Below are 72,089 nucleotides of genomic sequence, written 5' to 3'. Positions count from 1 at the left end.
CCCCTCCCTCCCTGCATTGTAGCAGGGTTTCTGTTCTCCCACAGAACTGTGCACAGAGGATTGGAACCTCGGCGAATTAGGGTGACCCAAAACTCACCTCAGTACCCAACAAACCCCTAACCAGGCTAGCTACAGTGTCTCATTGGTCATAACAAACTCCCAATGTTTAGACAAACCAGAACATGAACTTACAATACCTCAGGTTACGTGGAACATATGAGCACTCTTTCGTTATACAATCATTTCAAACCAGAACGTGGAGTAAATGAGGACACGTGCACATTTGAAATATTTATTTACTAATGCCGTTTTCTCAGACGCAGTATCTTAGATAATACAAGGAAACATATTATCAGAAGCAAAGTTATCAGCATAGTTACTAGTCCATAGAAAGCAAATGGTGACAGCATGTTAACATGCTGTAAATGAATAAGGGTTAACAACACTTATTTCTCACCCTCCCTAACTCACATATTATATTAATAGCTAAGAAGGTCTCTTTGGGTTTGAGCAGGGCGGGCCCATACCTCAAGATCCTAGAATGAAGAGATCACATCAGCATACACCAGCTCTCTCTGCATGCGAACAGCATCAAGTGTGTTTGTGTGCTTTAAGCAAAGCAATATAAAACCCGCCTAAAGCCCAAAGTTGGCAGAAGCTGCACTTATGTTATGTCTATGAAGGCGCGAAGATCAGACCTCATAACAATTCTGTATTGTGTTATTCCTGAAGCTTCAGCACTCTCTGTACAGACATAGTTTATTAAGCAAAGCTGATATCAGCGTCATAACATATTATTCTCCTGTAAACCACAACGAACTACTAGGTTGAAAGCTAAATCAACAATTAAGTGTCGTGTGCAGAAGCAGCAAAAGGAAAAATGGCGTTTAAGCATTTAATGAGCCTATGCTAACTTAACACATTATAAAGATATATATATATATATATATATATATATATATACTGCTCCTAACATCCACAGATCCTCAACCTGATAAGGAACGCATCACTCAAGGGGGTGGTTTTCAATCCGATTTTAATAGAAAACTCTCAGCACATCAAGACGAGTTTCAGCATTGGCTTTCGTCAGTTGTTGTACAAAAGGCGCGGCGGCCATTAGTATTTTATACCCATAAAGCATGAAACAAATCATAGACATCAAGAAAGGACTTGCCTGCAATCGCCAGAAAATATGCCGCCATACTGGAACATGCAATTTACTATAACGATAAATATTGTGCGCCAGATAAAATATGTGTTAGAAACGGGACCTCTGGCTGGCCAAGGCTTGCGCCAAGGTCAGTCAGAGACCACCATTTCCAAGGTCAGGGCAAGGGAGTCACACACCAAGATAACCCCCGCTCACCCTCTAGGTAACGTGGCGCGAGCAGCAAGGCTAATCTCGGAGGCGATGTGTAAAGCGTTTGCGCGCGCACCCCAGCGACAACAACCAAAGGCCCACCACAAAGGAAACTCCACACAAGGTTATATAAAAATAGCCTTTGTATTATAGTAAAAACACATTAGATAGCACACAACTTTACAATGTGCCAACAGGCACGGGCAAGATTTACAAGGGATTATGTACAGGACAGGGCCACCTGGACCACTGTCAGGGGTATGCGCTTTTCAGAAATAATATTTGTAGGTATAACACTTGCACATCAACATATAATGACTGTAACACAGAAATAGAAAATGTAGCATACAACCAGTAACTACTGGTAAAGGGTAACTACCTCCTACGCCACCCTAAACACTGTAGGGAAATCACGCAGGGAACTAGGAACTTATCATCAGGACCTATGGAAGGAAAACCTATCACCTAAGCAAGTCACATTTAGCAAAGGGAAGGAAACCTAAAACAATCACCTAGGCAAGTAACATTTAGCAAAGGCAATAAGACATCAACATTCCTCTAAGCAGGTCACTTTTAGCAAAGGGAAATAAAAGCACAAGGAATTACCTAAGCAGGTCACTTTTAGCAAAGGTAATAACAAACAAGAATTGCACATGAAACATTAAAACACATTCAGAGGTGCAGGTAGAACATTTGCGCAGGAATCTAATTAGCAGTAAATCATAAATTGCGCAGGGTGCACATGGCACGACACTAGAACTGTCCCCCAGGCCAACTGGCCTCGAAAGGGCTGGAATGCCCTGAGTCTCAATGTCAGGGGAGGCTGCGCAGGCAGCCAAAACACAAAAGCCTAAACGTAGCAACTTGTCCACTAAGTGCTGGACAGTTGTAAAACAGGACTGGGCAAACGTTGGAGCCAGGTGGGCTCGAGAACAAGTGGGCAAGGAGCCTCTCAGGGGCTCGCAAAGCAAATGCGCAATCTAGAGCTTCAGCGCTCTCTAAATAATGAAAATGCCCCCAGAGCCTCTCTCAGGGCTCAATGATCAATATGCTGGCACTCGAGCCTCGCAGGCTCGTAAAACCATGTGGGCTGGGGCGGGGGCCTTCTCGCGGCTCAATAATAAGATATGCCCCCTCGAGCCTCGGGGCTCGTAAATATACTCAGGGCGGTCGTTGGAGTCCCTCACGGGGGACTCGGGAATTAACAATGCCCTAAGAGCCTCTCGGGCTCGAAGAAATGCCTCCCAGGAGCCTCGGGGCTCCACACAACAAGAATGCGGGCGTCGTGGGAGCGGCCCTCTGCCAACTGGGGCCGCTCGGGACACAAAGGTAAACGCCCCCGCACTCACCGGGTCTCTGGGGCCGGATGCGTCTCCTCTTCTGGTCGGCGCGGGGCTCCCTTTCACTCTGGGAGCCTCGAGGACAGAGCCGGCTGCTTCCTTCCTCGCTGCTCGGCTCCGGGGGGCGGGACTTCCGGATCGCCTCTCCCGGGCCGCGCAGCGATTGGCTGACGGTTCCAGCACTTCCGGGTCGTCGCGGGCAGCGCGGCGGCCCGTTTTAGGCAGGCAGGCAGGCTCCCTCGTGAAAAATAAAGTATCCAAGGATGGGGCAATGCCGGGTGGGCTCCGGCTTCGAAATTAAATATGAAGCGAGGTAGGCACTCGCGATGCGCCGCAAATCGGCAATCCCAGCGGGCAAACGCCGGATGGGCACCGGCTGGGTGGCAAAAGCGCTTCCTAGCGCAATAAGTAAAATAAAGCACTCTCTAGCGCTAGGGGCAATCCACAGCGCTCCCAAGCGCTTCAGGGCAGGGAAAAGCGCCCACCGCGCTAAAGGCAAGAGAGCAGCGCTCTCAGACAACAGCAAAGCTCCAGCAAGGTCTGGATGCAGGCAGGGGGGCAAGGCAGGGCCAGAGCCAGCTCACTGGGTCTCCAACCAGGGAGACAAGCCAAGTGGCGGTCCTCCTGGCCCCAGCAGCAGCAACAGCCCCCTCTGGCAAGGATCCTAGAAGAGAACAACTTCTGTGGGGACACAGCCCCATTTTTATACCATGAAATCCTTTGTTAGGAGGTGCAGGGTGGGGGAAAACCAGTTGCAGCTGGCTTGGGAGTACCCTTGATGGCCCAACCACCCCTTTCATTCACTGGGGAGGCTAGGGTCATTAGACAAACCACAGGGGGGCGGAGCCAGCATTGTGTGGGGAAAACCCAGCCCATCCAGGACCCAGATCTACTCCTCCCACACATCACTCATGCTGATCTCACACTCACCACCGGGCAGACCCATCCAGACTTCCTGGAGCCTGGCATGCCAGCCAGCTCCAGCCAATCACGCTCCAGTATCCTCACTGCACACATACATCAATGTCCAGAAGTAGCACTTCCCTTCTAGACACATACAAGCCGCACATACCATTGCGCAGCATTCATTCCCACGAGTTCATACATACTAAACTCGAGCCTGCACTCCCCACACATCAGGAACTACCAGGGCACACACATTCCCCATGCATTCCTATGGGAGGGCAGGCCAGCCATACTACACGCACGCACTTTCACTCTGGGACACAGGGAAAAAGTGCGCCAAGACCCAAAAATCACTACACAGGGTCACAAACAAAAGCAAAAAGATTAGGGGTGAACCTGCCCTAAGGCCCAAGTCTAACACGACCCCCTTCCAGCCAAAACGCAGGGCAGACCGATCACCACCGTGATGGGCTTCCCTGCTTGGGGCGATAAAACAAGGACGCGGGCCCACAACTGCAGGGACACCCTCCTGTTTTACGCCACGGTGAACCCCTAGGGTTCCTTCTAAAACTACTGTAGGGACTAACTGGGGTACCCCACTGATACTCTCCAGCTGCCCTCGGCCAGGACCAGGCCCTAGGCCATCCAGGTACCACTGGATCCTGCCTACTCACAAAGTGGGGGGTAGTAACCCCTGGCACATAACAGCCATTTTCCACTCTTCCTGTCTGCAAGACAGGGCTAGACTGCCACTGGTTCTCCAGCCTAGGGTCTACAACCTTAGGTGGACCAGGAGTCTCAGGGAAGGCTCTCCTCCCCTTACCTCTTCTCCTAGGGTTCCTCCTCCTCCTGCGAGGGGTCCCCTCTAAACAACATTCTCCCAACCTAGGGTTTAACCCCTCAGGTGGTAACGGGGTCAGAGGTGGGCTTTCCCACCCTCTGCACCCCCTTCCAGAGTCCTGCTCCCTCCCAACCGGGGCGGTACCTCTGGAGAAAGAACTGGTTAGGACACTGTTTACAGTATTCCCACCCTTCAGGTCAGGCGAATCCTGAACCTGGACCTCCAACCTCCGGTCTAGAACCTTTGGTGGAATCACTGCCTGGCACTCCAGGACTCCTGGGGATTCACACACCATCCCCCTGAGGCTAGCAAATGACACATATGTTGGGTGACTGTCTGCCTGGCGCAGATCTCCCGCCTCCTGTCCACCTGACAGTGCGCAAAGGTCCCCCAGCACAGAAGTGGTGTCACCATGGTCACTACACGGGATCCTAGCCCCACTAGGTAGTCCCTGACCCACTGGTTCTTCCACTGGGGAACTCCCCCAATCACTCCTCACGCTGGACTCCGGTACTCTCCCTACTGGAGCAGTACTGCCAGACTCTATAACCATGGAAGCTCCGCTTACAGATGCTCCAGGTTCTCTACCCACTAGGAGATCTCCCTCAAGTGAACTAACAGGCAAGTCTAGGTTCCCTTCCTGGTGTTCCCTAAAGGAACCATCCAGGCTCTGTGACAAGGCTTCGGGCGTCTGGGGACTCTCGGTCACACACTCACTCCCGCTCCACTGAGACAGGCAGTCAGCCCCTACACCCTCCTCACTAACCAAGGACCTAGCTGGGCTACTCTCACCCTCCTCCACCACACTGGGCTGGAAGACACCTGACCCACTATTGTTGGAATCACTCACTAGTGACTCTAAAGAACCTCTCGCATTGTCCCAGCGTTCTGCTTCCTCTGCGAGGTCCCAAGGACAAAAACACTTCAACTTCAGCAGGTGCTGGCGCAACTCTGGACAAACAACACTGAGCAACTGCTCTTTGAGGAACATATTCACCACACCGTCCACCTCATTGTCCGAGTTAGCCGTCAGCCAACCCCACATTGCATCCGAACAGTCATCCACAAAATACCCCCACTTCTGGTGAGATGGTTTCTTAAGGTTCCTAAACCTCAACCTATTCTCCTCCTCTGGGGAAACAGGAACCATACTCTGGGAACTGGGAGTGGGACTGTCTACACTGACATTTAAAAAGCTGCCACCACTGGACTCCACCCTCTCTGGGGAATCCAGACAATTACAACTGTGGGTAGGGGAGAGTCTATTCTCTAGGGCTGCGCTCTCACGGATGATGGCCCTTCTCTCCACCTCTATCCTCTCCTGCGCTAAGAGTCTTTCGATCTCTAGCTGCGCCATAGCCTGGGCATGCTCTAACATGAGCTGTTCCATTGCTAACTGATGCTCCCTCTCTTCCTTCCTATCTAACCAATCCTCTGGGGACAGGGAAAGGGATGGGGCGCTGGTACTGACACTGGGCCTAGCAAGGGACTCCCTATCTATGGGGTCCTCACTATCTGCTGGGGCCCAACCACTGTCATCATCCAACTCACATTCTTCATCAGAATCTTCAGGGCTCCCCACAGACTCACCACCCTCATGGCGTGTGGCCTGGGCCCTTTCCTCGCTGCGCTCAAGATCCCTTTGATCCTTATACCATTGGACCAGGTGGTTCCTAAGTTGGTTCTCAGTATCTGACTCATCCACCCCTATGTCTCTCTCTCTACAGAACCTTTCCAACTCCTGCATACTGTACCAAACTAGATCACTGAGATCAAAAACAGGCTCCATTTTGGCAGACGTTCTAGAGACGAGATCACACAGGGAACCTGGGGGTCTGAGCTAAACAGGAGTATACAATCAACAAAATTCAGCAAGATTCCTCACTGTCCAGCGTAACACACACTCATTCACACACAACCCTCCCCTCGGACTGGTAAGGCAGTTTCTACCACCCCTGATTATCTCAACCTGACCACTAGCGACACAGGTACCAAACTCTGGGAGCAGGGCGGGGAACAAGGTACTGGACAAAATACAAATGACACCTTTCAGGAGAAGCAAAACTGAACTTCCCTAAAAAACAATAATCCCAAAAATGTGGTTATCTAAAATTGCAGAGTTTTGAAGTGTGGCCTGTCGCCACTGTGGTACAACGCAAACGCAAGTCCAATCCGCACCGCTAGCCACCAATGTTAGAAACGGGACCTCTGGCTGGCCAAGGCTTGCGCCAAGGTCAGTCAGAGACCACCATTTCCAAGGTCAGGGCAAGGGAGTCACACACCAAGATAACCCCCGCTCACCCTCTAGGTAACGTGGCGCGAGCAGCAAGGCTAATCTCGGAGGCGATGTGTAAAGCGTTTGCGCGCGCACCCCAGCGACAACAACCAAAGGCCCACCACAAAGGAAACTCCACACAAGGTTATATAAAAATAGCCTTTGTATTATAGTAAAAACACATTAGATAACACACAACTTTACAATGTGCCAACAGGCACGGGCAAGATTTACAAGGGATTATGTACAGGACAGGGCCACCTGGACCACTGTCGGGGGTATGCGCTTTTCAGAAATAATATTTGTAGGTATAACACTTGCACATCAACATATAATGACTGTAACACAGAAATAGAAAATGTAGCATACAACCAGTAACTACTGGTAAAGGGTAACTACCTCCTACGCCACCCTAAACACTGTAGGGAAATCACGCAGGGAACTAGGAACTTATCATCAGGACCTATGGAAGGAAAACCTATCACCTAAGCAAGTCACATTTAGCAAAGGGAAGGAAACCTAAAACAATCACCTAGGCAAGTAACATTTAGCAAAGGCAATAAGACATCAACATTCCTCTAAGCAGGTCACTTTTAGCAAAGGGAAATAAAAGCACAAGGAATTACCTAAGCAGGTCACCTTTAGCAAAGGTAATAACAAACAAGAATTGCACATGAAACATTAAAACACATTCAGAGGTGCAGGTAGAACATTTGCGCAGGAATCTAATTAGCAGTAAATCATAAATTGCGCAGGGTGCACATGGCACGACACTAGAACTGTCCCCCAGGCCAACTGGCCTCGAAAGGGCTGGAATGCCCTGAGTCTCAATGTCAGGGGAGGCTGCGCAGGCAGCCAAAACACAAAAGCCTAAACGTAGCAACTTGTCCACTAAGTGCTGGACAGTTGTAAAACAGGACTGGGCAAACGTTGGAGCCAGGTGGGCTCGAGAACAAGTGGGCAAGGAGCCTCTCAGGGGCTCGCAAAGCAAATGCGCAATCTAGAGCTTCAGCGCTCTCTAAATAATGAAAATGCCCCCAGAGCCTTTCTCAGGGCTCAATGATCAATATGCTGGCACTCGAGCCTCGCAGGCTCGTAAAACCATGTGGGCTGGGGCGGGGGCCTTCTCGCGGCTCAATAATAAGATATGCCCCCTCGAGCCTCGGGGCTCGTAAATATACTCAGGGCGGTCGTTGGAGTCCCTCACGGAGGACTCGGGAATTAACAATGCCCTAAGAGCCTCTCGGGCTCGAAGAAATGCCTCCCAGGAGCCTCGGGGCTCCACACAACAAGAATGCGGGCGTCGTGGGAGCGGCCCTCTGCCAACTGGGGCCGCTCGGGACACAAAGGTAAACGCCCCCGCACTCACCGGGTCTCTGGGGCCGGATGCGTCTCCTCTTCTGGTCGGCGCGGGGCTACCTTTCACTCTGGGAGCCTCGAGGACAGAGCCGGCTGCTTCCTTCCTCGCTGCTCGGCTCCGGGGGGCGGGACTTCCGGATCGCCTCTCCCGGGCCGCGCAGCGATTGGCTGACGGTTCCAGCACTTCCGGGTCGTCGCGGGCAGCGCGGCGGCCCGTTTTAGGCAGGCAGGCGGGCTCCCTCGTGAAAAATAAAGTATCCAAGGATGGGGCAATGCCGGGTGGGCTCCGGCTTCGAAATTAAATATGAAGCGAGGTAGGCACTCGCGATGCGCCGCAAATCGGCAATCCCAGCGGGCAAACGCCGGATGGGCACCGGCTGGGTGGCAAAAGCGCTTCCTAGCGCAATAAGTAAAATAAAGCGCTCTCTAGCGCTAGGGGCAATCCACAGCGCTCCCAAGCGCTTCAGGGCAGGGAAAAGCGCCCACCGCGCTAAAGGCAAGAGAGCAGCGCTCTCAGACAACAGCAAAGCTCCAGCAAGGTCTGGATGCAGGCAGGGTGGCAAGGCAGGGCCAGAGCCAGCTCACTGGGTCTCCAACCAGGGAGACAAGCCAAGTGGCGGTCCTCCTGGCCCCAGCAGCAGCAACAGCCCCCTCTGGCAAGGATCCTAGAAGAGAACAACTTCTGTGGGGACACAGCCCCATTTGTATACCATGAAATCCTTTGTTAGGAGGTGCAGGGTGGGGGAAAACCAGTTGCAGCTGGCTTGGGAGTACCCTTGATGGCCCAACCACCCCTTTCATTCACTGGGGAGGCTAGGGTCATTAGACAAACCACAGGGGGGCGGAGCCAGCATTGTGTGGGGAAAACCCAGCCCATCCAGGACCCAGATCTACTCCTCCCACACATCACTCATGCTGATCTCACACTCACCACCGGGCAGACCCATCCAGACTTCCTGGAGCCTGGCATGCCAGCCAGCTCCAGCCAATCACGCTCCAGTATCCTCACTGCACACATACATCAATGTCCAGAAGTAGCACTTCCCTTCTAGACACATACAAGCCGCACATACCATTGCGCAGCATTCATTCCCACGAGTTCATACATACTAAACTCGAGCCTGCACTCCCCACACATCAGGAACTACCAGGGCACACACATTCCCCATGCATTCCTATGGGAGGGCAGGCCAGCCATACTACACGCACGCACTTTCACTCTGGGACACAGGGAAAAAGTGCGCCAAGACCCAAAAATCACTACACAGGGTCACAAACAAAAGCAAAAAGATTAGGGGTGAACCTGCCCTAAGGCCCAAGTCTAACAATATGCATACATTAAACATATGAATCCTTACAATAATCATAGATCCCTTATACATTTAGATATCTAAGTAATACAGCCCTGGATAGGCATGGCTCTGCATATAGGTCCCTGATGATGCCTTCTTGTTTTAATCACGCCCTGTATGGGCCAAACCAATTCTTTCGTTTTGTATGCATTTTCACATGTCTTGTGAATTTTTAACTCATTTATGTGCTGTTCTTGTTGATTTTTGGTAACACTTTTGAAGTTTGCGTTTGCACGATATTTCACTCATTCAATATGGCCGCCACGTTTTTTTGTTCACTTGTTCACTTTGTAGTCCGTTTTCACTGTTTGGCATGTAAACACAACACGGTTAAAACGCCATGACCCGAGCTCACTCTTGGGGTTCCCGACCGAGAGAAGACCATGCTTGTTTCCACTATCATCACCTAGTGAGTACTCCGTTCAGGAGAACCCGTTAACATATGAATCCACGAGCGTTATGCAGTAATGTTGACACGCGCTGTGCTGTTATTTTACAGACACCGCGCTGTAGCTCGTTGAAACAGCCCGTGAGTATCGTTCTCACGCTAGTAACCTTGTTTAATCAGGGGCTCGATTTAGTTGCACAAGTCGGTGACGGGGGCATGAGGTCTCGCACTGGATGCATGTTGAGAATTCTGTTTTAACTCGTTCGAGTAAACACACTTTTGATATGATTTCACCGGGCAACCTGGTGTACTACCTTATATTTTTCACGTATAATTGACACCTGAGTGTTTATTTGACACTTGAGCTATGATTCACAGATATTTAATCAATGGCATGAATGAAATGTTAGTTGATGACAATGCTTAGAAACTGCATGTGACACCCATATTGACATGGAGATGTATTCCTTTTTTGTAGAGTTGTCCCCTGAGGAAGGGCTAGCAAATCGGCCCGAAATGCATTGGGGAAGGATTTATACTGGATTATAATGTTGTTGGATACACAACTGAACTTTGGTTTTGTGGAAATTCTGATGAAACAATAAATATTTTTTGGAACCCCATTATGAGGAAGAGTTAAATCTCAATGATCAAGAGAAAAGACTTATTGTCATAATTGAATGCTGTGCAACAGGGTGTCTCCTGCCTAACGGGAGGAGCTTTGTATTAGTTCATTCTTACGCTGGAAGGTACAGACAGCGCCCTCACCTGTTTGCACGCCATAGAGTTTACGATTGATTAGAATCAGAACAATTGCTGTGCAAGTCCTTAACTCATTTCTAGATCGTATCATTTCTGTCCATAGGACTTGGCACGCTACAGAGCTCAAATATGAATTACGAAAGTATAACCGGCATGACGGACTTGAAAGCAGACACCTTCGCCTTCACGGCGGGGGATGCGGATAAAATTTACGATATGATCCAGGAAGAGGTCATAGCGGCTGCCAGCACCCGCAGCCCTAAGAGTAATCTGAAACAACTACTCTACTTATTAAAAAAGGAATGCAACCAGAAATTACATGCGTCTACGTTGGTGCGGTACCATCACGCCCAGCGGATCCCGAGGGGCCTACGGGTTCCTTTAAAACCTCTTTTATGCAAGAACAATGCGAAGTTTGTTGAGCGGTGGTTCGCCATCCTCAACAAGTGTTCGTTGGATTTGATCCTGTTGATAGTGGAGGAACTGTCTAAATCTCTGGAAGAATTGAGCAAAGACATTAAAACTATTAGGGCGGAACTGGACGAAGCCATGGATCCCACTGAACTAGCCACCTTATTGGAAGATGTGAAAGCACAATTAGAGAAACACACACGTGAAACCCAGGAACGCAAGTTGCGTAAGTACAAGAGGGATACTATTGATTACAAGCTCGGCGAGGTGTACACTTGGGCAGAGGTGTACGCCCGCCGACGCCCTAATCGTACCTACAATCCCTATTCAGAAAATGAGACATCGTCTTCAGAGGGTGAAACCAGAACAACGAAAACCACGAGAGTTACAACGGAGGTGGTACCAAGCGAACAACAACCGGGTACTTCTACAGCCACGGTGCATTTTTTAGAGGAGGGTCAAGATCAACCCATCGACCCAGGAGGGGCAAAACCCGCAGAGGCAACAAAAGAACCACCCAAAGCCAAGAAACCTTACCGCCGGAGGTGAATACCAAGGATAACCTAGTGATTAACATCTCCTCTACGACACTAACACAGGAAGAGTTACGAGTACTACAGAAAGGACAAACATTTGTACCTACGACTACAACCAATACACTTGAGCTGGAGGTGAGCACGTTCAAACTTGTTCGTAACATGAGACTGCGTCATTACTTCGAGAACATAGTAACCACACCAGATATTGAGGATGACATGCTAAAAGGGCTTCGACCACGCAGCACATTCATGGCTCCAATGAGTCACAAAATCATCGATACATTTGAAAGCATGGTGAAAAGAGATTTGTCAAGGATGCCGTTTCAAACCAAACCTAGACGTGAGAACTTGACAAGAACAGAAAAGAACACACTATCTAAGATTGCCAACAACTCCACCATAGTGTGTCAGACAGCTGATAAAGGTGGCGCGTTAGTCATCATGGATGCTAAGTTTTATCAGGAAGAAGTATTGGCTCACACCAGTGATATCAACACTTATGCCCCATTGGGAGCTGATCCGACTAATGAATTCTTGATGATACTATTGGATATCATTAAAAAGGCGTTTGATAACGGAACCATCAATGACCGGACAAGACGTTACCTTACACCTGAGAATCCCAAACCACCGACTCTATACATGTTGCCCAAGATGCACAAGCATCCGACGAGACCACAGTTTAGACCGATAGTATCCACCAAAGGTTCTATCCATGAAAATACCGGCAAGTTTTTGGACAGACATTTCCAACCTTTTGTGTTGAACACCAGATCACACATCAAAGATACAACAGATTTCCTCTTGAAATTAGAGGAAGTGATCAGAACATCGAAAGATGAGGACTTACTGATGTGCACTGTGGACGTTTGTTCACTCTATACATCTATACCGCATGATATGGGGATTACGGCGATTGAACATGAGTTGGCAAACTCAAACATGGATCCTGACATGAAAATACTGTTGATGGAACTGATGATCTTTACACTTTTTCATAGTTATTTTACGGTATTTGATCAGTGGTTTCACCAATTGAACGGGACCGCCATGGGAAATTGTGCCGCGCCGTCCTACGCGAACATTGTGATGAAAGCGTTTGAAGAAACGCACATTCTTAATCAGAACATATGGCTCAGACATGGAAAAATCTTCTTGAGATTTATAGACGATATTTTCATCCTTTGGAAAGGAACGGAGTTGGAACTGACAGAATTTTTAACAACTTGGAATGAGATCAATGAGCGAATTCAATTTACTTGGAACATTGATAGAACACGTATACATTTTTTGGATGTGGAAATTCAATGTGATGATAACATTTGGAACACAACGATTTTTCGGAAACCGACAGACAGGAATTCACTGTTGCACTACCAAAGTTTCCATAGACCAGGGTTAAAACGCAACTTACCTTTGTCTCAACTGATGCGAGTGAAACGCATAGTATCTTCGGAGAGCACCTGTCAACAGGAAGTTACCAACATGGTGGAAAGATTTAGAAATCGGGGGTACCCACAAGAGAATTTAGACACAGCAGTTAACCAAGTTGGAGTCATGAAACGGGAGGAACTGTTACAAACCACAGTCAAGCCAGTGAACACCAGAATGGTGGTGGTTTCGAAATATAGCATTCTGAGTAACAGTTACAAGAATATCATTCTCAAACACTGGTCACTACTGAGTTTTGAACCGGATTTTTGAGGTATTTTTGATCAACCACCGATGTTTGCATACACCAGGGGTCGCAACTTGAAAGAGATGTTGAAGAAATCCATGAAAGATAGTGAACCAACCACATTCAGAGGTCTACGCCCGTGTTACAATTGCAGTAACTGCAACAATTGCATTCTAGGAAACACCATCAGCCCAATGAAGGGTCATCCAGTGAAACTAAGAGTGAATGCCACCTGCAATTCAAGCAATTTAATCTACATGCTTAAGTGCCCTTGTGGCAAATGCTATATTGGTCACACTGAAAGGAAGATCAGGACTCGATTACTCGAACACAAGAGTAATATAAGAACTGGCAACATGAAATCCACAGTTGCTACACATTTCGTTGAACATAAACATTCCGTAGCCCAACTGAAATATGTGATACTTGAACAAATCACTCCCACTTACAACAACAAACAAACATTGCTTAAAAGAGAAAATTTTTGGATTCGCTATATGGCATCGATGCAGCCACACGGTCTCAATGATCGGATGGAGTTTTTGTGCTATCTGTAATTCTGAACAATTAGTTTTGTATGCATTTTCACATGTCTTGTGAATTTTTAACTCATTTATGTGCTGTTCTTGTTGATTTTTGGTAACACTTTTGAAGTTTGCGTTTGCACGATATTTCACTCATTCAATATGGCCGCCACGTTTTTTTGTTCACTTATTCACTTTGTAGTCCGTTTTCACTGTTTGGCATGTAAACACAACACGGTTAAAACGCCATGACCCGAGCTCACTCTTGGGGTTCCCGACCGAGAGAAGACCATGCTTGTTTCCACTATCATCACCTAGTGAGTACTCCGTTCAGGAGAACCCGTTAACATATGAATCCACGAGCGTTATGCAGTAATGTTGACACGCGCTGTGCTGTTATTTTACAGACACCGCGCTGTAGCTCGTTGAAACAGCCCGTGAGTATCGTTCTCACGCTAGTAACCTTGTTTAATCAGGGGCTCGATTTAGTTGCACAAGTCGGTGACGGGGGCATGAGGTCTCGCACTGGATGCATGTTGAGAATTCTGTTTTAACTCGTTCGAGTAAACACACTTTTGATATGATTTCACCGGGCAACCTGGTGTACTACCTTATATTTTTCACGTATAATTGACACCTGAGTGTTTATTTGACACTTGAGCTATGATTCACAGATATTTAATCAATGGCATGAATGAAATGTTAGTTGATGACAATGCTTAGAAACTGCATGTGACACCCATATTGACATGGAGATGTATTCCTTTTTTGTAGAGTTGTCCCCTGAGGAAGGGCTAGCAAATCGGCCCGAAATGCATTGGGGAAGGATTTATACTGGATTATAATGTTGTTGGATACACAACTGAACTTTGGTTTTGTGGAAATTCTGATGAAACAATAAATATTTTTTGGAACCCCATTATGAGGAAGAGTTAAATCTCAATGATCAAGAGAAAAGACTTATTGTCATAATTGAATGCTGTGCAACAGGGTGTCTCCTGCCTAACGGGAGGAGCTTTGTATTAGTTCATTCTTACGCTGGAAGGTACAGACAGCGCCCTCACCTGTTTGCACGCCATAGAGTTTACGATTGATTAGAATCAGAACAATTGCTGTGCAAGTCCTTAACTCATTTCTAGATCGTATCATTTCTGTCCATAGGACTTGGCACGCTACAGAGCTCAAATATGAATTACGAAAGTATAACCGGCATGACGGACTTGAAAGCAGACACCTTCGCCTTCACGGCGGGGGATGCGGATAAAATTTACGATATGATCCAGGAAGAGGTCATAGCGGCTGCCAGCACCCGCAGCCCTGAGAGTAATCTGAAACAACTACTCTACTTATTAAAAAAGGAATGCAACCAGAAATTACATGCGTCTACGTTGGTGCGGTACCATCGCGCCCAGCGGATCCCGAGGGGCCTACGGGTTCCTTTAAAACCTCTTTTATGCAAGAACAATGCGAAGTTTGTTGAGCGGTGGTTCGCCATCCTCAACAAGTGTTTGTTGGATTTGATCCTGTTGATAGTGGAGCAACTGTCTAAATCTCTGGAAGAATTGAGCAAAGACATTAAAACTATTAGGGCGGAACTGGACGAAGCCATGGATCCCACTGAACTAGCCACCTTATTGGAAGATGTGAAAGCACAATTAGAGAAACACACACGTGAAACCCAGGAACGCAAGTTGCGTAAGTACAAGAGGGATACTATTGATTACAAGCTCGGCGAGGTGTACACTTGGGCAGAGGTGTACGCCCGCCGACGCCCTAATCGTACCTACAATCCCTATTCAGAAAATGAGACATCGTCTTCAGAGGATGAAACCAGAACAACGAAAACCACGAGAGTTACAACGGAGGTGGTACCAAGCGAACAACAACCGGGTACTTCTACAGCCACGGTGCATTTTTTAGAGGAGGGTCAAGATCAACCCATCGACCCAGGAGGGGCAAAACCCGCAGAGGCAACAAAAGAACCACCCAAAGCCAAGAAACCTTACCGCCGGAGGTGAATACCAAGGATAACCTAGTGATTAACATCTCCTCTACGACACTAACACAGGAAGAGTTACGAGTACTACAGAAAGGACAAACATTTGTACCTACGACTACAACCAATACACTTGAGCTGGAGGTGAGCACGTTCAAACTTGTTCGTAACATGAGACTGCGTCATTACTTCGAGAACATAGTAACCACACCAGATATTGAGGATGACATGCTAAAAGGGCTTCGACCACGCAGCACATTCATGGCTCCAATGAGTCACAAAATCATCGATACATTTGAAAGCATGGTGAAAAGAGATTTGTCAAGGATGCCGTTTCAAACCAAACCTAGACGTGAGAACTTGACAAGAACAGAAAAGAACACACTATCTAAGATTGCCAACAACTCCACCATAGTGTGTCAGACAGCTGATAAAGGTGGCGCGTTAGTCATCATGGATGCTAAGTTTTATCAGGAAGAAGTATTGGCTCACACCAGTGATATCAACACTTATGCCCCATGGGGAGCTGATCCGACTAATGAATTCTTGATGATACTATTGGATATCATTAAAAAGGCGTTTGATAACGGAACCTTCAATGACCGGACAAGACGTTACCTTACACCTGAGAATCCCAAACCACCGACTCTATACATGTTGCCCAAGATGCACAAGCATCCGACGAGACCACCGTTTAGACCGATAGTATCCACCCAAGGTTCTATCCATGAACATACCGGCAAGTTTTTGGACAGACATTTCCAACCTTTTGTGTTGAACACCAGATCACACATCAAAGATACAACAGATTTCCTCTTGAAATTAGAGGAAGTGATCAGAACATCGAAAGATGAGGACTTACTGATGTGCACTGTGGACGTTTGTTCACTCTATACATCTATACCGCATGATATGGGGATTACGGCGATTGAACATGAGTTGGCAAACTCAAACATGGATCCTGACATGAAAATACTGTTGATGGAACTGATGATCTTTACACTTTTTCATAGTTATTTTACGGTATTTGATCAGTGGTTTCACCAATTGAACGGGACCGCCCTGGGAAATTGTGCCGCGCCGTCCTACGCGAACATTGTGATGAAAGCGTTTGAAGAAACGCACATTCTTAATCAGAACATATGGCTCAGACATGGAAAAATCTTCTTGAGATTTATAGACGATATTTTCATCCTTTGGAAAGGAACGGAGTTGGAACTGACAGAATTTTTAACAACTTGGAATGAGATCAATGAGCGAATTCAATTTACTTGGAACATTGATAGAACACATATACATTTTTTGGATGTGGAAATTCAATGTGATGATAACATTTGGAACACAACGATTTTTCGGAAACCGACAGACAGGAATTCACTGTTGCACTACCAAAGTTTCCATAGACCAGGGTTAAAACGCAACTTACCTTTGTCTCAACTGATGCGAGTGAAACGCATAGTATCTTCGGAGAGCACCTGTCAACAGGAAGTTACCAACATGGTGGAAAGATTTAGAAATCGGGGGTACCCACAAGAGAATTTAGACACAGCAGTTAACCAAGTTGGAGTCATGAAACGGGAGGAACTGTTACAAACCACAGTCAAGCCAGTGAACACCAGAATGGTGGTGGTTTCGAAATATAGCATTCTGAGTAACAGTTACAAGAATATCATTCTCAAACACTGGTCACTACTGAGTTTTGAACCGGATTTTCGAGGTATTTTTGATCAACCACCGATGTTTGCATACACCAGGGGTCGCAACTTGAAAGAGATGTTGAAGAAATCCATGAAAGATAGTGAACCAACCACATTCAGAGGTCTACGCCCGTGTTACAATTGCAGTAACTGCAACAATTGCATTCTAGGAAACACCATCAGCCACCCAATGAAGGGTCATCCAGTGAAACTAAGAGTGAATGCCACCTGCAATTCAAGCAATTTAATCTACATGCTTAAGTGCCCTTGTGGCAAATGCTATATTGGTCACACTGAAAGGAAGATCAGGACTCGATTACTCGAACACAAGAGTAATATAAGAACTGGCAACATGAAATCCACAGTTGCTACACATTTCGTTGAACATAAACATTCCGTAGCCCAACTGAAATATGTGATACTTGAACAAATCACTCCCACTTATAACAACAAACAAACATTGCTTAAAAGAGAAATTTTTTGGATTCGCTATATGGCATCGATGCAGCCACACGGTCTCAATGATCGGATGGAGATTTTGTGCTATCTGTAATTCTGAACAATTAGTTTTGTATGCATTTTCACATGTCTTGTGAATTTTTAACTCATTTATGTGCTGTTCTTGTTGATTTTTGGTAACACTTTTGAAGTTTGCGTTTGCACGATATTTCACTCATTCAATATGGCCGCCACGTTTTTTTGTTCACTTGTTCACTTTGTAGTCCGTTTTCACTGTTTGGCATGTAAACACAACACGGTTAAAACGCCATGACCCGAGCTCACTCTTGGGGTTCCCGACCGAGAGAAGACCATGCTTGTTTCCACTATCATCACCTAGTGAGTACTCCGTTCAGGAGAACCCGTTAACATATGAATCCACGAGCGTTATGCAGTAATGTTGACACGCGCTGTGCTGTTATTTTACAGACACCGCGCTGTAGCTCGTTGAAACAGCCCGTGAGTATCGTTCTCACGCTAGTAACCTTGTTTAATCAGGGGCTCGATTTAGTTGCACAAGTCGGTGACGGGGGCATGAGGTCTCGCACTGGATGCATGTTGAGAATTCTGTTTTAACTCGTTCGAGTAAACACACTTTTGATATGATTTCACCGGGCAACCTGGTGTACTACCTTATATTTTTCACGTATAATTGACACCTGAGTGTTTATTTGACACTTGAGCTATGATTCACAGATATTTAATCAATGGCATGAATGAAATGTTAGTTGATGACAATGCTTAGAAACTGCATGTGACACCCATATTGACATGGAGATGTATTCCTTTTTTGTAGAGTTGTCCCCTGAGGAAGGGCTAGCAAATCGGCCCGAAATGCATTGGGGAAGGATTTATACTGGATTATAATGTTGTTGGATACACAACTGAACTTTGGTTTTGTGGAAATTCTGATGAAACAATAAATATTTTTTGGAACCCCATTATGAGGAAGAGTTAAATCTCAATGATCAAGAGAAAAGACTTATTGTCATAATTGAATGCTGTGCAACAGGGTGTCTCCTGCCTAACGGGAGGAGCTTTGTATTAGCCTTTTGAAACTCCCTGTCACTAGAATTGTTCCTTCTTAGCCGTAACAGCTCCCCATACGGGATGTTGTCTACCAACTTTACTTTACAACTGCACACGGCATCAGTATCATTTTAAAATAGGAGAAAAACGCCTTGGAATAGTAAAAACCTATAAGTACTTGGGGGTATAAATAAACAAAAGTCTGAATTTTCAATCTCAGAAACAATATCTTGAAAAAAAAGGAAACGGAAACATCTATGCCTTCTGCGCTATCGCTAAGAAGCTATATGGTCCCTCATTCTCGCCATTAATCTCTGTGATGGCTGCAAAGTTACTTTGATCAATCACATATGGAAGCATCGTGTTAAATGGAAAAGATGGTAAAATCTTAGACTCATTACAAATAAAGGCCTAGAAAAAAGTCTTCAGATTACCCCAGTCAGCATCCCCGGCACAGGTCCGACTTGAATTTGGCCTCATTAAGCAGGAAATTGGGAGAAAATACGCAGCAATCAAAACGTGGTATAAATTATGGCAGAATCGATCTAATCTGCTAAATGATGCCTTGTGGCAAGCCCAGGAGGATCCAAACTCAAGCTACGGTACATTTTTGAAAAAGGCATTAGATGACACCGAGATGAGGGATCTATGGACGAAGAACCCTTCATTCCAAATCTTCCGTAGCATAATAAACAAGGCGGCAAAACTGCAATCATTATTGGCAGACAAAGGTTCCCTAGCAAAAAGATCTCACGGCTGGATGGTCCTGCAATCTTATACATCACTTCGACCGGCGAATACCTCGGAGCAACATACTCGCCACACTTGAAACTCGAGTTAATGGTAATGAGATTTGGGGTATTACCAAGCCTGGCAGAACAACCGACGTGGAAATATAGTGGCGTCAAATCTTGTGGTTTATGTGGTGAAGCCTGGCAAGACATTATCCATCTAATATGCGTCTGTCCCACCTTAAAAATGCAACGCATGGTATTACTAAAAAAGGCTTTTAATGACAGAGGTATTCGAACGTGTAGAGGTGCAATTGTAAGAGGACTCGGCACGACAGACCCTCAGCTGACTTGTAAAATAATGAAATTCTGACTGTATTATGAGATAAACTATGTGGTACTTCCTAAACAATAATGGTTAGAATTTTGTGGTCAATTTACAAGAAATGTAAAAATGAAAAACAAAAAAAGAGGGGGGAAAGTTTTATGTGTTATAAATTGAAATCAATACCAATACGATGTCGTAGAATTATGAATAAACTTTAAATTGACATCGTGAGAAGGACACCGCTTTTGCTCTATTGGAATTAGATAAATTAACATGCTTGTTCTTGTTTTTAAATATTTTTTAATACTTTTATAGGGACATATATTTGTTTTATGATATTGCTATGGTTTTAAATAACTTAAACAATAAAGATTTATACAATATGCAATACGAATTATCTCGTCGATATAGAAATTGCCATTATCAATGCTTGTTTTGATTAATAAGTGAGTCAGCGGGTGATGGGCTGTAAAATAGACTGATGGGTGTGCAGCTGGGGCTACACCAGTTTGTTTTTGAAGTTGGTCAGCAGCAGGAGGTACAGGCGTCAATTCTTTCTCTGCTGTTGATAAGCACGTACCCCCTGTGTGATACAGATTTGGCTAATTGTGAGCGAAATAAATAACATAACAGACTGCCAGCTACCTTAATTACTTGCTGTCTGAACAGCTTTTAATGTTTTATGGAATAAAGTCAATAATGTATATGCTTGTTAAACTACTCGATGTAACTGTCTTATAAATGTTTATTTAATGTGAGCTAGGATTTATCCCTCCATCTGTGTGGTTGTTAAACTGCCACTGTATCAAATTCTTTCTTAAAAGACATCCTCACACACACCACTTTGCCTTCTGAGTACTGAACACACCCCTATTCTCTTCTAAATAGCTGAATTTCGACAGGTTTTTGAAGCTTGATAAATGGGCTGACACTCTTAGTGGCAGAATTACAAAATCCTTGCACACTTTTGCGCTGCCGTTGCATCACTTATGTGACGCAGCAGCGGCGTAAAAATGCGGCCAATTTACAACGTGACTCATCTAGGGAGATGCATCACGTTGTAAAGCCCTGAGGGGCAGATTTACAAGAAGGTGAGGCATCTGTAGAGATGCGTCACTTTCCCTGCGCCAACCTGAGACACCCTTGCGCCACCATGGATGGGCTGTATTTACAATACGGCGGACCATGGCGCAAGGATTGACAGATGCGTCAGAAATTCTTTGTTTCATCTGTTGCAGCAGAAGTCACGCATTGCTGGAGTCCTGTCGCAAGCACGGCGCAACTCCAGCAATGGATTTTGAGTCCTATTCCCACTACACTGTGTTACTCCTTACGCTTGCTTGAAGCAGGCATAAGGATTTGATGCAGTGGCGTTCTAGAATTGATGCAGTGAAATCTTGTAGATTTCACTGCGTCACTTCTACGAGGCTTTCCTGTGTGGGAACGCCCACTCTGCATACATTATACCTGACACAGGCATAATGTGACGCAGGGCTTTACAACGTGAAGTATCTCCCTAGATGCGTCACATTGTAAATTGGCTGAATTTTTTATGCCGCCGCTGCACCACACAAGTGGTGCAACAGCGGCGCAACTGTGCTGCAAGGGGCTTGTAAATCTGCCCCTGAGTCACATTATGCCTCCGTCACGTATAATATATGCAGGGTGGCGTTCCCACACAGGAGCAATACCACTGACTAATTGTCTGTGAAATTGCTCTCCCACCCTCGCAGCTCCACCATTGAGTGAGGCCCCCCACGAGCCCCTGCACTCTTGAGTGTTGCTGGTGTTCGAGGCCCTCCTCCACCTGCCGGAATACCTGCGCTGCATCCCTGGTGGTCCAGTGGACCTCTGTTTTCTTGTCTCACTCCGCTCTCCTCTCCATTTTTCACTCATTTTCTTTCTCCCTATGTTCCTCTCTTTTCTGTACATTTGCACTTTTTCTACCTTTTCTCCTTATTCCACTTACTTTCTTAGCCTCCCTGGTGGTCCATTGGACCTCTGCTCTCCTTGCTCTCGCCCCGCTGTCCTCTCCGTGTTCACTCGTTTTTCTTTCTTCCTCTGTTCTGCACCTTTTGCACTCTTTCGACCTTCTTGCCTTATTCCACCTATTTTGTTAGCCTCCTTTCTCCCTCCCTTTCCGTTTCCACTCGTTTCCTTGCCCCACTGCTGCTGGCCCCATGGCCCCTCCCTCCCTGCATTGTAGCAGGGTTTCTGTTCTCCCACAGAACTGTGCACAGAGGATTGGAACCTCGGCGAATTAGGGTGACCCAAAACTCACCTCAGTACCCAACAAACCCCTAACCAGGCTAGCTACAGTGTCTCATTGGTCATAACAAACTCCCAATGTTTAGACAAACCAGAACATGAACTTACAATACCTCACGTTACGTGGAACACATGAGCACTCTTTCGTTATACAATCATTTCAAACCAGAACGTGGAGTAAATGAGGACACGTGCACATTTGAAATATTTATTTACTAATGCCGTTTTCTCAGACGCAGTATCTTAGATAATACAAGGAAACATATTATCAGAAGCAAAGTTATCAGCATAGTTACTAGTCCATAGAAAGCAAATGGTGACAGCATGTTAACATGCTGTAAATGAATAAGGGTTAACAACACTTATTTCTCACCCTCCCTAACTCACATATTATATTAATAGCTAAGAAGGTCTCTTTGGGTTTTAGCAGGGCGGGACCATACCTCAAGATCCTAGAATGAAGAGATCACATCAGCATACACCAGCTCTCTCTGCATGCGAACAGCATCAAGTGTGTTTGTGTGCTTTAAGCAAATCAATATAAAACCCGCCTAAAGCCCAAAGTTGGCAGAAGCTGCACTTATGTTATGTCTATGAAGGCGCAAAGATCAGACCTCATAACAATTCTGTATTGTGTTATTCCTGAAGCTTCAGCACTCTCTGTACAGACATAGTTTATTAAGCAAAGCTGATATCAGAGTAATAACATATTATTCTCCTGTAAACCACAACGAACTACTAGGTTGAAAGCTAAATCAACAATTAAGTGTCGTGTGCAGAAGCAGCAAAAGGAAAAATGGCGTTTAAGCATTTAATGAGCCTATGCTAACTTAACACATTATAAAGATATATAGTAGCTATATGACACCCCCCCATGATCCTAGCACGGATAAGATAAGATAAGATAAGATAAGGGCAACTTCATGAAAGCTGAGTTCAAGAACAATGAACAAAGTTACAATCATATAAAGTGATGGAAAAGACTACAAAACCAAAAATTCAAAAATGTCAATTGTAGTGGTCAATAGCACTCAAGTCAATAGGACTGGGAGGTGAAAAAAATGAAATGAAAAAGGTGGTATCATCATAAATCAATAAAGGAGGTTAAGGCAAGACTGAATACAAAAAATATGCAGCAACAGCCTCCAACATGAAATCCCCGTCTTCATCTGAAAACAGGTCAGCCATCCAATTTAAAAGCGGGAAAGAACATACATGTTCTCCTAGTACCGGAGCCTCTATCACCATCAGAGGACAACTCGGTGGGTTTTCAAGAAAGCTCAGTGCCAAGAAATCTTGCGCTGCTGCGAGTATGTTCCAAGGACCCATTAGTCCATGCATCGCTGCTAAGGCCATAATCCTCTCGCCAGTACAAACCAACTCGTGAGTAACGATGGGACTCATCAGCTGATTAAAGTCCACGTCAGGAGAAACCGGTCCACAGAGACACAAATCAATGGCCCAGTCAAAATCACAGCTTAGGCAATGAAACACAGGCTGGACACAGGTGAAGTAGGAAAATCGAAACGATAATCCATATGCCGTGCTTAAAATCGCAAGCGGCAGCGTGCCATAATATTCAAGCATCCGGTTGCGAAACAGCGCCAGAAGGGGCTGGGCGGCTCCTTCCACATGTGGGGCATCCATATTTAAGGAAGCAAAGGACCACTAGAACGCCTGCCGCTAGTGCCAGTAAAACCGGGAATCCTCCAAACAAACTCGAAAAAATGGAATGGAAGAAAGCAGGGATCACTCCAAATATTTTTTCAAATGAAGTTACAAGACCGCTGCTAACAGTTTTAAAAAAATGCGCCAGCCCAGTTGTGGAGGACGCGTTAAAGATAGAATGTATCATTTCGCCAAAATGCAACGGTAAATCAGTATTTAAAAGGGCCTGAACCTCAGTCCGGGTGTTAGCTATGTGAAGCACGAAAGTTTCCCGAGCCGAACTCAAGGCCACTTCTTTCTGGGACAATAGAGCCCTTAGTCTGCTCATGCCGTTGAACTCTGCTTTCAAGGTTGGGATGCGTGGCCAGATGGAAACATCCCTATTTCCATGTGTGGGTGGGTACAGGACATTTCTGCAGCAAACTACACGCTCAGTCACGGTTACCACATAAGCTACACCTTTAATTAACCTGCAACAATCTTCATTATTTAAAAGTAAATAACTTCCGTTCCCCAGTAAGGTAAAAGTCGGGATGATCGCCGGAACCAAAGTCCCTTTTAAAACACAGGCTAAATTTGGTCGGTCCTGGTTGCAAGAACCGTGTAATTGTATGTGCCTACACATTAACGAGTGATCCGAAGTTTCTGTACATTCCTCCCCATTCAGATAAACTTCCTGGCCGTCTTTCAAACATCTATATGTGAAAGGAAGGGACCACACTTCATGGAGAAATGCACTACCTAAAGGCTCATAGCGACCTATGGCAACATATCTCATACAATTTGTAAACTTATACAAAGCAAAAGGTAATGTTATCAAACCGTGGATAAGCCACGTTGCAGCGGAGGCCTCTGCCACAGAAAAAGGTAAGGGCTCTAATCTCTCAATATGTAACATAGAAAAAGAAGCATCTCGCATGGAAAGCAAGCGCTGCTTGTCAGTTAAATTAAAGGGGGCAAAGAGAGAAGAAACATTCATGTAGGTCCATGGCACCTTGCCAGATTTAAGTGTTTGAAGGGTCCATGCAAATTGCATGATAGAACGTAATTGATTCTGACCATGGTACAACACAGATACTTCATCATGCACAATATCCACTACAGAAGACACAATATTATCCAAAGTGTAAATGCGGGATGAAAGCATGTTAATACTATTGTCAACTAGTGCAAGCACTTTCTCTAGATTTGCTTGATCTATAGCTCTAAGTCGTGTCGCTGCCTCAATCTGTGAGGTCTTCCAGATTTCATTGTAAATAGCATATATCCATCTTTTTGATCTACCACTAGCCGGGCCTTTTATGAAATCATTTAAATCGACAACATTATTCAGTTTTGCAAGATGTAATTTAACTGCAGACAATTTAGATTGTTTCAGCCAACTTTGACATAATTTTCCCACAGAGTAAGTTGTGACAGAATGTTCAGTTTCAAAACGTGGATCAGGTCTGACCTGTGTAAAGCCATCAGACAAACCCAGAAAACGGTGCTGGCATGAATCAGCACTTCTGTGCCACACCAGCCAACCTTTAGGGTCCATACTGGATATGTTAAAGGATGAATTCAGCAATAGGGTCTGTAAGTCCCTAATCGAAAACTGAGTATAATTACTCCAGCCAGAATATTCGTCTAACTCTGGGATGGTTGGAAAGTTTAATTTTTTAGAAGTAGCCAATCCAAAGCACGTTGTCTGTGAAATAGTGGAATTCAAAAACAACATATGATTCGGGATGAGACATGCACGGTGCAAAGCCTCAGTGCCTTGTACCTGCCAGTTTTTAGAACCCCAAACAGATTTTAGGTCAATAGTTTCCTTCCACAATTCATAGCCGCCAACAGCCAGCTGATCAAGAAAGGACTTCGAGTACAATAATTTGGTATCGGTAAGTCTAACCTTGGACATAGGCTTCTGTGTCATTTTGAAATAAAAAGACTCGGGATTAGGCTGATTGAAGTCAGTAAAATAAGTGTACTTTTTCAAAAAAGTACTTGAACTGCCTTGTTTAGGAGCTGGACAATGCTCCCATTGTGTATAATTTACAGTATTCCTTCTGGATGTAGTTTTATGCAAGTAGTGATTGCCAAAATGCTGAAAGCAAAACAAATCAACATAATTAGCAGATTCTAAGTACAAATCTTCAGCATCAAAGGCAGCATAGTATTTCAAATCAGAAAACAAAGACTCTACGGCCTGAACATCCCAATCATCAGAACGTATGTTTTGTTTCACCACATCCCCCATATTAACTCTAAGTACATTAAGGACATTAACAACCTCCGTAGGGCCATGCATTTGAAATCTAACGGCATCCCACACAATCCCATCAAGGACAGGCCAAGCAGTGATGTTAACAAATGTCAAGTCTCTTTTCAGTCTGTGTGCAGAATGCGATGAGGAAAGGGGGGCCAAAGTTCCATTGAGATGTCGAACGCATGTTCTTTCCTCGACATAGTGTCCATTTACCAAGCGGAAAAAATAAAACACAAACCCTATTGACATAAAAAGGTAAAATGTCAAATGAAAAAAGCACCAGCCAGATATATGTCCAAGGGGGTATTAAAAAATGTTTTTTAAACAAGCTGGCATAAACTGCAAAACGTGAGGGTTTCTTCGAGGCATTGGAAACAGTGTCAAATGAAAATCTGGATTCTGTGGCCAAACGTGCTTGCAGGTCAGGCATGGACAAGTCAGTGGGGTAAGTATAGTCAATTTCATCAAGGTTTGTACCGGGCAAAGCACTTAATAAAGGACTGGAAATTGCAAGTAATTCGATGGCCACTTCAGTTTCATGATTAGAAGTAGTGGGCAAAACTGAATTTCTCACAATGGAAGGACAAGAGACTGCTGTTGTCATGCTAAGAAGAATCGGCCACTCTGTCAATTGAGATAAACCTGTTTTCCTTACGACCTGGAAGTGGTGGTAAAATGACTGTTCTTGTGCCCTTCACTCCAAGGACTTGAACCGGAGCTCGATAGGAAGGACCAAATTCTTTCTTGTTATCGATCTTCTCCCGAACCAGTTCTCCAACTTGGGGTAGCCAGCCGACTACCGGGATCTGCAACGCAACATCCGATGTGGAGGGCAAATGTTCCTTTGCAAGACTGTCTCTGGTCTCTTGTAGATCCTGTAAAACATTGCAATGTTCATCTACGTCAAAGGTTGTGGCGCGGGCCACGCAGTCTAGACCGTCAAGGTCAGGGACGTACATCTTGATGCCAAAGAGCATTTCGTATGGGGTCCGCCCACCCAGAGACCTTCTAGGGAGATTATTAAGAGCACGCTGCACGCCCTTGAGGTGGGCCAGCCAGTTTCTGCCAGTGCCTATAACTCGAGCTGTCAAAGATTGCTTCAAATCACGGTTCATTCGCTGCACTACACTATTACCCTCAGGTCTGTAGGGAGACGAAAACTTGACTTGGACCCCCATCGAAGTCATGGCATCCTTATACGCCTTAGAGGCGAAAGCCGGACCCTGATCCGAATGGAAGGTACCACAGGCAAAAATCCCTACAAGGACACGCAAATCTCTAATGACAGTCCGTGAATCAGCGCTGCGATGGGGCCAGACCCACACTTAGGGGCCGATTAGGATGGCGGACGGAAATGGGTACTGTCCGCCATGGTGGGGGAAATTTTACTCCCGGCAGCGCCGCGGAGAAACCGCGGTTGGGATTAGGATATTCATGTCACGAAACTCCGACCGCGGCGGACGGAACACAACCAACACCGTCCGCGGTGGACGGAACACAACCAAGTCCGTCCGCGGCGGACGGAGTCCAATGAACAACCACTGCCGCGGACGGAAATGACCGCGGAAAATAAAACATGTACCGCCATCCCTGAGAATACTCCGTGGCCGCAATTAGGATAAATCCGCCCGTACAACGGAACTCACAGCCATCCACGTCCGCGGCGGAAACAATGCAACGAGAACCACAGCATCAGGGCGGAAGGCCAACACGCACAACATCCCTAGCGCCTAACAAATGTATGAAAGTGCACCGCAAGTCCTAAGCAAACATACGAACATTGACAAGGCCCCCCCCCCCAGCACAAGCCACCATGACACGTCCCAATTATCCAATAATGAACACAAGTCAACACGCCCACCTACCACCTGACTGCCAACAACCATCGAGACACGACTATAAAAAGACACCCCCACACAACCACAATCCCTTGCACCACAGCATTGCTGCCAGCAAGAGGGCCATTCGAGACACTGCTAACTCACATAAAATCACATAGAAGACACCCACCCACCACCCTACCACACAAACACCCACCACACAAATCCTACACATCACACACCACACACCTGCACCTCCCAACTCACTCAACTCACACACTGAGCACCACACACCATGGCACCCAAAAAAACCCCAAATTCACGGAGACAGAGTTGCGGGTAATGGTAGATGAAATTATCCGTGTGGAGCCCAACATCTTCGGGGCCCAAGTCCAGCAGACGACCGTGGCGCAAAAGAACCACATGTGGGACAGGATCGTCACTCGTGTGAATGCGTCGGGGACTGTGCCGAGGACCAAGCACGACATTCAGAGGCGGTGGCATGACCTTAAGACCAGGGTCAAGGGCATCCGAGCGAAAAACCACGCCAGAGCCAATCTTACTGGCGGTGGCACACCCCCGGAGCCCATACCCTACACCGATTGGGAGGAGAAGGTGCTGGTGATACTACACCCAGAGAGCCTAGACGGCCTTGACGAAGGAGAAGAGACTGGTGAGTACAAACCAAGCACCACGATCAGCACGACATGGTCAGGCTCACACAACTGAGAAGAAACATCCCCCACGCCCCAACCCATGCACGTCGGACACCAACACACTAACATGTCCATGGCTCCCAACAGGCCCCCATGTTCACGGGGAGGGTGGCGGTGGTGGTGGAGGGTGGGGTGTGTGAGAGGCCCAAACTACAACTCCCAACAGGCCCCCATGTGCACGGGGAGGGTGGCGGTGGTGGTGGAGGGTGGGGTGTGTGAGAGGCCCAAACTACAACTCCCAACAGGCCCCCATGTGCACGGGGAGGGTGGCGGTGGTGGTGGAGGGTGGGGTGTGTGAGAGGCCCAAACTACAACTCCCAACAGGCCCCCATGTGCACGGGGAGGGTGGCGGTGGTGGAGGGTGGGGTGTGTGAGAGGCCCAAACTACAACTCCCAACAGGCCCCCATGTGCACGGGGAGGGTGGCGGTGGTGGAGGGTGGGGTGTGTGAGAGGCCCAAACTACAACTCCCAACAGGCCCCCATGTGCACGGGGAGGGTGGCGGTGGTGGAGGGTGGGGTGTGTGAGAGGCCCAAACTACAACTCCCAACAGGCCCCCATGTGCACGGGGAGGGTGGCGGTGGTGGTGGAGGGTGGGGTGTGTGAGAGGCCCAAACTACAACTCCCAACAGGCCCCCATGTGCACGGGGAGGGTGGCGGTGGTGGAGGGTGGGGTGTGTGAGAGGCCCAAACTACAACTCCCAACAGGCCCCCATGTGCACGGGGAGGGTGGCGGTGGTGGTGGAGGGTGGGGTGTGTGCGACAGGAAACAGAAATGTCTACAAATCAATGTAACCATGTACTGTCCACATTACTGACCTGCTCGATCTTGTCCCTCAGGTGATCGTCAACTGACTGGGGAAAGCAGTACCCGGCCGCCAGCCTCGCCTCCCACACCTACAGGACTCTCTGCCGACGACGACACAGGCAGCTCCGGGGCGGAGGATGGAGCGGGACCAAGCACGCAGCCAGGGCCATCTGGCTCACAGGGACTCCCGGGACCGACCAACGTCGCATGTGTGACTCCCGCGGCACCCGTCTCTGTGATCTGCACAGTCCCCACCACCACCAGTACCACCAGTACCACCAGTACCACCACTACCACCACTACCACGAGCACCACGACTCCTGCCGGTGCCACCCAGCATGACCCAGCGCGCAACGCTGGTCCAACGGCCCCACACACAAGCAGGGTGAGTGGGCCACAAACACAGGCAACGGGACAACTGCCAATCAGGCGACCCACACACCGCCGGTCAGAGGAGGGACAGCTACCCGAGCCAGTGGCACAGTCCCTACAAGCTCTTGCCAGGTGCCAGGCCTCATACGACCGGTCCCAGGCAAACGCTGATCGTGTTCACGAGGACTCAGTGGACAACACCAACAGCCTGCGCGAGATCTCTGGCATCCTTGGCCAGATGTTGGTGATCATGGGCCAGCAGGCAACGATGTGGAGGGAATGGGTTGCCCGGAACAACCCCCCCCCTCCTCCACCATGTGTGTCAGCGCCACCGCCACCGTCACCTCCGCCTCCCCCGTCGCCTCCGCCTCCGCCTCCACCGCCGCCACCACCACCTGAGCCCCTGGCGACGGATGTGGCCCATCACCAACCTGCCCTCCCAGCTGCCTCTGTACCACCTCCGAGACGGAGGGGGCGTCCGAGGCAGGAAGTTGCTGAGAGCAGTGTTGGAGCGCCAGGCACACGCTCCAAGAGGGGACGACCTTGACAATGCCACTGCCTGTGCCAGACATTCACCCTGCAAACCATCCTGTCCCACATAGACAATCATTGCCACTGGTCTGCTGGACTAGCCTGACACCCCCCAATGTGGTGTCAGCACGGACATTTCATCTGCCATTACCTACAACTCCAACTCCCTCCCTCCCACTTACTTGTATATATTCACCAGCACAAAAGCACAACCTGTCAATAAATTGCATTTACTCACACAATGATGTTTTGCCTCCATGTTTATTCACATGATTGCCATCAGATACAGACGTAAACAGGTACAGGGATCATAGTCGCACATGATCATGGCGCTGCGGGAGTGACCTAGAGAAAACCAGAGACAGCAAACACACGTCAGTAAAGAGATTCACACACATCACAACACAATGCACAGCAACATTACACAAACGACAACCATCACACAAGCATGGGATGGGAGCACACACATCATGGACACTCCTATGTCCAAAGACATGAAGACACACATGTGCAACCATCACAAACCACACCCAGCTGAATAACCCCATATCCACACAACACCAGATAACATACATGAGGCATTGTCAACCGCCACTAGAGGTAGATACTCACATTCAAGGGAAGTAGCGATCAATGAGCTGGCGCCTCTGGTCCACACCTTCCTCCTCACCACTATCCTCATCAGTCGACATGGGTGGGATGGGAGGCCGAGGAACTCCTTCGTCTTCAGGGTCCAACAGCAGTTCAATGTCATTGCGTACTGCCAGGTTGTGGAGCATGCAGCAGGCAATCACGATCTTGCATACTTTTCCTGGTGAGTAAGGCAGTGCCCCTCCGGTCTTATCGAGGCACCGAAACCTAGACTTCAGCAGTCCAAAGGTACGTTCGATGACTCTCCGTGTCCTTCCATGTGCCTCATTGTACCGCATTTCACCCGCCGTCCTCGGATTACGTAGGGGACTGAGGAGCCAGGGCCGGTTTGGGTAAGCCGAGTCGCCTATGTAGGGGGATGACAGAGACAAACATCAGAACAAGATATGGTGGGTACCCCATGCAACACAGAGATCACAAGAGTCCCCACTGCACACTCACCAACAAGCCACGCTTGACCGGGTGGCAGATTTGCCATGAGTCGTGGGACATTGCTGGTTCGCATGATGTGGGCGTCATGTGCGGATCCAGGAAATCTTGCACACACATGGGAGATGATGTTGCTCGCCAGGCACACCACCTGCACGTTCAGCGAATGAAAGTGTTTCCGATTCCTGAACACTTGTTCGCGTGCCCGTGGTGGAATGAGCGCGATGTGCGTGCCATCAATTGAGCCCACAACGTGAGGTATGTGGCCCAGTGCATAGAAACCAGCTTTGACAGCTGGCAACTCTTCCGGACGTGGGAAATGTATGTACTCATCCTTGTACAGCATCATAGCTGTTAACACATCCCGAAGAACCGTGCTGAACATTGCCTGTGACATACCCCCGGCACCTCCAACTGTATACTGAAATGTGCCAGTAGCGAAGAAATGTAGTACCGCCATGACCTTTGCAGTGGGTGTAAACGAGCCAGGATACGTTCTACGTGGCTGCAGATGAGGAGCCAATTGAGCCACAAGCTCCAGCAACCGACGTCGATCCAGCCTGAATTTCCGAATCACCTCCTCGTCTACCATATCCTCCAGCTGAGTGTATGGGCGATGCACATTTGGAGCCCTCCTGTGTGGGAGAGAGATGTAACTTAGGTCAACGTACAAACGACGCATACGTGTACAACTCCATCACATGTGTACCTTACTGACATAACTCCAGTCGTCACCCTAATGTATCGTAGACACATCACAGACACTCATGCAACTGCATGCACACAAACGATAAGTTTACACACGCCATGTCATCAAGCACAAATGCCACCACCAATGATGATGTGCATACGGTAATGACATGCATGGTGACAGAACGTATAAATCACATACACGGAATGCATGTGTACCACCACCACTGTAGTCACCTCGACACAACAATAAACCGACAACAGATGCATGAATTGGCCACACAGCCGTGATGTACTGTGTAGTTGTGAAGATGTAACAACGTCTGTAGGGTCAAACCCGACGTCAACACGTACGAATGCACATCTGTTGGCCATTGTGTGCCGACCGATGTCCATTGTATGGACACACATGCTATATTGTATGACATATGACCTTTCACAATCACGCTCACATCCCTCATGACGCAACTGCACACAACACATCACGGTGCAGCGTCTGACAAGATCACATATTTGGCGCCGCCATGGCGGTGCTCAACTTCCGCTACTTCCCAAAGGCAGAATGCGGCCTGCGTCCCTCTTCCCATTGGCTGCATGTGCAGGGACCGTGACGGGCACACATCGGCAACCGCACGTGCAAGCTTCAGGCACGGATGCTTCAGTTGCAACAATGTACTATCACTGGCGCCTCCATGGCGGGGCACGTACACAGCGGGGGAGGTGCAGGCCTATACACCCTGCAGATGTACTCAATGGACATGCCAGTTCATGACCCCCCTTACAGTCACCTTGCATCATCCACCGTACACCGGCCGGAGCGGCCGGCCCATGAACAACCGCCGTGCCCGGCCATGAACACAACCGCCATGGCCGTGCCCGGCCATGAACAACCGCCGTGCCCGGCCATGAACACAACCGCCATGGCCGTGCCCGGCCATGAACAACCGCCGTGCCCGGCCATGAACACAACCGCCATGGCCGTGCCCGGCCATGAACAACCGCCGTGCCCGGCCATGAACACAACCGCCATGGCCGTGCCCGGCCATGAACAACCGCCGTGCCCGGCCATGAACACAACCGCCATGGCCGTGCCCGGCCATGAACAACCGCCGTGCCCGGCCATGAACACAACCGCCATGGCCGTGCCCGGCCATGAACAACCGCCGTGCCCGGCCATGAACACAACCGCCATGGCCGTGCCCGGCCATGAACAACCGCCGGTCCCGGCCATGGCGGTTGTGTTCATGGCCGGGCACGGCGGATGTTCATGGGCCGGCCGCTCCGGCCGGTGTACGGTGGATGATGCAAGGTGACTGTAAGGGGGGTCATGAACTGGCATGTCCATTGAGTACATCTGCAGGGTGTATAGGCCTGCACCTCCCCCGCTGTGTACGTGCCCCGCCATGGAGGCGCCAGTGATAGTACATTGTTGCAACTGAAGCATCCGTGCCTGAAGCTTGCACGTGCGGTTGCCGATGTGTGCCCGTCACGGTCCCTGCACATGCAGCCAATGGGAAGAGGGACGCTGGCCGCATACGGCCAATCGCAAGTAGCGGAAGCTGTGCACCGCAACAACAGGGCCAGTCATTGGCCCATTTCACGATCACGCTCCCAGGGCTGACCAATTGCTGGCGACGTATGCCACTGACACGTGCTGAGGGCCCTATATATGTGTCTTGGCCAACATGAAACTTCCTACCCTGGGGACCAGTGCTGCCTGTGACCATCACCTCGACCTGCTGCTGCTGCTGAGCTGACCACCGACTGCTGCCTGTGACCATCACCTCGACCTGCTGCTGCTGCTGAGCTGACCACCGACTGCTGCTCTAGTGCCATACTCCGTGATCTTGCCATGTCGAGAGGCAAAGAGATCCGGTCTCGACCCTTCACCGCCGCGGAGCTTGATGTCCTCGTGGACGGTGTACTCCGCAACTATGGACGCCTCTACGGCGCACCGGGACGGGTGGTAAGTGCAGTGTGGGACATGTTGGTGTGCATGAGGGGGCCAAATGATCAGGCCTATTTATATCTTAGCTGTGTAGTGTGGGCTAGACATATGTTCCTGATTGTGCATGGCTGCTGACAGTAACGTCTTGCCCCTATGTGTGTGACAGGCCACCTGTCCACTGACTTAAACCCTTTTGTCTCCCATCATGGTAGGTCAAGCTGCACCTTCGCAAGGACCTGTGGAGGACCATAGCACGGGAAGTACGGGCATTGGGGGTGTGCAACAGACGACATACACACTGCCACAAACGCTGGGACGACATTTCCAGGCTGAGCAAGAATGTAGCGGAAGTAACACTGGGCCTGATTCCAAGGACGCCCCGTCTGGCCCGACGCTCCATGACCCCTCTCATGCACCGTATCATTGCAGTGACGCATCCTGAACTGGCCGAACGTCTGAGTGCCGATCAACAGCAAACTAGCGGTGAGCATACTGTCTGTGTAGGAAACTTGTGAGTGCTATGCATGTATTGGTGCACAGACACACCATTGAGTTCCGTGTTGCGTATGTATGCCTGTGTTGGCATTTTGGTCCCATTGGGTGGTACTCATTTGACATCCAGGTCCGCCATGTTGACACGCCACTTGCTTAGTAGTTGAGTGTTAAAGCACATCCCCTAGTGGTCCATGTCCCCATGGCAGAAAATGTGAGGATGACTGGTAGGGGTGGGCCATGTGCAGGCTGAGGGCTCATGAACCTTTGTCTGCTATGTGATTTGGCTATCCTGTTCCTTCTGTACGTGAGTGTGCCCATGACTCACACATCTTTTCTGTGCATTTCAGCTTTGACAGAGGACACTCAGCCACAGACGGTGGAGAGTAGCCGAGGAAATGAGTCCGGCTCAGACTTCGCACACACGCAGACTGACACGGAGGAGGCCAGCGCCGGAGAGGGGGACAGGACCGTCCCTGAGGACTCGCATGTGGAGACACCATCGTCCTCCTCGTCGGACACTCTTGGTGAGCCTGCACTGTTGTCACAGACTGGGAGTGGGCACTCATCACCTTCTGTCGGAAGACAGCACACAGGGCCCACACTTCCGCCAACTGCACCATGTATTGTTCGTGGCCGAAGGAGTAGGGGGAGCAGAGTGGCGTTCGGTGCAGGCACCGCTGCCCCTGCCACGGTGAGCCAAAATGCACTGTGTGCTGAGGCCGTTGATCTGCTGCGACAGCTGTGTGTGGGTCAGACCAATATGACAAATGCTTTCCAGGATCATGATAGGAAGTTGGGGCAGGTGGTGGCATTCATGGAAGGGATGCATGGCGATCTTGCAGGTCTACACAGGACAGTGCAGTCATTGGCAAGCAGTGTGTCGTCTGCAATAGTACAGTCGAATGAACAGGGTGCTACTTCTGTTTCCCCATCTACACCGCTGGATGTCTCAGGGGGTAGTGATTATTCAGAGCAGGACTCAAATACAGGTTATTGCACTAGAAGCAGCGTCAGACAGCACGTCAGGGCACGCAGGGCACAGACCCCATCCCCTAGATCAGCTAAATCTGTTCACGTAGACGACGTCAGATGCACTGGAGTACACACACAGGATCCACAAGTGTTGTTGGGGGACATGCCTTCCGGAGCTACACAGGCATTCAACACGAAAGGTACTCCGAAGGCAAGGGATACTCACATGTCCATGGACTGTTCCTTGGACAAGGCCAGTCAGAAGACAAAGGCACCTACTGAGAGCAGGGAGACTCCCAAGAGCAGGCCCACAGCAGTGGATAGGAACACTCCCAAGGACAGTGAGAAGACTAAGGCACCTACTAAGAGCAGGGAGACCCCCAAGAGCAGGCCCACAGCAGTGGATAGGAACACTCCCAAGGACAGTGAGAAGACTAAGGCACCTACTAAGAGCAGGGAGACTCCCAAGAGCAGGCCCACATCAGTGGATAGGAACACTCCCAAGGACAGTGAGAAGACTAAGGCACCTACTGAGAGCAGGGAGACCCCCAAGAGCAGGCCCACAGCAGTGGATAGGAACACTCCCAAGGACAGTGAGAAGACTAAGGCACCTACTGAGAGCAGGGAGACCCCCAAGAGCAGGCCCACAGCAGTGGATAGGAACACTCCCAAGGACAGTGAGAAGACTAAGGCACCTACTAAGAGCAGGGAGACTCCCAAGAGCAGGCCCACAGCAGTGGATAGGAACACTCCCAAGGGCAGCGACACACACAGGGAGCAGGTGTCTGCTGGAGGCAGGTGCACCACAGACGACAAGTCTGCTGGCAGGAACAGGGCGGCGAGCAGGGCACAGGCTACATCCAGAGACAACACTCCACCTAAGGATAAGGCACATCCTACGGACAAGGCATCTAGCATGGACAATGGCGCAATCAAGGACAGGCATACTTCACCCCTGGCTGCACTGAGGCTGATGTTTTCTACTAAACGCCAAACTGATGTCTCCGCGGCGGAGTCCCCCCATACCTCCACTCCCATCCAGGCCAGTCAGAAGCAGAGGAGGGTGTCCCCTGTTGTTGCATCCCCCATTACACATCATTCCGAGTCCAGGCGGCAGGCACAGAGCAAACGACAAGCAGGCTCCAGCACGTCCCCCGAAACCAGATCCCCGGCAGCAGTTGCTCCACCTATACTGGGTGGTGATTCTTTGGAGTCCCCACCACTTGGCAGTCCTGTCCTGTCCAGGGTGCACTCACACCTCCCTAAGAAACGCAGACACACACCATTGACACCTGCAAACCCCGATTTGGCTCTAGGTGAGCTATCCCCAGCTCCCAGGCCCACCCTGCCTCCTGGCCCATACAGCCCTGTGGCTCATCATTTCAGTTGTCCCAGTGGCGCCGGTGCAGTTGACTCTCATGTATCAGATGGTGGCACAGTGTCAGTTGTGCCCTCTCCTGTTGCAGGTCCTGGCAGTGTATCTGGGTCTATGGCTCACGTGTCAGTTAGAAGATCTGTGGCTGTGTTGCACACTCCTGTTTCTGGTGCTGGCAGTCTGTCTGGGTCAGTGGCTCACGTGTCAGTGACTACATCTGTGGCTGTGTCTCACACTCCTGTTGCTGGTGCTGCCAGTGTGTCTGGGTCCGTGGCCCATGTGTGTGTCACTCGGGCTGTGGCTGTGTCTCACACTCCTGTTGCTGGTGCTGCCAGTGTGTCTGGGTCCGTGGCCCATGTGTGTGTCACTCGGGCTGTGGCTGTGTCTCACACTCCTGTTGCTGGTGCTGCCAGTGTGTCTGGGTCCGTGGCCCATGTGTGTGTCACTCGGGCTGTGGCTGTGTCTCACACTCCTGTTGCTGGTGCTGCCAGTGTGTCTGGGTCCGTGGCCCATGTGTGTGTCACTCGGGCTGTGGCTGTGTCTCACACTCCTGTTGCTGGTGCTGCCAGTGTGTCCGAGGCAGGTAGTTCACGCAGTCCCCCCTGATTCTGTGATGTGACGTGCTGTACACTTCACTCAAATGTTAATTCACATGGTGTGTCCATTGAGAACTGCGTGGCACTCTTGTGGTCCCTGTGACGGGTTGGTAGGGACACGTAGTTGTGCTGCCTCTGATGTACCTGCTCTGTAATGCACAATGCCCTGTTGATGCTCTGATACTGCATACTGGCCTCTCGTTACCTGCCTCTGATGTACCTGCTCTGTAATGCACAATGCCCTGTTGATGCTCTGATACTGGCCTCTCGTTACCTGCCTCTGATGTACCTGCTCTGTAATGCACAATGCCCTGTTGATGCTCTGATACTGCATACTGCCCTCTCGTTACCTGCCTCTGATGTACCTGCTCTGTAATGCACAATGCCCTGTTGATGCTCTGATACTGCATACTGCCCTCTCGTTACCTGCCTATGATGTACCTGCTCTGTACTCTACAATGCCCTGTTGCTGTTCTGATACTGCATTCTGCCCTCTCATGTGCTGCCAGTGATGTGACTGTTCTGTGCAATGGACTGTTGATGCACTTGGCCCCTCTCACGTGCTGCCTCTGATGGAGCTGTTCTGTGCAATGGACTGTTGATGCACTTGGCCCCTCTCACGTGCTGCCTCTGATGTACCTGCTCTGTACTCTACAATGCCCTGTTGATGCTCTGATACTGCATACTGCCCTCTCGTTACCTGCCTCTGATGTACCTGCTCTGTACTCTACAATGCCCTGTTGATGCTCTGATACTGCATACTGGCCTCTCGTTACCTGCCTATGATGTACCTGCTCTGTAATGCACAATGCCCTGTTGATGCTCTGATACTGCATACTGCCCTCTCGTTACCTGCCTCTGATGTACCTGCTCTGTAATGCACAATGCCCTGTTGATGCTCTGATACTGCATACTGCCCTCTCGTTACCTGCCTATGATGTACCTGCTCTGTACTCTACAATGCCCTGTTGATGCTCTGATACTGCATACTGGCCTCACGTTACCTGCCTATGATGTACCTGCTCTGTAATGCACAATGCCCTGTTGATGCTCTGATACTGCATACTGCCCTCTCGTTACCTGCCTCTGATGTACCTGCTCTGTAATGCACAATGCCCTGTTGATGCTCTGATACTGCATACTGCCCTCTCGTTACCTGCCTATGATGTACCTGCTCTGTACTCTACAATGCCCTGTTGATGCTCTGATACTGCATACTGGCCTCTCGTTACCTGCCTATGATGTACCTGCTCTGTACTCTACAATGCCCTGTTGATGCTCTGATACTGCATGCTGCCCTCTCGTTACCTGCTATGTTGTACCTGCTCTGGTGCCCACTTTGCCCATGTTCACGCATACACTGTGATTTGACCCCTATTATTTGACAATAAAGGTAGTCTATCAAGTCTCGTGGTCTGTCGTTGTCATTCCTGCTTGCGTCCTGCTAATGTGTATTCGTATATGCTTCTCATCAGTGGTTTCGGTAACATGACACTCCCCCTCCCTACGTCACGTCCCTTGCTGGTATTCCCCTCCAGACAGCCAATGGTTTGTACCTTACCTGCGTCGTCGTCCATAGTAGGCCATGACTAGGACGTGGTGGATCGCGAAGAGCATCGGGAAAGCGTGTAGCGCCGGGTCCATGGTGGTGGTCAGCTTGCGGTGGGTATCTCGGCTGTGTCACCTATGTTCGCTGTGGGGATTCCGCCGTGTTAAGACAGGTTGTTTTTCCGCAGCGGTTTTATGTGTGTTTTCCGCCATCTTGATTTGGGGGACGGTCTTCGACGTCAGTGCGTACGGCGGAGCGTTTGGATGTGTTCCGTCCGCCGCGTGGTCGTGTGTAGTTGGCCGGCGGAGCGTGTTTTTCCGTCGCGGACGGAAATTTGACACGTTTTCCTATCCTGATATGGCGGACGGAGTATCCGCGGCAGGCGGACACGGAAAAGGCTTTTTCCGCCTACTCCAGGGCCGCGGTGGCTCTTCCGTCCGCCATCCTGATCGACCCCAAAGCGTGTGCATGAATCAACTGCTACTAAGATGTACTTATATGCAGTATCAGAGGAAAAAGGATCGCAGTGATCTAAATAAACACAACCTAGTGGTTTATTAGAAAAGTACAACTGTGTCTGTGGCGGACGCGCAGCAGTTGAAGGTTTAATCCGCTGGCAAATGTCACAAAGAAGGACATAATCACGCGTCTGTTTGTACAGTCCCCGCCACCAGAAACGCTGTTGTAATTGAGTTACAGTGGCCGAGACGCCCGCATGCGCAGACGCCACACCTTCAGGTGCCGCTGTAATCAAGTCAGCCCTGCGATCCGCGTTGGGAATTAAACGTTCACCAACTCCAGGAATTTTCACAAAAGGAACCTTTTCGGGACTTAAGTGGTATGTGTACTTCGAAGGGAACCCCGTAGGATGTTTACCTCCCTTCTCAGTGGCAGCAACAGCCGCCAAGATTTCACTATCAATCTTACTTTTGGACCGAGTAACTGCTGCAACTAAGTATGTAGACACCGCTGACTTCGCTGCTTCATCAGCAAGCGAGTTACCGACAGCGTGGACTCCAACACGCTGGTGGCCGAGAGTATGAATCACAAAAACGAGCGGCAACTTAGCCTTAAGCTCTGCCACTCGAACCCAGATCATCTTGTGTTTTATTGTGCTACCCTTGGAATCACGAAAATCATTTTGAATCCAAAAGAACAAGTTTTCATTGTAAGACTGGACACAGTAGTAAGAATCACTCACAATAAGAGTAGTCACACTAGGATCAGCGAACTCCAATGCTAGTAAGAGAGCACGAAGCTCTGCCAATTGTGCGGTGCAGTCCCTTAGCGGCTGCGTGTGAACTGCATGGGACTGGAACTCATCGTTCACCATGGCACCGACCACAATGGTGCATGCGGAAACGTAGGCGTGTTTAGAGCCATGCGCAACCTGCGCCGAACCATCAGTGTAAATGATGCAATGGAAGTCCTCCAAAGGTCGCATAGCTAGAGGAGCAGGATGAAGAAATTCATACTGCAAGTACTCTTGCGACCGCAATGAGGCGTCAAAAATAAACGTGACATCCGAGGACGTCAAGGACGCAGCCCACTGAATTCACCGAGGGTGCAAAGCTTTTGAATTTGGTACACTGGCTTTCGTGACTGCCTCCAAATGAGGACAGGGTGTAACAACCAACATGCGTTTCCCCTGTGACAGAGCTCGTTCCTTAAGAATCGCCATCTGCACAGCTGTTAAAACCTTTTCCACAGTGGCAAATCGCATCTCAGCCGAAGTGTACAAGTGTGACTTGTAAGCAATAGGTACTGTGTCTCCTTCATTAAAAGTGAGGTACGTGAAACCCACCGTCCCAGGAATTATTCTAATTACCAGGTTGGTGTGGTTATCATGAGTCAGTAAAAATTTAGAAGCGAGCAGATCAGCCTGCAAAGATTGCAAGACGGCCGAGTGCTCAGGCAGCCAGCATGATTTAGAAAAGGTTGGTTGTATCAATGCATACAAAGGCTTGATACGCTGGGCATATTCCGAAATGTATGTCCTCCCAAAATTTAAACAGCCCAGTAATGACTGTCATTTTTTCAGTGTTGTTGGAGCGCGCAACTGGGCGCATTTCTCCAAGAAGTGAGGAGCCAAACCTCTACCTTCATTGTTGAGCTCATAGCCCAGGAACAACACTGTGTACTCAGCAATGTGCGATTTTGCAAAGTTAAATTTGTAACCCATGTCTGCAAAGGTACAAATTATCGAATTCACACGACACAGATGCTCCCAAATTTCGACGTCCGTGAGATATATGCCATCCACGTACGAGCAAGCAGCTGGGTCGATTCTCTCCAAAAGAGAGACTATGCGAGCGGTAAATATACCAGGACTATTCTTATAGCCCATTGGGAGACGCCAGAATTGTTTTTGGACCCCAGCGCACGTAAAACTGGTCCATTGGGAGCTTAAGCTATCCAATCTGTGGGCATAAAAACCGTTGGAAATGTCAAGCGTTGTCTTAAAACGCTTACGCACAAGACTATTCACCAGGGCAGAGCCGTGAGTATTCTGTACTGCACAGTTACGGCAATGCGAGTTCAAATGCCGGTAATCCAATACCAAACGATACGATCCGTCAGGCTTGGTCACAGTAAAAAGAGGATTATTCATTGGTGACACACACATTTCAATAACTCCCTGATATTCCAATTGGTCAAGGATTTCCGCGACGGAAGCCTTAGCTTCACGCCGAATGGGATATTGAGGTTGAGGCTGCGGCTGAGACCGTAAGGGTATTTCGTGGCTTGGGGACAATTTATCCCAACCACATTGATTACAGTACAGAGCCGGCGCGAGAGCCCGAGCCCACTCTTCTGCAAAAAGCTGCGCATGCTCTTTCGAGACATTGTTCGCGAAACTGGGGAGGATCACCTCCTCCCATCGCGGCGCCGCAAGCACAAAAGTTGGGGGCCAGTCAACCTCCGAAAGCAAAATGTCATACGTAGACGAAATATTTTCCCAAAATACCCCTTTGATGGTACGTTGTATGTCACCTTCAATTAACAGGACAATTTCATAAAGTCTTTCAGGGGGAGCAAGTCTAGTATCGGCTGTTTCCATTACAACGTAGATATCAGTCGCTGTCACCCTCAGTAGTGGACGCAGCGCCTCTCTCACTATGGTAATCTCCGCCGCGCTGTCCAGCAAGGTCAGAGCCCACGTCAGATTCCGAAGCCGCGTTCTCACTATCTGTGGCATATCGATGCGCTGTTGAGGCTGCGACTTTCTTTTTCGCAAACTGCGGTCTTTTTGGCATAGAATCCTCCTGCTTCCCCGCGCCTTCTGTCTGGCAGGGCTGGCCACGTCCTTGTTGCCCACCACGTCCCCTTCCGCCTCCTCCTCCACTGGTCTTCGGGGCCGATTAGTCCTGAAAGGAACGAGGAGAGCGTTGATCAGAAACCTGAAAACGATCAGGTGATTTAATCATCGCGCGATCGCGCAAATCATAAACTCTCTCTGTCGGCGCAGGAACTTGTGGCGCAGGATAAGAATCCTGAGTCTGCTGTTGTTGCTTCCCCTGTTTCTGTTTTTTAGGCCAATTTTGTTTTTTGGACTTGGGCTGGACATCTGCCTCAGCAGACTGTCCTTGCGTTTGTTTCTTCTCCTTGATAGCAAAATATTTTAGACCTTTACTCGTGCGACCTATAGTTTTATATGCGGCCACAACAATCTTCGCTAACTGTCGGGGTTTATCGGCATCGGGCAGAGCAGCCAAAGCATTCGACACCAGAAAGTTCACCGCATCTCCCTTTATATTGGAGAGGATGAGATCGCTAACAATCTCAAAAGAACCACACAGGCGCATACCCAATTCAACCGCTGCTTCCGGTCCGTGATCATCCTGAACACGCTTATCGATCGTAGGCCGTACGGACATAGACGGGGTGCCGAAACACCTCGTATAAACAGCCGCAAAAGTTTCCCCCCAACTTTCACAGTCAACGAGTTCAGGAGTTAAATCCTTAGGCAAAGTAATCGTCAACATTCTATGTTTATCAGCAGGAGTTGAATTCGGAAACACAGCTTCCAGTTGGTCAAATTTCTCGGCAAGCCGGAAAGGGAACGCATCTTTATCATCGGGGCGCTTACCAAAAACCGAATTGACCATAACCGGATTGATCTTTAAACCGCCATGTTCCGTCTGAACAGCTGGACCCCCCGGGGGACCACCTGGGAGATGACGACCAATGTATTGCACTAATGCACGAATCACGGCTATCGAGACAACATGTAGTCTGCAAATATCCGCTAGGGGACATGCACCGTGATTCGGGTGCGGGGTGAATCCACCCAATGCAGGCAAATTTGTGCCTGGAATGGACAAAGGACCTAACCTCGCAGCGGACAAAGAGTGGGGTAGGGCGCCATCAAACCAAACGCGATGCTGACAATGATCAATAGGTATTTCCAGTGCCCTGTACGGTGTATATTCAGCCGGTACAGGTGAGGGTGTGTAGGTGTGGAACACGTTAGAATTTGCGTCCACTCCCGGAAACGTAACCCACGAATAAAACAGCTCGAATGGGTACGCCGGATCTGCACACACCACTAAAATCACAGCCAAGCCATCCAATGGGACTTGGAAAGCCTGTAAATGGTTGCGTACCGCAATGCGACTATGCTGCGGGATGTTCACAGCCTGCGCCATGATTACACCGGAACTACTGAAAAGCAAAGGAAACTTTGTAGCACAACTGGGTAGTAATTCAAAGAAACCGTTTTAGATAGATTCAAGCTTGAAAAGACCTATTTCAAAAAATAGGTAGGTTTCACCGACACCACCGTTTTCCGGAAACGACAGTGAAGGGGTTAAGGTTTGAATGATATACTACTCAAGTGTCATGATATAAGACCACCAACGTATGGGCGCCATGTAGTAGGGTTTCTGTTCTCCCACAGAACTGTGCACAGAGGATTGGAACCTCGGCGAATTAGGGTGACCCAAAACTCACCTCAGTACCCAACAAACCCCTTACCAGGCTAGCTACAGTGTCTCATTGGTCATAACAAACTCCCAATGTTTAGACAAACCAGAACATGAACTTACAATACCTCAGGTTACGTGGAACACATGAGCACTCTTTCGTTATACAATCATTTCAAACCAGAACGTGGAGTAAATGAGGACACGTGCACATTTGAAATATTTATTTACTAATGCCGTTTTCTCAGACGCAGTGTCTTAGATAATACAAGGAAACATATTATCAGAAGCAAAGTTATCAGCATAGTTACTAGTCCATAGAAAGCAAATGGTGACAGCATGTTAACATGCTGTAAATGAATAAGGGTTAACAACACTTATTTCTCACCCTCCCTAACTCACATATTATATTAATAGCTAAGAAGGTCTCTTTGGGTTTGAGCAGGGCGGGCCCATACCTCAAGATCCTAGAATGAAGAGATCACATCAGCATACACCAGCTCTCTCTGCATGCGAACAGCATCAAGTGTGTTTGTGTGCTTTAAGCAAAGCAATCTAAAACCCGCCTAAAGCCCAAAGTTGGCAGAAGCTGCACTTATGTTATGTCTATGAAGGCGCGAAGATCAGACCTCATAACAATTCTGTATCGTGTTATTCCTGAAGCTTCAGCACTCTCTGTACAGACATAGTTTATTAAGCAAAGCTGATATCAGAGTAATAACATATTATTCTCCTGTAAACCACAACGAACTACTAGGTTGAAAGCTAAATCAACAATTAAGTGTCGTGTGCAGAAGCAGCAAAAGGAAAAATGGCGTTTAAGCATTTAATGAGCCTATGCTAACTTAACACATTATAAAGATATATAGTAGGTATATGACAGCATGACCAGCGCGATCAATGCAGCTCCTCTCCCTGCTCCCGCCTCCCAGGCGGCCGCTGCTGGGACCAGTGAGCAAGACCACTGACTAATTGTTAGTGAAATTGCTCTCCCACCCTCACAGCTCTACCATTGAGTAAGGCCCTCCCCGAGTCTGTGCACTCTTGAGTGATACTGGTGTTCGGGGTCCTCCTCCACCTACAGGATCACCAGCGCCTCATCCCTGGTGGTCCAGTGGACCTCTGTCTTCGTGTCTCACTCTGCTCTCCTCTCCGTTTTTCACTTGTTTTCTTTCTCCCTCTGTTTCTCTCTGTTCTGTACTTTTGCACTTTTTCTACCTTTCCTCCTTATTCCACTTACTTCCTTAGCCTCCTTGGTGGTCCAGTGGACCCCGGCTCTCCTTTGTATCGCTCTGCTCTCCTCTCCGTTTTCACTCGTATTTCTTCCTCCCTCTTTGTTTCTCTGTTCTGCACCTTTTACACTCTTTCTACCTTCTTGCCTTATTCCACTTATTTCCTTAACCTCCTTTCTCTCTCCCTTTCCGTTCCCACCTATTTCCTTACCCTACCGCTGCTGCCCCCCACGGCCCCTCCCCCCTGCACGATAAGTGTGACCAATCCAGCTTCCCTCCCCGCTCCTGCCTCCCAGCTGTCCAGCCGTCCCCGACCCCTACTTGATGGCGGCCGTGTGCACGGCCGCTGCTGGTGCGCGGAAGGTGTGCCTAAGGCAAGCTGTCTGCGCCCGTCTGCACGCCCAGCCGTGACCAGCGCCAGGAACCCTGGACATCTGCACTGCCAACGCTACAGCCCTGCAGCACTCCACCAACTCAACCCAGGCAACAACAAAAACTGCCAGCTAGCTTTGCCGGCCAATACCCAAGGACCCTTCAGCTGTCACCGCTGCCGCCAATCCTGCGGCACCGACAGGAGCACAGACCCAGCACAACCTGACTGCAAGAACACACCCGCACCGGAGACTGTGCAATGCATCCTCTTCAACGTCCGATCACTCCATAAACACGCCACCGAAATCTAGAACCTCCTCGACAGCACCACCCCGGAAGTAGCGTTCTTCACCAAAACCTGGACCAACACCGCCTCGGGACCGGACATCACCATCACCATTACCCAAGGATACAAGATCACCAGAAAGGATGGCCACACCCACCCAGGAGGAGGAATCGCCATCGTCCACAAATCTACCCGCCGCCTCAGCACACTCCCCGACGAGGCCCACAGACATGATGGAACATCAACACTTCAAGATACAGACCAACCCTATCACCACACTCCGAGGAACCTTCATCTACCAACCCGCTGGACCCCGCGGACCATTTACCAACTCCATCACGGACATCATCACCCCGAATGCCATTGCATCCACCAACTATACCCTGCTGGGAGACCTGCACTTCCACATCGACAACCAACTGGACCCGAACACCACATCCCTCCTGGACAACCTCCACAACATTGGAATCCACCACATCGCGACAGAACCCACACACTCAGCAGGACACACCCTCAACCCCCTCTTCACAACAGGAAACTCAATCACTTTCAGCCACACCACCGAACTCCCATGGACTGACCACTGATGAATCCACTTCACCTTCAGAACACCCACCATCCACAGACACCAGCACCAACTCCTGTGAAGAAACTGGACCAGAATCACAGACAACCAGCTCACCTCCTCACTCAGAAACACCACCTCAATCATCATGGAAAACAACAACCCCAACACAGCAGCCCGAAGCCGGCACAGATGGATCTCCGACAGCGCCAACACCATTGCCCCCATCAAGAAAAACAACAACACCCACGCCAAGAAAGCCAGATGGTTCACCAGCGATCTTTGAGAGTCCAGACCCACCTGCCACTGCCTCGAAAAGGCCTGGAGGAACACCAAATCCACAAAAGCCCACAACAACTTTAGAGCGGCTAACACTGCCCATCACCAACTCATAAGAAAAGCAAGGAAAAAGCGATTGAAGACTGAATCTCCACCCACGCACACAACAGCAAAGAACTCTTCAACATCATCAAGGAGTTTGCCCAACCCACCAGCGAATTGACCGACATCTCTCCCTCACAAGACCTCTGCGACAAACTCAGCATCTTCTTTCACCAGAAAATGAAAAGCATCTACGATAACTTTACAAAGACAGCCCACACACGGAACCCCCACCAACCACCTCTGACACCCTGAAGCCAACGATTGACAGCCAGACAGCTCTCACCACCGAAGGCACACTGAAGACAAGGAAGTCAATCCACTCCGGGGCCCCCACAGACCCCTGACCCCACCACATCTTCAACAGAGCTGCTGACAACATCGCACCTATGCTCCACCACACCATCAACTGCTCCCTGGCATCCGCCTCGTTCACCAACGACTGGAAACACGTCGAGGTCAACCCCCTCCTGAAGATACCCTTGGCGGACCCCACCAACCTCAAAAAGTACAGACCAGTCTTCCTGCTCCCATTCCCTGCGAAAGTCATTGAGAAAGCCATCAACAGCCAACTTGCCACTTTTATCGAAGAGCACAACAACGTTGACTCCAAATCCGTCTTCAGGAAAAACCACAGTACAGATACCGCCCTCCTCGCCGCTATAGACGACATTGCACCCTACTGGACAAAGGAGAAACAGTAGCTTTCATCCTCCTAGACGTCTCAGCAAAATTTGACACAGTCTCCCACTGCACCCTGATATGGAGACTTCATTACACAGAGATCCAGGACAAGGCCCTCGACTGGATCAACTCCTTCCTCTCCGGCAGAACGCAGCAGGTCAGACTCCCCCCTTTCCTCTCGGACCCCACGCCAACCACCTGCATAGTCCCCCAGGGCTCCTCCCTCAGCCCGATTTTCTTCAACATCTACATGGCTCCTCTCGCCCCCATCGTCAGAACCTACGGACTCAACATTATGTCATACTCAAACGACACTCAACTCATCCTCTCCCTATCCAAAGAACCCAACACCGCCAGACACAACTTTTGAGAAGGCATGGAAGCCGTTGCCAAATGGATGAAGAACAGCTGCCTACAACTAAACACCAACAAGACAGAAGTACTCATCATAAGCCCAAACACGGACCCCTGCCCTCGGAAACCCACCCACCCCCACAGACCACGCATGAAACCTGGGAGTCATCCTGGACTCAGAGCTAAAAATGGACCGCCAGATAAACTCAGTCTCAGCCTCCTGCTTCCACACCCTCCGCCTCCTACATGAGATCTTCAAATTGATCCCCCTCCAACACAGAAGAGCCGTCACTCACGCCCTAGTCACTAGTAGACTCGACTACAGCAACACAATCTATCACGGAATAAACAAAAACCTCACCCTCAAGCTACAGAACATCCGGAATGCCGTCGCAAGACTGGTCCTCAACCTGCCAAGACACTGCCACATCTCCCAAGCACCTGCGCACACTCCACTGGCTCCCCATCGAGGCAAGAGTAACTTTCAAGATGCTCACCTACGCACACAAGACCCTCCACGACACCGGACCAGCATATCTGAACAGCTGACTCAAATTCCTCGTACCCCAAAGGACCCTATGATCAGCCCAGCTCTCCTACGCCGTGGTCCCATGCACCAGAAAGACCAGATCAGGTGGCAGCTCCTTCTCCTACCTGGCGGCCAAAGCCTGGAATGCCCTTCCGCTCCACCAACATCGCTTCCCATCTTCGTAAGAAACCTCAAAACCTGGCACTTCGACGGACCCCCCCTTGATGGACTGGAACCTGCACCTCCTACCCCCAGTGCCTTGAGACCCTTATGGGTGAGTAGTCGTGCTTAACAAACACCTGATTGATTTGATTGATTGAAAGAGTCGCAAAAGTGATGCAGTGAAATCTACAAGATTTCACTGCGTCACTTCTAGGATGCCACTGAGTCAAAACCTTACGCCTGCTTGATGCAGGCGTAAGGAGTGACACATTGTATTTGGAATAGGCCTAAAAATGCATTGCTGGAGTTGTGTAGTGCTTGCGACACGACTCCAGCAATGCGTGACTTTTTCCCCAACAGATGTGTCAGATTTTTTGATGCATATGTCAATCCTTGCGCCATGGTGCACTGTATTGCAAATACTGCGCATCCATGGTGGCACAAAGGTTGCTCAGGGTGGCGCAGGGAAAGTGATGCATCTGTACAGATGCGTCACTTTGTTGTAAATCTGCCCCAATTAATGTACCTTTATGTATTCTGGCTGCGTCCTTGTTTGTCAGTTGTTTATAAAAAGTACCCCTGTTTTGTACATTATGGGTGAGATGCTCTCAAAATATCAAATGAGCCTCTGCATCGTTGGATCCACAATGTAATTTGTAATCTGTATGATTTACTTGAGAACTGAATCATTTATTTGGATTTCACAAGACTTACAGTGTGGGCGAGCATAGACAACAGTTCTAAGAGAGAGGGGTGTAAGTACAACATAGGTCAAAGGTTATCGCTTGATACAGTTTGTGCCCCCTCCTACTGCTACACTTTCATCCATGCCAGTGTTTTGAGTTACCATTAGTATAAATCACAGGTAATAAAGAAATCTTGAAACACTTTACTGGGGTTTTTAGAAAATCAGATCACTCAGGCGCACTACCTCGGTTAAACGTTACAGAGTATAGATTGACAAGTAGACATGTAGTGCGTGAAGAGCAGGCGGAAAAACACCCTTAACCGTCTAAATAGTCAAGGGACTAAACAGAAATATACAATTGTGCTCTCGCTACTACAAAAAGTATCACAAGCAGTACATTGACTGAAAAGTATTCAAGGAGACAGAAGCAGATTCTTTGGTGTGTTCAAAATGCAGCAAAACGTTGGTTTATTCTCTCCAGATTCAAGTAATGTAATGCAAAGCCGACACGTGTTTCGTCGTGTACAGTTGAGTCAACACGACTCTTCAGGGCTGATGATACAAGAATAACATAAACAGAATCAGTAATGTCGTGGTTACATACTGCAAATGGTGACAAGGTGCAACCAACATGCAGTAGTGGCGTGCAACTGGGTTCGCACGCTATGATATCGTATGGTGGGGAGTTAAACAGAACTGGTAATAGTGTCACTCCAAGGCTGTGAGTGGTTGCCCTGGGTGATGGTGCACAAATGTGAGGTCTATTGGCATAACGTTTAGGTGTGTGATCATGTTTAGCAAAGTACACGGTGATCTCGCATTCCGAGGGTTCATGCAGTAGTGGAGCACTTGAAAATCAAAATCGGTGAGCTATTGTGTGGTGGTATAGGTGAGGGACTATAGCGGTAACATTAACGTGGTTTGCCGACGATCTTTCTCCGTAGTGTTTGTGGGCATTCAAAAAAATCCGTTACCGCGCACGTTCTGAATTGTGTGATTGGACAAAACATGCTAATCTCTCTCGGCGTTATAGGTTATTTACCTTGAAAAATGGTATATTCGTGGTGCTTGTTGCTAGGTCTGGGCTACTATCCATGTATTGGACGTTACTTGTCGGAGAGAGACTGCAGGAAGAAGTATATAAAAAAGGGGATCATTAGAAAAGACATACTAAAGGGGGGGAAGGGCATCTAATCTGTAGGTTAGATGTTTGTCAGTTGTTTATAAAAAGTACCCCTGTTTTGTACATTATGGGTGAGATGCTCTCAAAATATCAAATGAGCCTCTGCATCGTTGGATCCACAATGTAATTTGTAATCTGTATGATTTACTTGAGAACTGAATCATTTATTTGGATTTCACAAGACTTACAGTGTGGGCGAGCATAGACAACAGTTCTAAGAGAGAGGGGTGTAAGTACAACATAGGTCAAAGGTTATCGCTTGATACAGTTTGTGCCCCCTCCTACTGCTACACTTTCATCCATGCCAGTGTTTTGAGTTACCATTAGTATAAATCACAGGTAATAAAGAAATCTTGGCCCAAGGAAGCTCCTCGAAAGTTCAGTGATAACACAGGCGCCATAAAAAAGACTACAAATCTACTTATATAGACATACTGTATAAAATGATGCCCAACTCTGTTTGACATCTTTACAGCAGGTGCAACTCCACTTTTAAAAGCACCAGAGATGCTGAAACAAGAATAGTGGCGCATAACTTGTTTTATACCCTACATTGCAATTATTGACAGCATGCTTCTACCATTGTTGGTAATGTGTGCATTTTGAAATCCAAGCACTTTTCAACTTGACATTTTTTTCAAATTTTCACCACATTTGCACATTTATGGAGCTTGCGAAATTTACAAAAAAAAAGGCAGCAAAAATGAGTATGCATGAATTTGTCAAAGTTCCCACTACTGCTCCTCAGGCCTAAGACAATGCTATTGGACAGCCATAGGTCGCATTGACAGTACTCGCCTGCCAACGATTTATGTCCTTCCAATTTCCAGCTGCCACAGTTGCCGAAACAGTAGTATTTCTGGCAGCCAAAAGTTGGGAGAAATATTTTTACTGTCGTGGACTCCCAGTGGCAAATTTTCCCAATTTTACTCCGGGCTGCGCTCATTCAAAACATGGAAACAATTTCCCACAGACTGTAGACCTACAGTAGGAATTAGGGATTCAGGTACAGGGCCCAGCTACCCCACTGCTGACGGCTCCCAAACAGCTGTTGTCTTGCTGCCCCGTCTTGCACTGTGCTTCCTGGTCTTACTGTCTCCTTTTGCCTTTGCTCCCTGTTGTTGCCTCTCAGCTTTTCACTTTTTCCTTTTTGCTTTTCTGCCTTCTTGCCTTCACCTTTTACTTCTGCTTTTAGCCTTTTTGCCTTTCTAGCCTTAGCCTTCTGTCTCATGCTCAGTGCCGTTTTGCTTTTTTTCAACTTTGCCTCCTTCCTGAGGTGCCCTCTTCCACAGCCTTTTCCTGCTCTTTTTATCCCCTGAGCTCCCCTGCTGCCGCTCCTGTTAGAGCTGGGGGTCTCTAGTTGGCTGCGGTAGTTATCTTAGGCCAAATAGGGACCTTTACTTCTTAAAAAAGCAATTATATGTTCATATAAAAAGATATACGATGAGACCACACAATAAAAATCCAACATATGCGTATTATTAATATTTCACCTGGCCGTTAATAGGCCAGCAAGCCCTTGTAGGTTCTTGCAGTAATAATAAGCAATTCTAGATGATTCAATGCAATCCTAATGCAATGCTATGCAGTTCGTAATGCAAGAATCAGGCACTTCGTGATGTAAAAAGAATGCAGTTTGTTATGCAACAATCAAGCAGTTCATAATGCTAAAATAATGCAATTCTTAGTGCAACAATCAGGCAGTTCGTTATGCAAAAATATTGCAATGCGTAATACAACAATCAGGCAGTCCGTTATGCAAAAATAATGCAACAATCAGGTAGTTCGTTATGCAGAAATAATGCAATGCGTAATGCAACAATCAGGCAGTTCGTAATGCAAAACGTATGCAATGAATAATGCAACAATCAGCAGAGAGGTATCGTTTAGGCACACGTCCCTTTACTCACCACCCCAGTCATAACACCGAAGCAGGGGAATGCCCCTTGTGACATGCCCACACTTGTACTCTTATGAGGAGGGAAATGTCGCCTACAGACGCTCACACGGACACATCCACGTAGCCCTGTACGTATCGACTCCAGAAGTGTTCCCCCCCCACTCCCACCGCGACAATAGACCGTCACATTAGACGACTCACACTGTTGATGGAGAATCACACACACCCGTGCTTGCCCGTGTTCTCTCCCGTCTATTTTGATTTTGTACAAAATTCAGTTCCTGTTTTTACGGGATTTGGTTCTATAGTTATCACGTTGTATAAAAAGTATTGAATACTGACTCAGCCATAGATCCCATTGGGCCCCGCCCAGCGACCGCTTCCGCGGATTGCGATGGGCTGCCACATTGCAGTACCCAGGACCGAGAATGCCTCATTTAGGCAATGAACGGGAGACACACCACTGGGGACGGGGACATTGCAGCACGATGGACATGACCTGCCATACCGAGATACTCAAAATACCCGGACCTCATTTGCCTTAGCACACCCTCTGCTTGGGATGGTACCTCTTGGGCGAGGTATACCCGTTCTATATTGCTAGAGGTGCACCTGTTTGATTGTATGGGCTCTAAATTGTATTGCCTGTTTACTGAATAAGGTGCCTTAACCCAATTGTTTGCCTTACAGGTTGCATGTGGCAGGGGTGATTCATATAGCAGACTGTTGTCATTTATGGATATCCGTACACTGCTATATTTGATATATGTGCCGTTTTCCTTCCTCTTGTTGAGTATACGAGACTGTAACGGGGACGGGTTGCCGCCGCACCCTGAACCCCGGTGTGAGCATTTAACCTGTGACCCCTCCCTCTTGTTTCCACAGCCTCCGATGCCCCCTGTCTGGAACATGCCCGAGGAATGGTACAGTTGCGACGAGGAAGGAGATGGTATCGGGCCCTTTAATTGGACCGGTGGGAGCACGGAGGAGGAGGAGTCTGGTCCCGCCTTAAAGGACGTCAGCGAGAGAGCACAGGTGTGTCTATACACCGGAGGAGCAGACAGCGTGTGGAGAGGAGCAGTGTGGAGCAAGAGAGAAGACGAGAGCGGAGTTGGGAGAACAGAGACGGAGGAGACGCGAGGAACAACGGAGGAGAGAGAGACGCGAAGACCATCGGAGGCGGAGGAGCCGCGAGGAACATCGGAGGCAGAGGACAGAAGGGGCCCAGTGGAGACGCAGAAGCCAGGAGGTCAACGGCACTACGATTCGCCCAGCCGCACACCAGGAGGGGTGTGGCTAACAGAGGTGCATAACCGTATCTCGGGCTGGGTTGGAAGGAAGGGTAGAGGCAACCCGTGAGCATTCACACGACCCCTGGTATCCACTGTCCTCACTTCCCTAATACCCCGAGCACTTTGGTTTCCTTCACTCCCCTCCCGCTGATTGAGTTTTTGAGTAGAGCATGTGGACTGATACCTCCCTCTCTTGTGTTTCCCCCACCGGCGGAGCCTGTGTCACAACGGAGCCCGAAGAAGGAAAGCGGAGGAGGAGCTCGACTCGCCGAAGGGAAGAAGGAATCTGAGAAAGTGCCGCAAAGATAGGAGCAGATCCCCTAGGAGAGCCGTACCTCGGAAAACCTGTACTGACTTACTGTTTCACTAAATAAAGCCTACTCGAACAAAGACACATCTCCTGCCTTTCCCTACCCCACAAGTTACAGAGACGAATATTGGAAAAAAACAAAAAGTGTACCGCTTAATACGGTTACTGTTTTGTTGTTCTCCTGTAACCTCATACACGAAATGCAATGATAATAAAAATAAAAATATTCAAACAAAAAAATGAATAATGCAACAATCAGGCAATTCGTAATGCCAAAATGATGTAATACATAATGTAACAATCAGGCAGTTCGTAATGCCAAAATAATGTACTCCGGCACTGATCACAGTGCTCTGGACGGTCTCTATGCTACTCTTACTGACTCGCGGTCAGCTACTGCCAAAATATGCTCCCAACACAGTTTATGATGGAAAACAAAGAGTAGCTCCACACTCCGGCCCCAATACTGCCACTCCTCGGCAAGTACAGGCCGCAATATGGACTTCAGTGGAGGCTCGCACTGCATAGAGAGGGGAGGCAGAGAGCGTTTTTCTCGTAGCCCGCGACCCTGCCCTAGCACGACACGCACGCTCGCTGAGCGTTACCTGGGGGGTGCGATCTCACTCTCCTCTCCTCACGACTTGGGTCTCCAATGCGACTTAATTGATCTTGGGCAGTGGAACACGGACACCCTGACGGAATGGTTCGAGGTCCCTCCTTGGCAAAGGCAGGCTTGAACTGGCGACGCAGCTCCTCTGGGGATGCCGATCCGGGCCGATGGCAATGACGAAAGTCTCAGGCTGCAACAGGGCACACGCACACAGCATCGCTGAGACTCACTTAAGCTCTGGGTGCCCACGATCACTGGGCAATCCTCACGAAGGTCTCAAGCTGCACGAAACACACACATGCAGCATCGCTGAGACTCACTTGGATTCCAATTGCCCACAATCACAGGACAATCCTCACAAAGGTCTCAGGCTGCATTAAGCATACGCACACAGCATCGCAGAGACTCACTTGGGCTCTGGGTGCACACGATCACAGGACAATCCTCACGAAGGTCTTAGGCTGCACAAAGCACACGCACACAGCGTCGCTGAGACTCACTTGGACTCAGGGTGCACACGATGACGGGGCAGTTCTTACGAAGGTCTCAGGCTGCAAAACGCACACACACTCAGCATCGCTGAGATACCTCTGGAAAGTTTTATGTTCCTGAATTTCCACAACAGGGAGCCAGCTCTCCTCGGGTCCTTGAGGACAAGTTACTTCAGGACACAGCACACAGCAAAGTCCTTTCAAGCAGGGGGCCACAGCACCCAACAAAGTCCCTTAGCCTCTCCTTGGTTAAATCAGCAAACTGCAGGCCAGCCCCAGAACACACAGCAAGGGTCAGTCCTTTTCTTCAGTCTCTTCAGCTGTTTCTTCCTTGGCAGATGTTCTTCTTGACCACAAAGTAGTTTCAATCCTTTTCAGTCTTAATCAGTCCAAAGTCCAAGGGTTTCAGCTCTCATAGTTATACCCCTAAACGTCTTTGAAGTCTTTGTGTTCAGGGGGGCCCTGACCCCTGTCCAAACCAGTTCTGGGTGTCTCCCTGCCAGTGACACCTTCTTCCTTTGATAGTGGGGTCTGGATCCTCAATCACTCAGCAGGAGATGGAGTCAATGTTTTATGGTGGCAGCCCCGGCCTCTTCGCCCCAGGGGCTACTCCTCCCCCCTACATTCCAGATGCAGGTCAACCTGTTGCTGTCTCACCTCGTCCCCTGGGTCAAGACATTCCCCAGATCCTATCACTTTCAAATCCAATCAGTCAATCCACAACCAGGCAGAGACACACAGAATTGTTAGAACCCAAAAAAACAGCCACTTCTAAAAGTGTGGTTTCTAAACACACAATGCAAAAACCACCGTAACAAAAAGATGTGTTATTACATTGTGATTTCAGGCATACTAAACTTCACCTCTCCATCTTAAGCCTATGGGAAGATAGGCTGGAAACATAATACACAGCGTCCCCATTCTGTCCTATGGGAAAGATGGCCTTTCAACAGTGAAAAACGAAATGGAGAGTATTTCACTGTCAGGACATGGTACACACCTCAGTACATGTCTTACCTTTCACATACACAGCACCCTGCCCAGGGGGGGTACACTGGACCTACCATAGGGATGTATGATGTGCCTAAAATGGGAAGGGTTAGGGCTGGCAAGTGGGTGCACTTGTCAGAACAACAAGGCTGTTTAACAAACTGCACGCAGGCACTGCAGTGGCAGGCCTGAGTTTCTTCTTTAAGGCTACTGATGTGGGTGGCACAATTAGTGCTGCAGGCCCACTAGTAGCATTTGTGTAACCAGCCCTGGCACACATAGTGCAATTTACCATTAAAAGAAATATAGCAATTATGGACAACAAATTACCATTATGCTTTGTACAGAGAGCACTTGCACTTTGACACTGATCAGCAGTGGCAAAGTGCCCAAAGCATCTAAGTTAGCAACACCATGTCAGAAAAAAGGTCTAGGGGGAAGGCAAAAAGTTTAGGGAATTTTAGCTAAAAAGGGCCAAGTCCAACAGCTCCAAACTTACTTTCCCGCTTCCAGACCTACTTAATGGAGGGCGCAGCACAACCCCATTGAGAAGGTCCTCTGGCCCAGCTCCCCCAACTGCTGTCTGGCTCCCAAACAACTTTTGTCTTGCTTCCTCATCTTGCACTCTACTTCCTGGTCTCACTGCCCCCCTTTGCTTCTTGCAGATCCCACTTTGCTTTCCACTTTTGCCTTTTTTTCCTTTCAGCCTTCCTGCCTTCGCTTTTTACTTCAAGTTTTTCCTTTCTTTCTTTTGCCTTCTGCCTCTGGATCCCTGCACTTTTTGCCTTTTTAGGTCAAGCATTCGAGACCTCTTGTATGTATTTTAGTATATACTTTAGTATATATACTTTAGTATATACTTTAGTATATACTTATATTTGTATGTACTTTGTGGGCTCTGGAGATCAGCCCTAGGACTTGTCTGCCTCCAAGTAGGGACTTTTTTTCTGTTCAACTGCTTCTATTTAACTCTTGATCTTGATAGAAAATAACCAGCAGAGGTAAGTAAAATACCAGAATTGCTTTCTACTTAGGGACTTTCTTTTTTATTTTTCTGGCAACTGCCTCTATTTACCTTTCTTGATAGAAAACGACCAGCAGAGGTTAGTAAAATACCAGAATCAATTTAGCATTCTCTAGATTCCAGTCCATTGAAATTGTCTTCCACGAGCACCTGCAGACAATAATATATTTTTAAAATCTTGTATTTTCAGTGACCACCGAAGGCCTTGCTTTTATATTAATAACATAGCTTTGGGGGAGGGGGCATGGCTAGCAGCTGAAGAACATAACCGCAGATTAGAGAGGCTCCGAGCCCCTCTCATTTGCCCAGTCGATCTGCTCACTGATCGGGCGACCCCCTAACCTGAAATCAATGGCTGGTGAGGCTGAAAGCACGAAGTACTTCGGCGGCAGAGTCCAAGCTCACCGAATCAGCTCCCAGAGGCACTGGCGGCACTGAGCCCGGCGGCAGCCTAGAGCGGAGGAGTAAGCCGGGGCCTAAAGTGTTGACGATCCCCGGAGGAGGCAGGTGGGCTTTTGATGGTGAGCGGCTGGAGGCGAGCAACGTACAGACAGCAGAGGCAGCACACCGGGGGCGGCGCGCGATATCCTCAACCCGTTGACGCCGAGAGACAGAGGCCCGGTAAGAATTGCTACTTTCGACCACAATGCAGCCCCGCGGTCCGTGTAAGCCTCACACCGCAACCAGGGACAGGCACAGCTCACCAGTCTCGTTAGCTGCTCTCCCCGCTATTGTGGGTCTACATATGGCAGGCGGCTCCACAACGGCACTCTGACTCAATGTGCAACGCCATTATAACCCGGCAAGGTTCACATATTGGCACTGCGAGTCTCCTCCTGTGTGGGGTCTCAGGGGGACGCGTGGAGCGATGCCATTTTTGCTGAATAGGCGGAAAGCGTGGAGCACAGAGATATATTGCCTGATGCATTGAACTAAGGGAGAGACTTTACCTGCAGATGGCGCTAGCCTGCATAGAAAGTAAGGAGTGGCTGTGGTGACAGTGCAGGGGTGTGAAACCCGACAGGCCATGTAGGCTTTTCTTCGTCACAGGCAGGCGGCGTTGATTAGCGCTCGTGGGTCCCCTCATCTCCCCTTGTGGACTTTTGAATCAAGAGTAGCCAGACGCCACGATGAGCACCAGAAATTTGAAGGGCCATAATCAGACCAAGTTGGACAAATACACATATGCGAAGGCACAGACAGACCAATCCTCCAAGGATACTCCATCCTCAGAGGAGGCGAATGTCGCCGACAAACCAGAGGTGGCCTTACAGGACATTATGACCACTTTAAACAAAGTAGATTCCCGTATTGGTACTTTGCCCGTGGACCTTGCCCTAATTTGCGCTGATTTTAACAAAATGTCCACGAAAATGACGGAGGTGGAGAGCACTACAGCAACGCTGACGACAGATACAACCGCCCTTAAAAACAGGTGCAGCCACTAACAACGGACAATAAAGTGATGGAGGCTAAGCTCGAGGACCAGGAAGGGCGGTCGTGACGGAATGACATTCATATTATTGGTGTGCCAGTTCGGTTAGATGGCCCGCCCTTGACCTGTTTGTAGAGGAGTTGATAACAACTCACCTTCAGCCTCGTGGTCTGTCGAATTATTTTTCCGTGGAGAGGGCGCACCGGGTCCCTGGAGGCAGGCCAAAGCCAGGGGCCTCACCGCGTCCGATACTTGCCCGCATTTTCAATTTTAGGGTCAGAGATGCAATATTACAAGCAGCCCGCCCCGCTCCTCCACTGCAAATAGACAATGTATCCATTACAATGTTTTCGGACTACACAGCGACAGTCACGAAACAGCCCTGAGGATTCCTTGAAGTCAAGAAACTTCTTCGAGATCGGGGCATCAAGTACTTCATATTATACCCAGCCAAACTGAGGGTGGAAGCTGAAGGTTGAGCGTGGTTCATTATGTCCTCCGAAGAAGGAATGGCTGGTGGAGTGGCGTAAGGCCAACCGATCGGGTAGAACTGGAGGTGGCGACGATCATGGTGAACACAGAAAGATGGGGGACGAACAAGAATAAGTCTATGCGCTAGAATGCGAAGAAACTTTGGGATGGAATGGAGTACAGCAAGGACATTGTTGGCATATGGGTATGGACATAACCCTCTGCGACAGGCACATTGTGACCTGTTGAAACTGTTTTGGGGCTTATAAACCGGTCCATAAAAGATTGAGAATTTTTATAATTGCCTATGATGATCTGGACGAATTACGATAACCAGTGTATCCTTATTTGGCTTGGCCGACTCGGTCGTATGGATAATGGGGGAGGCTGTGGTTCTTAAAGGTTTTGGTTGTCTGAGGGGGGAGAAGGTAGTCTACTCTCGCCCCCGTAGAATGGTTAACAGGAAGGGTAAAAAGCACTCTGCACGGATGGGGTGGCGGGTAGTTCAGAGTCCGTTAAGCAGGGAGGCAGGGAGGGGGGTGTTGGGGAGATTGTTCGTTTGTAATTTCTTGTTTATAGTTTTGATTTTTACTAGGGAAAAACAGGCACACTATTTAGTGACAATTGCCATGAGGATAGGAAATGGAAAAGATCCTATGACTACGTATAGAGCCAGTGGCGGAGAGGATGGTGCAGGCACAACACAAGGTTAGCTCTTGGATCCCCTCAGTGTCGCAGATAGCTCCTTTGTCGCTCCTTACGTGGAACATGCATGGGTTAGGAGCTAAGATAAAGAGGGGTCTGGTTCTGCAATACTTGAAGAGGTGCGCCCCGGCGGCAGCCTTGTTACAAGAGACACATTAGGTGGGCTCGGCCTGTAAGGCAATGGATCGATGGGGGTTTCAAATGGTGGTACACACCGAGTTTTCCTCAGGCTCAAGGGGTATGGATATTTTAGTACGTAAACGCTTCCCCCTAATAATACTTCAGACTCGGACAGACGACCAGGGTCGGTTTGCAGCTATTACATGTCAGTGGGAAGGGAAACAGTTCTATATAGTGTCAGTATTCATCCCTCCAGCCCTCCACTCGGTGGCCCTTCCAGCACTTAGCACATTTTTGTTTGATCCTTCAGCGGGGGAAGTACTGATTGACGGGGACTTCACCGCTGTATTGGATAATGCCCAAGATCGACTTCCCCCCAAGCTACACACGACGGTCACTACTCGTATGAAGGGGTTTTTGGACGCTCAGGGACTCACAGATGTGTGGAAATAAAGGCATCTAGCAGCACAACAATACACTTTTTAGTCAGTGGTACACGGTAGCCTCTCCCGAATTGACTATTTTCTTGCAGTTGCAGATAGACTTCTAAACGTGGTGGATGTGGAGATCCGCCCTAGAGGTATTTCGGATCACTCTCCGCTAATGCTAACATACACAACCCATTGCAGGACACAACAGCGTGTCTACCCTGTGTACCCTGGGTATCTGTGTGTCCCCGTGATTTCAAAAGATGTTGTTGTAGCAACACGACATTACTTCAAAGAAAACGAATCATCAGTTCAGTCCAGTCATACTCTTTGGGAGGCGTATAAAACAGTAATTCGTGGTCAGGCCGTCTCCTCAATAGTGGGTCATAAGAGGGTGAAACGAGCAGGCTAGATACTATAGACTCCGAACTGAGCAGTGCTACGGAATCACACGCAGAAAACCCATCACCGGACACAGCGTGAACCTTGCGTACTAAACAATGTGAATTTAGGGAGTACCAGAGGGAAATGGCTAGGACGCAGTTATAGAACACACGCCACACAATTTATGAAATAGGCGACAAGGCAAGCAAGCTTTTAGCGTGGCTTGATAAAAAAGACAGAGCACAGCGAACGATAGCACAATTGCGCACTCCGGATGGCTCATTGGTGGTGGCACCGGAAGCAATAGTAAATACTTTTGCCGACTACTTCATACATGTGTACATGTCACAAACAACTATAGACAGGGATGAGGCTCAGACTTATATTAGGGACATTGATATGCCTAAGCTATCCCCAGTCGGGAAAGGCAGTGGGACCGAATGGCCTGCCTATTGAATTATACAAAAAGACAGCTGATGTGACTGCACCGTATCTATGACACATGTTTCTTGAGAGTCTGGTGTCAAGTGAGCTCCCACGAGATCAGTGAATGGCCACCATTGTGGTGATTCCAAAGCCTGGTAAGCCCCCTGAGGAAAATATCTCTTACTGCCCGATATCATTAATTAACGCTGAAGCCAAAATACTAGCTAAACTTCTTGCAACACGGTTGACCCCACATCTAGTAGATTTAATTCACCCGGATCAGTCCGGGTTTATGCCAAACAGAAGTACAGCTCTCAACATTGTGCGGCTGCATGGAGTGTGGGCTCGCATGCCTTATATTCAGGAACCAGCGATCATTTTGTCCCTTGACGCACGGATAGCGTTTGATATGATGGAATGGCCGTATCTTTTTGCAGTCCTTCGACACTTAGGTTTTGACCCTAAATTTTGTGCCTGGGTCCATTTGTTATATACTAAACCCCTGGCCCACGTAGTGGGCAACGGTCACATATGACGGGATTTCCCGCTGTCGCGTAGGACGCGACATTGGTGTCCTCTATCCCCATTACTTTTCGCACTAGTGCTGGAACCACTGGCAGCGTGGAATCGGTGGGAACCAATGATTCGTGGACTCAAGTGGACGCCGAATTGGGAGGACCGCATTTCTCTCTATGCGGATGATGTGTTGTTATATTTCACATCCCCTAGGCGCTCCATTCTGGTTCTTTTAAATATCTGTGAGATCTTCGGTCGAGTGTCTGGTCACACCATTAACTGGTCCAAATCGATTCTATTCATTTTGCACGGTCCTCCATCATTGCTCCCGGAGGACTGCCAGCTGCAGGTTGCAGAGGATACCTTTAAGTACCTAGGCATTCATGTAACACCCAAGCCTGAGGAGTTTTTTCATTGGAATCTTAGGCCCCCCATGGAGCGTTTCCGGCGAGACACCGCGATCTGGCTCAACTTACCGCTGACACTGTTGGGAAAGGTAGCGCTGTTTAAAATGATGGTGCTCCCACGATTTTTGTATGTTTTGGAGAATACTCCATTTGCTCTGCCACCAAACTACTTCAGAGGTGTGGCGCCGCGGCCAGGGCGACTGACGCTGGAATCTGGGGACCACGGTTCGATCTCCGGCTCCGGCGGCAGGTTAGCCCAGCACCATGTGACTCTGGGCAATAGCTCGCTTAATCTTCCCGACGGCCCCCAGCGCCTAGAGACCCTTACGGGTGATTGTGCGCTTTACAAATGTGGACTTTTACTTTACTTCAAAACGATAGCAGCGGAAGTCTCCAGTCTATTATGGGGAAATAAGCTGGCGCGCATTGCACAGGATAAATTGGTGAGGAGCTGGTATGACGGGGGAATAGCCCTTCCAAAAATACAGTTGTACTATTGGGCAGCTCAATTAAAAGTGCTGAATAGCTGGATACATGCCCCCCAGATGGACCCGGTGTTCTGGGCGGATAGACAAGGATTGGGAGAGAAGGGGATCATGTCAGTGCTTTATAACACACGTAAATCCAAACTGTTGCTGGGGCCAACGGCGCACACAGTGAGCATATGGTATGCGGCACATACCAAGCTGGGGTGGAGGGGGGTTATCACGCAATTGACACCACTATGGGATTCGCAACAGCTGGGGCAACACAGAAAGAGTAAAGGATTTTTAGCAAATGGGATGCGATAGGTATTTCGGTAGTAGGTGATCTCTGGAAAAGGCGCAATGGTCTCCTTTGAACACTTACGGGCACAATACGAGCTGGCATCCTCAGCAAATTTCAGATATATACAGATCAAACATGCACTACAGGCAGTTTTATCCCCAGGCACCAGCTTTCCAGAAGCTATTCCTCTGGAAGACAGATTGTTGACAGAATATATGCAGAAAAAGGCCACATCCCTCACCTACCGTAAGCTCGTTAATAATTTGCCCGATCCCATGGAATTACTTAGGCGAAAGTGGTCCATGGAGCTGGGAGACGACGAAGACTCAGATTGGCAGGGGGCACTTTCCTCCCCTTGTGAGGTAGGGATACTGTCAAGGCTAAGGTTGATACAACTAAAAATACTCCACCACACATATTATACTAGAATGACCCTATACAAAATAGGGACGGCTTCACATAAATTTTGTCTACGATAATGTGGGGAGGAGGGCACTTTCTATCATACTATGTGGGAATGCCCGAAGGTTATGGCTGATTGGGTCAAGAAAATGAGGATGGTCTCACAAACTGTGGGGGTGTCATTGCTTCTGGAGCCACAGCAATGCTTACTGAATATGTGGGAGCCGAATAATTTGACCGGCGCAAGATTGGGTAACGTTGGGGCTGATGTTTGCTAAGCGAAATATCGCAAAGAGATGGGGTTCAGGAGAATCACCTAAACTGCAAGAATGGTGTAAAGACATGGATGAAGCTATGGTAGCGGTAAGGGCGGTGTATGTACATCGGGGGTGCCCTCAAAAGTGGGGTAAAGTTTGGGGAGACTGGAACAAATTTAGAGGATATATTTGTGAGCCACTTCAAGAGCCTCCAGGCATGGAGAATGAGCAGTTGTCGGACTGAAGGGAGAGGGGGGAGGAATGTAATAGTAGCATTATTCCTGGGACCGTTTTTTTATGCCACGGGTAAAAACGATGTAAGTACTGTTACAGCTAAATGTGCCAATGATTACTGAACACACTATACTGTATGTGATTTCATGATGCCGAGTTTATAATAAAAATATTTTGAAAAAACCCCACATAAAAACCAGATCTTTGGACAATACCCTTTCCCGCTGAATGGCAGTATTTCTCACCATGTGTTCCGATACCTGGCATGTCACGCAGTTTGGTGCTTACTTTCCCTCCATGTTAAAGAACACTAGATGTTTTAGCACCCAGGCTACTGTGCTGCATAGCTAAATACATATAAGGTCACAGAGGCGTGACTGAAAGCATTGCAAATGCTTGTTTCATCTATGTCTTCTTCCTGTGTTGTGCTCTTCAAGCAAATTGTTCCGCTTTTTTCCCTCTCCCACGCTCCCCTGCTGCCACTCCCACCTTACTTTCCTGCCTTCTGCCAGCCCCACCCACTGCCACCAATTGCCTCTCCCACCTCCCAGGACCTGTGGTGTCTGCATCGTGATTGCACAGAAGGTGCACCAACGGCAGAGACATCTGCGCCCCTTTTCACCTGGACCGCGCCAAGAACCATGGTTCAACTCCCCTGCACAGCTACACCACCGCAGAACTCCACTCCCTAGACCCCAAAGGCCACAGCACTATCTCCCACCGTGCCTCAGCTCACTCCATGGTGGGACCTTTCACTTGTGCTCACTGCTTATTCACCTGCAAAAAAACACCCAGAAACACCCCACCAAACACATCGCCCCAGCAAACATGCAGCTCACCAACATCTTCCTAAACACACAATCCCTCCACAAGCATGCCACTGAGGTATGGGACCTCATCACCCCCTCTCACCTGACATCGCCTTCCTCACCGAAATATGGCTCACCACTTCATCAGCCCCAACATTACAGCAGCAACACTAGAGGGATACAAGATTGCACATCAGGACTACATCAACAAATCTGGAAGAGGGATCGCCATCATTCACATGGAAACCATGCAGTCCACCACCACATCGAAAATGCAACCCCAACCTTAGAGCACCTCAACTTCAAACTCCAAACTAATGGCAAATCCACAGTCAGAGGCACCCCTGCCTACAGACCCCTGGAACCCCGCCCCAGTTTATGCAACATCTTTGCTGATTTCATCGCCCCTGCTGACTGGGAGGGTAATTGCTATTTAGCTAAACTGCTTCCTAAGATGCAGCATATATATAGTATGGATGTGTTAACAATGACACATCACACAGACAAATACGCAGTGCAGACGATCGAACCAAATTAGTGGGAGACATTTTTGTAATTATACCAACAGTAGGAGTCATACTGAATGACGAAAAGATTAGACAACTATCAACAGTTGTCGACAAGCTGGCAACCAGTACTTCAGGTGCTTTATTAGTTGTGAACACTGAAATGGTAGCTATTAAATCCATGATTTTGTAAAACAGATTAGCACTAGACATTTATAGACAGAGAAGGGTGGAGCCTCCAAAATGCTGCAAACTCAGCATCATTGTTCATACATACAAGACAAAAGTAAGAACATTTGAGAATTTGCAAAGAACATTTCTGATCTGAAACCTGAGCTAGAACAATTAGAAACACCCAGGAGTTTAGAAAACTTTGGAAAGGGAAAACACATAATTGGAAACTGGTTTGTAACTGCAGGAGGGGGAATACTCAAATGTATTTTTATTCCAATACTAATTATAGGGCTTTGAGTTTATTCACATTATTCAAAGGCTGTAGATACTGCATTAATTAAAGAAAAAGCAGGAAGATGAGTGAAAGATTAGAAAAGGCAATAGAATACAATTATTGCATTAATTCAGAATACAGAATACCATTACAATTTAAATGTTTGAAAATAAAAACACCTGACTTAACTGAAGATGAGAGTGCACTTTGAGCAAAGGCATGAGGAAGTGTGATGGTTAAGATAACCATCAGAGTGAAGCATTGATAGGGAGCTTTATTAAAAACCAAAATAATTGTAAAAAATAACATGTGCCTCGTTAACGTGTAATTCATATTAAAACAAAAAGGCATTTAAAAATATGCACTTTGTAGCATGTAGACATACGTATCTGTACTAGGCTTCCGAAATGCCTAAACCAGCTTCACTCCACAAATGGCTTGACTAGATTTGGTAAAACATGCATAAAAATGCTTTTAAAAAGTTGACCTTTCCATGACTATGCCTTTAATGAAAAGCTTCACATAATTCTGCAAAATGTTTCTGATTAATAATAATAACATTTGAAATGTTGCTGAGAAACTTTACTGTTAGACGGAATTATGAAAAATAATCACACCAGAATATAATGCTTGAATAGAAATGTTCAATCAATCAATCAATCAATCAAGCATTTGTATAGCGCGCTACTCACCCGGAGGGTCTCAAGGCGCTTGGGGAGGGGGGGTCCGCTACTGCTCGAACAGCCAGGTCTTGAGCTGCTTCCTGAAGGCGAGGTGGTCCTGGGTCAGGCGGAGGTGGGTCGGGAGGGAGTTCCAGGTCTTGGCGGCGAGGTAGGAGAAGGACCTTCCCCCTGTGGTGACTCTTCGGATGCGGGGGACGGCGGCGAGAGCATGGCCGGTCGATCGGAGCTGGCGTTTGGGAGCGTAGAAATTGAGGCGGCTGTTGAGGTATCCTGGTCCTTGGTTGTGCAGGGCTTTGTGTGCGTGGGTGAGGAGACGGAAGGTGATTCTCTTGTTGACCGGGAGCCAGTGCAGGTCTCGCAGGTGTCCGGAGATGTGGTTGCGACGGGGGATGTCCAGGATGAGCCTTGCTGAGGCGTCTGGATCCGCTGGAGTCTCTTCTGGAGTTTGGCGGTGGTTCCGGCGTAGAGGGCGTTGCCGTAGTCCAGTCGGCTGGTGACGAGGGCCTGGGTGACCGTCTTCCTGGTCTCGGTGGGGATCCACCGGAAGATCTTGCGTAGCATGCGTAGGATGTTGAAGCATGACGAGGAGACGGCGTTGACTTGTCTGGTCATGGAGAGGGATGAGTCCAGGATGAAGCCCAGGTTGCGTGCGTGGTCTGTTGGTATGGGTGCGCTGCCCAGGGCGGGGGGCCACCAGGAGTCGTCCCAGGCGGAGGGTGAGGATCCCAGGATGAGGACTTCCGTCTAGTCCGAGTTCAGTTTCAGGCGGCTGTTCTTCATCCATTCGGCTACCTCCTTCATCCCTTCGTGTAGGTTGGCTCTGGCGGTGGCGGGGTCGTTGGTGAGGGAGAGGATCAGCTGGGTGTCGTCGGCGTAGGAGATGATGTTGAGGTTGTGCTGTCGTGCGATGGCTGCGAGGGGACTCATGTAGACGTTGAAGAGGGTTGGGCTGAGCGAGGAGCCTTGAGGAACGCCGCAGATGACTTCGGTGGCTTCTGATCTGAACGGTGGGAGGCGGACTCTCTGTGTCCTTCCGGCGAGGAAGGAGATGGTCCACTGCAGCGCCTTCTCCCGGATTCCGACGTTGCTGAGGCGCTGTACTAGGGTACGGTGGCAGACGGTGTCGAAGGCCGCGGAGAGGTCTAGGAGGATGAGGGCCGCTATTTCTCCATTGTCGAGCAGGGCTCGGATGTCATCAGTGGCTGCGATCAGGGCAGTCTCGGTGCTGTGGTTGGTCCTGAAGCCAGACTGCGCGAGGTCGAGGGATCCGTTCGTATCGAGGAAGGCGGCCAGCTGCTTGTTGACGGTCTTCTCGATGACTTTTGCGGGGAACGGGAGCAGCGAGATGGGTCGGTAGTTCTTGAGGTCGGAGGGGTCGGCTGATGGCTTCTTTAGTAGGGCGCTGAGTTCGGCGTGCTTCCAGCTCTCCGGGAAGGTAGCGGTGTCGAAGGAGGTGTTGATGATGTCCCGCAGGTGGGGTGCGATGACAGCGTCGGCCTTGTTGAAGGCGTGGTGAGGGCAGGGGTCTGTCGGAGATCCGGAGTGGATGGTGTTCATCGTGCGCATGGTGTCTTCGGTGCTGATCGGGGTCCAGGCGCGGAGGGTGGTGGTGGGGGGCGGTGGTTCGGTCGTGGCGAGCGTCGGTTGAGTGCTGAAGCTGTTGTGTATGTCCGTGATCTTGTCGTGGAAGTATGAGGCGAGGGAGTTGCAGAGGTCTTGCGAAGGGGTGATGTCGTTGTTTCCGGCGTTGGGGTTGGAGAGCTCTTTGACGATGTTGAAGAGTTCCTTGCTGTTGTGTGCGTTGTTGTCCAGTCGTTCCTTGAATGCAGTTTTCTTGGCGGTGTGGATCAGTTGGTGGTGTTTTCGGGTGGCGAGCTTGAGGGTAGTCATGTTGTCCGATGTTGGTTCTCAGCGCCAGGCTTTCTCAAGGGCTCTGCAGTTCTCTGCAGTTCTGACTTTTTAACATATTTTTCCTTATTCTATAACAGAAGATGAAGCACTAAATTATTTTTTGTTGTAGCGGATGTTTCGATTTTACCAAATTAATTGTTTAGCTAGCATACATTTTGGTTTATTAGAAGGTTAGAAATGTAGTCAAACTTGTGAAAAAAAGGCTTGGAATCGGAAAAGCCTCACATGTAGTCATCGAATTAACTTAGTTTCACATTCATGATAATTATCTGTAGTTTATTGTTTCGTATGTGGAAAAAGAAGAAGCAAGCATGTTCTCAGAAGAATACTGAGAGCTGATTGGACAAAAGGAGAAGAAGAAGTAACATAGACTGCAACATTTCTTTTTGATTATTCATATTAATGCTTGCTCCTAGAAAAGATTAACACCCAATATCATTCCCCTTTATGTTTTTTGTCCATCCACTCTTGAGGCTGAATGTTGAATGGTTAATGCTAAATATAGGAAGCTGATTTGCCACCTTTCTGAAATGTATTGCTGATTGTGATTGTTACTGCTTCTGCATGATCAGTTTGCCTTATTGCTTTGAGACCCTACTGAGTTTCAAGAACCTCTCTTTAAGGGAATTTCTGCTGTTATTGATTCATTGAAGTTGAGCTTTACGCACTATCTCAAACTGAAAACTGAAAAAACTGAAAAACTATCTCTCAAACTGAAATTCTTCCAAGGTTCATAATGACCCCTTTTCACCCCATTATCTGAAATCGAATTCTTTATGGAATGCGTGTAATGCATTAAGATTTTGATATAACCATATTTTATTATCAATTCTGTTAACTGACTGAGATATTGAACTAATCAAAAGAGATTTACTAAACCTTGAATGAAAGTAAAACCCTTAAAAACTAACTCAAACTCTCATTATTGACTGAACTTAAACATAGACATTGTGATTATGATGTATGTGATGATTTGCTCCTCATTCTAAAATAAGAGGGCCATGGTCTGTTGCATATCTTGATCAATAAGAAAATATACGGTTGAAGAAAAGATAAACCCGAATCAGGGATCAGCCCAGTAAGAGAGAGATGATAAACCATATTATTTAAACTGATTCCCAATCCAGCAGTTCCAAAATGAATTCTTATCAAAAAAGGACATACAGTCGGACTTCTCCGTAAGGGCCTCTTAATAATCTACCTTTCACATCACTTCTTGAGAAGCAATAACAGACCCTGCCCTCAAAAAATCATGGTACTGCATGGATCTCCCTCTTTCCCTTCCACTCACCATTACTTACCTCTTTCTAACTCACTAAAACTAAGGTCTCTTTCGTTGACATTGATGCAGTCCCACTCCCCTTCCCTATAGTAAGTACCAAACTCAAACTTAAGTTTCTTTGTACTGATCAAAGACATTGACATCAATTTGTAATATTCCCTACACTTCACTGGGTTCGAATCACTGACAAATTATCGATTTCACTAAAATCGACCTACAGAAATATCGTGTCTCAAATATCGATGACAATTACATCGACGCCCTATATTTATTTAAGGAACTACAAAAACATCGATCAAACAATATCGATATACAAAAATATCGTCAGCACAAATTTCGATAGCACATATATCGGAATATAAAATATCGACCTTTAGAATTAATTATAGCACTTTAAAATAATATCGATTACACAAATATCGACAGCTAATATTTCGACTTTATCTAAATATCGACAACTTTAAATGATTAAATACTTTTTTAAAACATACTACACATTTAATCTATTACAAATACAACCATAAATATATGTTTTAACATACTAAACACATTTATATAATTATATCTCCCTAAAACAATTACTTAAAATTAACACATCAATAAAGAACATTTATACACACACATTTAATATATACACATTTTAAAATAAACATTATACTTTTTTACAAGCTATACAAATTTTAAAAGCTATTGGTAAAATACTTACAACTACACTACTTCTCAGGATAAACATTTAACAGACAACTAACTTAATAAATTAACTTAAAAAAATTCAAACTAACCAATACAAACACTTTTCAAGGTATGTAACCAATCAGAAACAAACACTAATTAAACATACCCTATATAAAGAAGTTGAAAACATACTCTAAAACCAGCAGAAAATATTCAGCTTCAAGCTAGACTGCAAACTTTTTGACTACCTTCAAGATTCTTCTATCAAGGAAAATACTACAAACTACAAAAAGTAAGTAATTTTATGAGTCTGAATAAAATGTTACATCAAATGTAACCTACTATTCATAGTCAAAACTTAATAACTGATTTTGCTTTCTATCTTTACATTTTTCCACTACAGATTCTACTTTAAAAAACAGATGAACATTTTCTACAGAACTACTACAACATCCTTATAACGTAAGTATATGAAATTTCCTTTATAAACACTAAAGAAAAGCTAAATTAATATCTAAAATGATATAAACTTGTAAGTAAATCCCATTTAACTTTCTAATATTTTTTAATTAGTAAACACGTTTAAAAGACACAAAAAATGAAATACTTTTTTTTTAAATGCAACTTAAATAATAAATACTGAACAAATTATTATTCACACATTTTATTTTTTCAACAGATAACTGAAAAACGAAAAGCTGCAGTATATCAACCAAGAATATACATTCAACAACTAAGAATTAACACTTGGTAAGTATATAATACATACACATGTACTATTTTTTAGCTTTTAAAAAGCCACAATGTTAGTACTTAACTTTATTAAAATGTATAAATGTATTTTCACTAAATGTTTTCTATTTTTAATTAAATAAACGTATCTTTTTTATAATAAAAGATAGCACCCTACCAAATGTGTAACCAAAATACACTTATAATCATTCCCTAAAATATTCTTCACTTTCTTTCAACAGACCAGTAAATAATTATGTACTCTTTTAAAGTTAAAACTTTTCCTAATAATATTTAATACACCCTTTCTAGATTTAAGAAAACAACAATGACAGAAGAAGCAAGATTTGTTACATCTCAGAAAGGAAAATTTTTGTTGTGCTATATGGGGTATACTTATACTCAAGAAAAACAAAAAGACCTTAAAGTTAACTGGAAATGTACTAAGTATTATTCTAACAAATGCTATGGACGTGCAACAACCAGAGAAACAAGTGTTATTAATACTACTGAACATAACTATCCACCTAACATCTCAGAAATAGAGGTTAGATCTACTCTAGACAATATTAAGGAATTAAGCAAAACCTCTGACCTACCAACTAGTGTAATACTTAAGGAATTAATACCTAGAGAGGCAAGAGGTCAGTTACCATCAATAGCTGCTATAAAAAGAACCATAGCTAGAACCCAAAAATCCAGTAGACCAACAATACCAATACCTAAAACCTTTGAAGAGATCATAATTCCACCTAAGCTTACCATAACACATAATGATGAACCTTTTATCTTGTACGATAACAACAACAAAGATAAAAGGATAATAATGTTTGCTACAAACAACAACCTAAAAAAATTAAAAGAAAGTCAAACATGGATGATGGATGGCACTTTTACCATATGCCCTAAACCATTCTATCAATTATATACCATACATGGGCAATACCATAACACCTGTATTCCATTCATCTATTGTTTGTTACCAAACAAACAAACATCTACTTACACAGAAATATTAAACAAAATAAAAGAAGAAACATCAGACTTCTTTCCCCTAAAAATTATAATTGATTTCGAACAAGCAATGATTAATTCCATCCTTAAAACATATCCGCACACATCCATACAAGGATGTTACTTCCATTTTAACCAATGTCTATTGAGACATTTGCACAAATCTACACTGAGGGGTCCATTAGGATGACGGGCGGACTTTGTCCGCCCGTCATCCTACCGGTGAATGGGACCACCCGCCATAAGGGCGGGGGTCCCGTTTTACATATTAAATGCACCCGCCACTGTGGCGGGCGCTTCCAGCATTTTTAGCATTGCGGCGGGCGGCGCTGAAAGCACCGCCCGC

The sequence above is a fragment of the Lissotriton helveticus genome, chromosome 8, assembly GCF_964261635.1.
Source record: "Lissotriton helveticus chromosome 8, aLisHel1.1, whole genome shotgun sequence".
In the NCBI taxonomy this organism is placed as follows: Eukaryota; Metazoa; Chordata; class Amphibia; order Caudata; family Salamandridae; genus Lissotriton; species Lissotriton helveticus.
The sequence above is the reverse complement of the archived record's forward strand: the minus strand, read 5'-3'. Positions refer to the sequence as shown.